Genomic DNA, 72089 nt, shown 5'->3' with positions numbered 1-72089 from the left:
GACGGTTTTTCCGGATACAATCAAATCAATATTCTACCTGCCGATCAACCAAAAACGGCTTTCATTTGTCCATGGGGGACATTTGCTTATTGCAAATTACCTTTTGGGCTTAAGAATGCCGGAGCAACTTTTCAGAGGGCGATGTCTTATGCGTTTCATGACATCAAGCACATTGTGCAACCCTATCTCGATGACTTGCCTGCTCATTCATTACATCGAGCTGATCACCTCGTCCATTTACGAGCAATCTTTATGAGGTGTAGGCATTATCGTATTCGGTTGAACCCACACAAATGTGTCTTCTGTATAGAAACGGGTCGATTGCTGGGATTTGTAGTTTCGAAAGCCGGCATTCGCGTTGATCCCTCGAAGGTCGAAGCTATTATCAATTTGCCTCCTCCTTCGAGTCTTCGCCAACTCCAAAGTTTGCAGGGGAAAGCAAACTTTTTACGACGATTCATTCCTAACTACGCCGAGGTTACAAAGGGTTTTACACGGTTGTTGAAACAAAATACTCAATTTTCTTGGGATGAGATAGCTCAGAAATCTTTTGATGCACTCAAACACGCGTTGACCCATGCACCGTTGTTGCATCCTCCCAACTACAACCAGGATTACTTCTTGTATCTCGCCGCCTCCCATTCCACCATTGGAATGGTCTTAGTTCAGGAAGATGAATTCAGAATGGAACATGTGATATATTACCTTAGTCGAACGTTAAATCCAACTGAGCTAAAATACTCACATGTGGAGAAATTGGCATTGGCAGTCGTTCAAGCTGTCCAACATTTTCGTCACTACATTTTACTACGTAAAACTACGGTAATTTCGGATTGCAACCCTATGATCTACATTTTGACCAAACAATTTCTAGGGGGCAAGTACTCTAAATGGATCGTTATCCTGCAAGAGTTCGACTTGGAGTTTGAGAAATCTAAGTCTAAGAAATCTTTAGTTTTTGCAGAGTTAATGTGTGACTTCCCGCGTGCTGACACAGAAACTGTGGCAGAGGAGCCCATTGCGGACGAATCTTTGTTTCTAATCAGCACTTTAGATCCGTGGTATGGGGATATCATCGTCTATCTCCAGACCCAATCCTTTCGGCCAGAAATTTCAAGGTCGGAACGTCGGAAAATTCGCTTCCAGTCCCAACAATTCAAAATTATTGGAGATACTCTTTATCGCCGTGGGGCGGACTCTATTTTTCGACGTTGCTTAACTCACGAAGAGGCTGAAAGGGTTCTAAATGACTGTCACTCTGGAGCGTGTGGCGGTCATATGTCTGGGTATGCCACAGCCCAAAAGATATTGCGCGCTGGCTATTTCTGGCCGTCTTTGTTTAAAGATTGTATTACGGCGGTCCAGAAATGCCACAACTGCCAGATTTTTGATCGTAAGATGCGCGCTCCACCTGCTCCTCTCCACCCTATAATTGTCGTTGGTCCTTTTGCCAAATGGGGTATCGATTTTATTACATGTAACCCTCACTCGGCTGGGGGGCATGCGTATATCATCCTTGCGGTAGATTATTTTACTAAGTGTGCCGAGGCGATGCCTACATTCGAGGCAGACGGCAAGACAGCTGCAATTTTCATGTTCAATCATATAATTGCTAGGTTTGGTGTCCCACAAGTGATAATCACTGATCATGGGCGTCATTTTCGAAACGTGATGATGACCGAACTTACAGGCCAGCTTGGTTTACGTCACGATAGTTCAACCCCTTATTATCCCCAAGCAAATGGTGTGGTTGAATCCATCAAAAAAGTTTTAGTTATCATGATCCGACGAATCATTGGGATTCATCGGTCAAATTGGCACAACATGCTATTTTCAATGCTTTGGGCGTACCGAACTTCAGTAAAAACATCAACAGGGTTCACTCCTTTCCAACTAGTCTATGGTTTGGAAGTTGTGTTACCCATTGAGTGCGAAATCCCGTCACTGCAAATGGCCATCGAGTTACTTCCAGCTACTTCCAAAGAGGAAAAGTGTTTGTTATACTTAGCTCAATTAGATGAGAATTGACGTGATGCTGCATTGGAGATCAAGACTCACGCAAAATGTATGAAAGCTCAGTATGATCAGAATGTGACCCCTCGAAATTTTTTGGAAGGAGACCTAGTGTTATTGTATGATCAAGCTAATGATAAATTAGGCGCTGGGAAATTCGTTCCTATGTGGCATGGTCCCTATATTGTTAAGCGAAAGCTAGCAAAAGGGGCCTATGAGTTGGTGGACTTTGATGGGGACTCTTTGGGTAAACCTAGAAATGGCCTTTACTTGAAGAGGTACTATGCTTAAAAGAATGGGGTATGGAGATTTTTTAGTTAGGGTAGTTTTTCTTTCTAGCTGGTGTGTTTTAGTTTAAAAACAAAAGTGTGCTTAGCTTAGAGAGTGTTTTTTCATCATTATTCCTGCTTATCTTGGTTTTACTCTTGATATTGCAGATGACGATGCCTCTCCAAACATACATTGGATTTGTTGATGGTGCTTGTCGTAATACACAGAACATCTCTTCCGCAACTTGGGTTATCTATTCGCCCTCTGACGAGTTAGTTTCTATGCATGGGGTAAGCCTCGGTCAAACAACAAACAACATTGCAGAGTATAGTGCAGTGATTGAGTTATTATCTGAATCTATTTCATTTGGGATTCGGAGTTTGATAGTGAGGTTGGATTCTGAACTCGTTGTATTACAGCTTAATAGAGTGTATGCCATTAGAAATCCAGTGTTATTAAGATTATTTTTGAGAGTGCGTCTCTTGGAATGTGAGTTTGATTACATTGAATATCAGCATATTCCAAGGTCTTTAAATACATTAGCAGATGCAATTGCTTCTCGAATGTTAAATAGACATTTGCAATAATCATACATGTAAATTTAAAACCATTCCATAACATGATTTACAAGATAAGCTGGTAATAGTGATATATATATATAGGAGTGTGTCAAAAAATACATCGTCTTCGATCATAGGTTGAGAAACACCTTATGATTGGCAAAAATGATAAGTACAAAAAACAAAAATGTCACATGTGCCCACAGAAGGCGATCATCCTATCACTGGTGATGATCTCTATAAGAAACCACTGCCCGAGCCACCTTGCAAAGGAACCTCCTAAAAGGTCCCGGGACTCCAATCACATAGCGCTGAATTCAACGAGGAATGTCGTCGATAGTGGTGTGAGGAATATCTCCTATCAAGTGCTCAAGATGACTCTCCAACTCGGCCAAAACCTCTGCTGATTCGTCCTGTGGGGCTGGTGCGGGTGCAACTGGTTGCCTCCTCTTGAAAGGCCGAAGAGTGGCTGGTCGCTGTGGACCCACATCTGCATTTGAAATTTTTACTATCAGTTTTGAGACGATGAAAAATAAAAAATAAAAAATTAAATAGGAAAAGTTGAAAAGGATTTTACCTGACTCGTCCCACTGCTCTCCTGGTGGAAGAGCCATGTCTGGGTCACCACGGAAATCTATCCTAGCGTAAGGGAAATCCTGAATGGAAAAGACCTGGTTTTCCAACCATTGGAAATACTCAGGTTTGAACTGAGAAACCTCTGTCCTCTCGTCCGGGTGACAGGCCATGACTGCGACCCATCGCATGAGTTTGGGCTCTCGAGGAAGCCCAACTCCAATAGTAAGGTGCTGTGGGATCATCATAGGAACCCTCTCCAGCCCAAAACTCACGACCAAAGCCCCATAACCAAAGGTCTTTAGTCATCTGCTCTTGGCCCTGGTCAGTTGGCCTTTCACATTGGCCAGCACAGCATTGCACCAGTTGAAGATGGTGCCTTGAAAGCAATCAACTGCCATACGCATCTAGGATCTAGTGGCAACATGTAATGCGGCAGCTTCGCAAAGTCTGGTGACAGTAAACACAATCACCATGAGCTCAGGATGGGATATGGTCTTTATGTCTATCCCTTTGTCTTTATCCTGGCTGTTGTAGTACTCTAGCCGGAGGCTATCGACAGACTGGCCACCTGACCTAGTCCCGAATAGAGTCAAGTCCTCACCTCTCTTAGGCAAACCAGACAAGAAATAAATGTCCTCTGGCTCGATTTCGAGCCGGTGCCTGCCAATGAAAAGGCACTGGTCCTGTATGCTCCATCTGTCAACCAGCCACTGCAAGAAATCTACCTGAGCCCTCATGCCAGGAATGGTCCAGAATTTGTACAGTCTGCATGCCCTCAAAGCATCAAGTGAAGGCTGATGATTCCATGCAGCAGTATCCACGTCCTCATGCTCTCGTTTGCGCCAATCTAGCATGATATATTCTCTGCATCAAGTATAAAGATTAATTAGATTGCTAGAAAACATTTTGGTTGGTCCATTTTTGAGAAATTTTGGGTTCAAAACCCTTGCTGCAGGGTACGCACCCTCCGCGTTAGACACAGTGCGTGGGTCCGCACTTTGTCAACGCGGAAGGTGCGGACCCCGAGCTTTTTCCCAATGGAGAAAAGGTTGGGGTCCGGGGGTCCGCAATGGTAAACCTACGGACCCCCGCGCGCGGGTTTTGCGCCTAAAAACCCTCCCAAAAAATGAAATGAGGGACTAAATCAAAAAACTAAACAGTTGAAAATTAAGAGTAGGATGATGTGGATTACCTGGAGAAGACGGCACTCGATTCCGACGGTTGGATTTTCCACAATCTTCACGGGAAGTTTTCTAAGCAAAAGCACTATTTTATCACCCAAACTCGAACGGTAAAAATGAATTGACAAAGGCCCTTTTTATAAGTTTTTTGAGTAAATAAATCGCAAATTTGTTTATGTTTCACTTTGAAAAGGTATTTTGCAACGCTTTTATCCATTTCAAACAGGTATGAGTAATGTTTGTGTCTTTGTGCAGAATAAAGGATTATTCAGGCGAAATCTATCATTTTCAACGAAAAAACAAGTAGAGTCATCTTTAAGCCCTTTTCTGACTCCTAAAACATGAAAAGATTGCGAGCGTTTCTTTTACACTCGTTAAAACATAATTAAAAGACGGTCTACTTACACCTCTTTTCCGACCGTAAAAATACGAAAAGATTGCCGGATTTTTGTCGTTTCGAATTCGATATTGGTTATAAAACGACGTGTCGTTGATCGCTTTTTTACCTTTTCGGATCAGTGACACTAATAGCGAAAAGTACTCCTTGGTCGTAAAAGATCAATCGGTTCTCTCAAGTATTATTTTATACTTTTTCGGGCTTGGGAGACACAAATTTACGAAAAAGGTCAACCCTGGAGTCTTCTTAAGTTTTCCAGACTCTCCAAAATTGAAAAACGCTGAGTTTCTCCTATACTAGACTCGTTAAAATTTCACAGTAAAGGACCTGTTCAATTACAAACAGGAACGAACCACTCCTTCTTAGGGTTCGAATTTAAACTAAGTTGGACTCATCCGAAGGATGAGCTTATAATCACGCAAATGTTATCCTCCTCAAGCTTGTAAAAAATAAAGAGGTACTTGCCAGAAATGGTGGGGAAAAATAGAGGAAAATGAGCCTGTTTGTCATACTTTGTAACCACTCTTGAACACGACACTTTTATTCACCTGGGTTGGGAAATCCTTTGCCTAACAGTTGATCAAACCACATTGAAAGTCTTCAGCCGGTTTCTGGGTATTAACTTTGGGTCAATTGTCACCAAGCCATCTGTCGTGTCGTTATGTGTTCAAGAGGTCACTGCCAATAAGCCATTCATCTGCAAAATATATGTCATCCATTTTGACCATCCTTGAGTCAGTCCTTGCAACTAAATTTCTTCAGCTTGATCTATGATTTCATGTTGTGGGCTTGCCTACGACAGATCGCTTTCTATCGACATCAGCTCATTGTCTAGAAAGATGATCTAGAAATCGTCAGTACCTTGAGATCTGCATGCCTCAATGGTAGGTTTCTCGCCTTTGACGACAGTTTACATCATTGTCTTTCGATCGAAGGATTCCGTGATATGTTCGACATCAACACATTTACTCGCATCTCATGGATTGTACTGGGTACTTTGAGAGCCATTGACATCACTGGTGGTTTCTCTCACACTTGTTAACAGTTTACATCATTGACTGGTAATCAAGTGGTTTCTACCATGTTCGACATCAACACATTTATTCGCATGGATAGAATCATACTATTTCAGGAAGTAGAAATGAAGACCCTGGATCTAGTTTCCACCATCCAGGTTGCGAGGAATTTTGTATTCATTATGTTGTGGACTATTCATAAACAGATGGTTGCATCCATACTGTGTTCACACGAGTCTATACTTATTATGTTTTACAAGATCATTCCTATATCAGAGCAGTAGATAGGTTTCTAGTTAGTTTTGATCTGAGTATGGGAATGCCTACCTAAGCGATGATATGATATCATATATATATATCTTGCATTGAATGTTTTTACAGGTTCCGACCGGACTCTCCACAAGATAATCCTCGAAATGATAAAGTACTTCACTCTTCCTATATGATAAAAGAAATCCTCATCTACTACAGACTTCGCACTTTAGGGGGCAATCTGTTACACAAAAATATCGTCACCATGATTATTTGCAGTCAGTATGGGTCTATCATCACTTGTACTATCCTCCTGAGCAAGTCTAAGACCTCAGCTCTTCAAATCAAGCTTTGGAAGTGGGAGAAAGACATTAAAAATCAATGTAACTCTGGTTCCGCACTTTCTCTCATGGTCACCTGCGGTCTCGCACCTTCTGTGTACAAAAGTTGCGTACCAACCCGCTCTGTTCCTAACGGTGCAGGTGCAGACCCCTGTGAAAGTCAAAAGGCGCAATTTTTATCTTAAAAAACTTACTTTGGGTTAATTCTAGAGTCTTCTAGAAGCAATTTTGACGTGGATTGTTCGCTCTCAGGTGGTTCATGCATCCCAAAAGAGAAGGAGCTAATCCCTTGACTAAAGGAGCTATCCCTTTGAAGGAGGACCTAGTAACTTCCCTCCATTGCACTATAAATACAGGCATTAGGGTGAGGACTAGGGAGGTTAGAAGCTGAACATTTCGAGGGTAAATGCTGGTGAGATCAAGACTCTTTGGTTGAACTTGAGAGGAGAGATCACATACCTCTTGGTTCCATTGGAGAGTGAGTGAAACTTGTCAAAGTAGAGGAGACATCTTGTTGGACCCTGGGAGGAACTTGTACAGCGTCAAGGCAAAGGTTGTAAAGTTCTTCTTCTTTTGAATTAATACAATCAAACTCATTTTTCTCAACAAGTATCTTATGTTATTTGTTTCATGGACTCCTTGACTTTCATGTTAAATATGTTTTATGCAATTGGTTTTTCAGGTGCTATTTAATTTGTTTGCCTTGTTTGTGTTTTCAGATTCGCGAAGAGGAGCTCATTTGGATCAAAAGAGCGAGGGCATCCACAAGCTTGCGTTGGACCAAAGGTAGGCCCTAAAAACACTTGCTTGCTATTGTCTATTGAAGCATATTTAGAGAAAGATAGTGTCTGGTTGGTTTGCTTGTCGTTAGGTCTTCTTCAGATTCTAGGAAGGTCTATCTTGTCCGCAAGATCGACACATTCCGCGTGACATATATACCATGGAGATTCTCCCATTTATTATACATATAAATTTAGGGGGGGTTCTTAAAATTTTCCCTGGGTGATAGCTCCCTTCTAATAGCAGCTGGAGGACGAGTAAAGGATGCAGCATTTCAGTAGGCCGGCACCTATGTACTAGTAAATGGATTGGCTAGTACAAGAGCTAAGGGGGTTGTAACTCCCTTCCAAGAGAGTCTAGAGAACAAGAGAAGGTTGTAGCCTTGTGGAGGTAGAAGCCTGTGTACTGGTATAAGACTGCACCAGTACAGAAATATTGTAAAATGAAGTTTCTTATTAAAATAAGATAGAGATGACTTTCAGCAGCTGGATTTCACCCACACCGGGTTTCCACCTTATATCATGGTGTTCATGTGTGCTTCTTGTGTGTGATGATCTGCTCTGATTTACTGCACCTGCTTACTGTTCATATGGTTAAAGAACTTCTGATTCACTAACTAAAGATCAACATTTAATGGATTAATTGAATCATAAGTATTCTGGATATACACTAGTTGCATTAGACACAGTTGCGTATGCACGCGAGTTCCATTAACTGAAGTAGCGTATAAGTATCTAAGTATGGAAATGAAAAAGTTTTATTGATTTGATAATATTGATTCACCCCCCCCCCCCCCCCCCCCCCCCCCCCCCCCCCCCCCCCCCCCCCCCCCCCCCCCCCCCCCCCCCCCCCCCCCCCCCCCCCCCCCCCCCCCTCTCAGCATTATTTCCAACAGTCAAAGAAATGCTTTGAGCCCCTTTAACTTTTAGGTTGTTGGTGCCTTTATTACTTATGGGAAATTGGAAAAATTTAGGGAAAAAATGAGTGAAGAAGTTAATTAGTTTTTCTTTTTTCCATGATGTAAATGTCTTCATTGCCATCCATATCTTTAAGTGCTTTTGATAATGATTTTATATGACTTGATATCTAGATAATCATTCATCATGCATAATTCTGCAACCAATCATCTACTTACCCACCTACACATCCTAGCATTTTTACTTCTTTTATTAGGGTGCACTTAAACTGGCAAATCCTTATCAAAACATTCTCTTTTCTTTTACAATGGTATTCTAACTAAGTCTACCCTTATTACATCCAAGGGCTCAGATTAAACTGTTGATTTCCTTTATTCACTCTACCTATCTACCTATCTACCAAGATTAAATAGTTTGGTCAGATTTTATTCTATATCTCTAAGCATGAAATTGAAAAAATGGAATAACCAAGTTTAAACTATTTGGTTACCATGGATTGTGGCATAAGTAACAAGTTGAACACAATCATTTATACAAAAAGTGAAATAGTAGTGGCATTTGGGCTTGCACACTTTCATGGTCTCTTATTTTTCTTGGGGTTTATTTTCTTTCATTTTTTGACCTTTTTATTCTTTTTGTCCTTTTATTCTTTTTATATGACATACCCTATTTACATTTTTTTTTTTTTACTTTTTACAAATATGGAAAACATTTGCAATGAGAAAAGGTATCTAAATATTTTAGAGCTAAAGCAAGTCAATCATGATATATGACACCTATTGGTATAGGAACATAACACAGTGTGAAAATTTATGAAACATGGTCCCTGGATGAAGAGTGAAGGTAGTAGCCTTCTGTAGGTTGGCGCTTACATACTAGTAAACATATCAGAAGTACAATAGCCAGGGGGTTGGAGCTCCCTTCTAGTAGCAGCTAGAGAATGAGTGAAGGCTGGAGCCTTCTATAGGTTGACACATACGTACTGGTAAAAATATCTACCAGTACAAGAGCCAAGGGGCCGGAGCTCCCTTATAGTAGTAGCAGGAGAACGATTGAAGGTTGGAGCCTTTTATAGGCCAGCACCTGCATAATGGTAAACGTATTGGCTAGTAGAGGAGCTTGGGGTTTGTAGCTCTCTTCCAGTAGAACATGGAGAATGAGAGAAGGTTGCATCCTTTTGTAGGTAAGTTCTTGCATACTGATATGAGTTTGCACCAGCACAAGATTGTAAACATGTTTCTATATTAAAAGAAGATAGAAATGACAACAATATGTGGTTTTTCTCCCGCATTAGGTTTCCTCCTTACATCTTAGTGTTCATGTGTTTTTCCTATGTGTGATGTTTTATTATATTATTATTGTGCATGGTTACTGTTTAATAGTTAATAAAGTACCGATGCACTGACTAAAGATGAACATAAGGTGATTTAACTGAATCAAAAGTTCAATGGATATACACTAGTTTTCTTAAGAACTAGTGCATGCACATGCAAGTTCCCTTCACTGAAGTAGCGTATATAAATATGATTATGAAATGAAAAATTTATTGATTTGATAATATTGATTCACCCACCCGCTCCTCTTAGTGTTATTCGAAAGACATACAAACATGCAAGGTAAGAAGCAAACATCTATGCAAGCAAATAAACCAAAAGAAAACACTACTCGTACTCCTAAGCTAATGGTGCGTGAGCATGATCACATGAAGTGATACTTCCAATGCTTCCACCGGCACATTGGTTGACCCATGGTGGTAAAGGAATGGTTCGCAAGGAACACGGTTGTGTGAACTAGCAAACAAGAAATATATAACAATGAAGACAAACACACTCCAAGTTTAAATGTTTCCATAGAACATACGTGAGTGCAAGTGCATGACATGAAATCTATGGAGATATCATGGTGTTGTGCGACACTACATGTAGCTGTTAAGAATACACATACTCTTGAATGTGACATGCAATCAAACAAAAGAAAGAAAGACAACTTGTGTCATGCACATTTTGTTGCTATGTAAGATTCCTCTAATGCATGAGCGAAGAGATCGTGTAGTTAGACTCGAGGAAGCATGATCTCACTACTACAAAATGGCTAATTAGTTACTAAAACAATAACTAAAATTTCTATATAAATGACTATTTTTCAGTCGGTGACCTGTAGTAGCTAAGTTACAATATCTTATAACAAGACCAACTTTAGTCATTTTTAGCTCAGTCATTAATTGATTGTCTCAATTTTATCATTTAGTAGTATATTTAGTCATAAATTTGGTCATTAGTTTAGTTATTGATTTACTCATTAATTTCTACAATTAATGATGAAACATACAACAAAGTATATTACTATATGATCATCTGAGAAAACCATTTAATGGCCAAAGAAATATGACCAAAATGTTGGTCGCGCTATAAGATACTATAAATTAGCTACTAATAGTCATATATATGCAAATTTTAATTGTCGTTTGAAACCAATTAATTACCAAAGAAATATGACTAAATTTTTGTCGTGTTATAAGACACAGTAGATTAGCTATTAATAGTCGTATATATCCAAAGTTTAGTTGTCATTTGTAATGAAAATTTTAATCATTTGTAGTAGTCATTTATATTTTTTTGGTAGTTTCATATTCATTATATAAACGACTAATTTAGTAGTTTATATTCATTTCATCTATTTTCATTAATAATCATTATAAACAAATAATTTAGTCATATATTCATTTTATTTGTGTTCATCATTAATCAATATAAACTACTAATTTAGTAGTTTTAGATTGATTTGATGTGTTCATTATTAATGAACATAGATTAATTTGTATGACTTTGTGACTAAATTAAAAAAACATCAGACAATGTGAATTGGTTCATCTAATATGAAATTTCAACATTACATATGTTAGTTAAAATACTAAACAATATCGAGTGCAACTATAAATAATTTCAAGCAAAAAAATTATATTATATGTAATGTCAAGTATTACAATATGAGTTTCCAACTTAACATTGGTTGGACTACAATTTACACATGAAATGCTGTTTCATCACTACAAAACATTATCATTGTGTTGTTAAGTCATTGCAGGTGAATTCACCAACTATGAAAACTTGAACATCAGTCTCTATGTGTGTGTCTTATGTGGGATATTGGCTTCAAGGGTACCACTACACCAGTTCTCTTCTCTATATTTTTGCATTTCTCGCTCCATTGTTAGTGTTCTCCTCGTTCTTGAAATCCTACTACTTACCATCAATGCTAAGTTCCTTTTCTAAAAACAAAAAAACCTAGAATGGAGAGTGTAAGACATGAAAGACGATGAACACTAGAATATAAATGAAAGTAGACTATAAGGGTTTTATATTGCATATACCTCAACATCAACAGCGTTAAAGCCATTCTTCCCCATAAAAGCAAGAAACTTGAACAAGTTTTCTTCAGTTGAGTGATAGTGGCCACTATGTGACCAGATGACCTGTATAAATATATTAAAGTCACCATAGAAATAACACCTTAGTAACTTAGTATTCAACCTTCAAGGAAGGCTTAGGCACAATCATGCCAATTAATTTACATGCTAAAAAGCTCAAGCTGTAAATAACTTGTTAAAACAAATAATCTGAGGTGTGATGTCTAATCCTTGTCATTTTATTCACAACAATAATTTATTGTCTAATGCATTAACTTGGTCAATTATATAAACAGCATGTTCTCAAATAACAACATGAAAGTAAACTTTTCTAATAATCATGAAAATATTTCAATACAAAATAGTTAAAAGGATTTCAATCAATATCGTGTAATATTAATTTCATCTTGAAGCTTTGGTTGTTGTTTAAATATACATAATACCAAGTACTTTCAGTTTCATAGTTAAAATACAAAGCAAAATCGAAATAAATGTTCGAAATACAATCAAACAATAAATAGAGGATATCATGGAATGGACATTGCAATTATAAAAAAAATGTTTACATGTCCATTGATATCTTATCACACATTCCTAAAACATTTTCTTGCCCAAAATAACCATGAGGTGAAATAATATCAACATTAAAAACCATAGGAATACTTACTAGAAACATTTGCAAAGTTGATGGCTGAAGTGCCTGAAGGATCTTCAATAAAAAATGAGTCATATCCAAGGCACGATCTCTATATTGTCTCCCCATCCTTTTTCCAATCACATTTCATGTAACCTACCCACTCCAGAGTCAAGTAACAATCAAATGAATGAATTCATATTTGTTTTTATCTTTCATATGTAAAAAATTTGAATATAATTTGTTCTCGTGACATATTATTTCATATTTAAATCCTTCATGTCATGAAAATGTGTCAATCAAGTATAAAATTAGAAAAAATTGACCTCAATGGGGTCCTCTAACATTTTCTATAATATCAATATTTGTCTTGTCGTGATATCTTGGATAGAAAAAAGAACATATCTGCAAATGAAAAAGCCATATATTATTGTTATAGCACCATTTACCACCTTTGGTATTTGTGATGCTTGGTTTGTGGCCTAGGGCAACCCCTCCTTCTAGACTTGATCCAAATATTTTAAAAGCATTGTTTTATTCCATGTACACTACTTTTCCCTAAGATAAAAGTGTGTACACACGGATTAGTCAATACCCAACCCGTGTATATGTGTTTTTTTTTCTGCGTAAAGGATACTTCTATTAAAAAAGAGAAAAAAAAACATATATGTACAGAGAGTTCAAGACCTCAGCGGGGGGCTGAAGCCATCCCTCAACCAGATATTCTAATAAACATAAACCCCTGTGACAACAATCTCGGGATTGAGAAAACTTAAGACATATTTTTCAAATCCCTTACAGACAAAAGTGTGAACCAGAGCTGTGATCATCATTGTAAAACTATCAAAGACTATGGCTTTACTGATAATCATTCTGCCTTGATAGCCATATATAAAATTTGACAAAAACAATAGCTTTTTGAGCCATGACCTGATATAATTCATTATACTATAGTAGCGAGTATCATTACCAAACCAGGAGTTGAAACAAAATAGAATTACCATTATCCAAAGAAGCATAATAGAAAGATAAAAAGACCAGAAGAGAGACTGCCAGCAGTGTGCATTATACCAAAGACATCAAGCATGTTTCTGAGAGTCCAGAGCTTCCCTTTCCACCTGGCTAGGAGAGCCCATCCACGTGACGACAACGTTGTCTTCATCTCCCATGTCGCCACCACCTGGAGGAGTTTCCAAGTTCAGAATGCCACCAGGAGGGTGCTCCGGCTCGACCGCAGGCAAATTGCGCTGTGTAGAGTCCACTGGAGGCTGAGGAGCTTCAGGCGAATTCCCCTCTTTCTGCACATTGTCACCATTGAACACGACACCCACCACATCTCGCTGAAGAACGCTATCATCCTGAGACTGAGACGTAGTGGTATGGACAGAGCTGCTGGGCTTATCCTCCTCCTTAGCTAGGATCACTGTAATGCTAGCTGACAGAATGAGTTTATTGAGCCTGTTGTGAAATTTAAAATGGGTGGTTTGGAAGGATTGTGCGGGAAGGGCCTGCCATGATTAGAAGGTGGAGAGGATGGGGAGGCTGAGGCTAGTGGAACTATATTCTGGGGGCCAAACTGAGAAGCGTGGCAATGATTGCCACTGGTGCCTCCACAGCGAGAAACACCACGACGTCGCACCATTTTCAAACTAACAGAGAGACCTGGGGAGGGTAATAATCAGGACCAGATAGAATAGGGCTGAGAGTGGGCAAACCAGGCCGAAACCAGATTCTGAATGAACCCCCAAGCGGCCAGAGCGAAACAGGGGTGCGGGAAAAAAAGCAGACGGACATGGAAGGAGCCGAGGAGAGCGATAGCAGAAACCAGAAGCCGAGCCATGGATAAAACAACCTGCGCAGGATCTCAAACTGGGCGCACATTCATTGTCGAATGCTTAACCATCATTCTGTACCCCTTAGCATTCATATCAGTCACGGCGGGTTTGTGGGAGCTGCGCCAGATTGCCAGGTGCAGGGACAACTGTCGGCGGAGAGTTACTCCGCCTTAAATGAACCTCGAGGATTCCCACATCCGGGTGTGTATCTTCTTCCCGGTCCATATCATTCTTCACAATGTTATGGAAGTTTAAGAGCTGATCCTCTGAGGCAATGCTGGAGAGCGAACCTGCAAAGAAATCTAACCCACATTCCACTCCTATATTAGCTAGAAAATCAGCCAGCTTGTTTCCTTCTCGCCTCGTGTGTTTGAATGAAATTGCTCTGTGTTGAGAAAGCCATTTGTCAATTAGCTCAAGTCTTTGAGCCATTCTCCAACTGCTGCTGACCTTGTGTGTGGGAGTACCCTGCATGATTTTTCTAACCATGTTTATGATGATTTTCAAGTCCCTTTCAATGATGAGTGGGAAGAATCCTCTGTCCTGACCTAAGATGAGACCTCGCCATAATCCTTCCAGTTCCGCTGAGTTGTTAGAGTCCCAACCTTTTGATCCGAGAAAGAGCAGTAAAGGTGTACCATGATGATCTCTAAAGACTCCCCCAAATCCTGCTTTTCCTGGATTGCCCTTTGAGGCTCCGTCGAAATTGAGTTGGATCATGTTACTGGGCGGTGGAATCCATCTTGTCGGGATTTGGTCACTCAGAGAAGGATTGCCTTTAAATGTAGGCTTTTGATTCAGATGAATATTCCAGTTGGCCCAGATGGATTGTTCCTGCGGCAGCATTGGAAAGTCTTCTTGGGACCAGGGCTTAATGGATAGAGATTCTTTAATGTTCTGGTGTAGCCTAGTCCAGATCTGCTCTATAGACATGGATTGGTCCTTGAAAACCCTGCGATTCCGCTCCTTCCAGATGTTCCACATCAGTAGACCAGGAATAAGCTGCCAAAGAGTGTTGAGGAGTTTGCTTTGGTAGGGTGCTTGGCTCCAGTTACAAACAGTAGCTTTAATATCCCCATGAACTCTGCCTTCTTTTTGGTAGCGAAAGCTAACATTTTCCCATAGCTTTCGTGCTATTTGACAAGTCTGCATTAGATGTAAAGTTGATTCCTCTAGTTTCTTACAGCTGAGACATATAGATGGGCCATAAAAATTCCTTTTTTTGAGGTTATCCCAAGTGAGAATTTTATTGTGGCATAGGAGCCAAAGAAAAGTGGATACCTTTGGCTAGTTAGAGGAATCCCAGATTTTACTCTGTTAGCGTTCGAATTTGCCTCAGGCTGAGAAAGGCAAAACTCGAGGCAACATCAAACCAAGCTCAGCCTCGTAGCTAGCCCTACGAGGACAGGAGAGGGCTCTCTCCAGTCAATCTCGGCAAAAGGTAATCAAAGAGGCTCGAGATGATTGAATTTATGACTAATTTTAGGCTAGGTATGAAGTACAAGGATTATGGAATTTATTTTTTGAAGTTTTGTTGAATTCAAGGGAAAGGCAATTTTGGGTGCGGGGATGAGGCACAACCTTTGCAGAGGTCTACTTGGGGCAAGATAGGAGATTGTTTTGATGCCTTTGAAGTGAGTGAATGAATAGTCCTGACAGGTGAGGAGCTAAGGCGAGCAAGGAAGTCTCAAGGATTCTCCTTAAACAGAAGAAAACATGGAAAATTAAACAAACTTAAAGGCAGAGCATAGCAAATTTATGGATTCTACCTTAACACTTCATTTGTTTAATTACAGAAGATTAAATAAGGAAAGTGGTACACATACACAACTTACAAGTACTGAGAGAAACACACCATAAACACATAATGCCACATGAATCCCAAATAGTGCTGCAAAACCCTGGTCTATCCTTTGCGAAAATTGCAGATAAAATATGTACAATAGTGTATCAAGCTATTCCCAAGAGTCCAACCCTGAAAATGACTAAGAAAATTCATAATATAGGCAAGCTAACACATTCCCTTGTCTCTAGGGGTCAAGCTCATCATCCTAGGAGTTGTTTCAACCAATTCTAAACAAAGCACTACAATCTAGGCAGTCAAAACAACTTGCCTCTATAAGCTAGGAAACCAATTCATTCATTAAATGTTTGCTATTTTATGAATGAATCATCTAAAACAGGTAAATAAGTGTCAAGTTAACATAAAGTTACATTAATTACATCAAGGACGGTGAAAAATCCCATCACAAGTCAAAACTGGTCAAACTGGCTACGTTTCCTGAGCTGAAGATGAAAATTTTGCAAAAAACCCTGATGCATAGCGCGCCTAAGCCCTATGCATAGTGCGCCTTTCCACCTGCTTTTGGGGCACTTCCTGGCATCCAAATTAAGCTTAGGTTGGCTTGTTGGAAAGCCCTGGAAGTCTACTTTCCAACCCAAGTGGAATTTTCCAATTTGATGTCTATTTGCCCCTCCAAAAGTGCATTCTCCCAAGGCTGCTACCTGTGTGTCTGAAAAGGGGCAGTGAGGTCATTTTTTGCATGTTTTTTGACCTTTTGGGGACCCAAACCTTGATGAAATACCTTGGCAGTGGCTCAGCAGGTGTATTTCATCATGAAAAATTCAAAAATGCAAACCTTTCGTGATTTGGACCTCCCAATTTTAAGGGTAGCGCGTGGCGCGCTACGCGTTGAGCCCAAAAACCTATTTTTTACACAAAAATTTCAAAATTGACAAAATTTTCCCCAAACTTGTTGAAATTTGGGCTGGGGGTCCCTAATCAAGTACTATGCTCAATCAAAGAGGCTTCAGCCAAAATCCGAAGACGATCAAGCTGCTTTTGTCGTTTTTGCTTCTTGACCATTTTCCTCAATTTTGCCTTAAGACTCCTAATTCGTGCCTTGCAAACCAGGTTCTGGACCTTGTAATGCATAACCATGTGTTTAAATAATGCATGATCTCTATCGGCCCGTTTCAGCCGTTCCTCCAAGTAGATGTTGACCCTCTCGAGATTAGCCTCTCGATCCTCATTTACTTGTTGCTCTAAAGAGGTGAACTCAATTTGCCTATGTTGGGTAGCTTGGCGATTCTCACGGATGTTCTGTAGCTCTATGATCATGTGCTGGTCCTCAAGTTGTTTATTCCGCTGCTCTAGATACCTGATATATTGGGTCTTCTCTGATTCTGAAGTTGTCTCATCATGAATAGTAACAAAACCGGATGGCTCACCTGAAGGTCCCTCCTCATGCTTGGGCTTCTTGCCCTTATCTTGTACCTGCGGTGCTGCTGTCGAAAGTGAGGCCCCTTCCACACAAGGTGGAGATAACACTCGCTGTGCCGATGAAGCCAATGAGACCCTTCCACCCTGGGTGGAGATAGTGCTCATCGTGTAGATGCAAATAATGCCCTGTGACCTCGCTGATATGTCACATATGGAGGAGCACTTATATGCTCAGTCTCGGGAATGTCTGGCTGGTGTGAAGGTCCTTCCTCATCATGAACTATCTCGGGAGGTGGCTGTGATGGTGCAAAGTAATCACGGGAGATGAAATCTTCCCAAGTAATGCCCTGCTGTGCCAACTGATGCATCACTACAATTTTGATCAATGCATAATGATAGATTCTCTTATGCTGATGTGTTGGGCTTTTCCTTTGTACTAAAGGCACCATCCTCTCTATGTTGTGACACATGAAAAATGGAATGTTCATCATACGTACACTGGTAAAATGCATCAACAAACGGACATGGTACACATAGAGACGTGAGAATCTGCCTTCGCAACTGAAATATCGAATGATGAGTTTCATCAATGGTGCATACTCATCCCTTAGGAATCTCAAAGGAAAAACTGCAGTCAAGTGTCTCACACATCCGGGCTTAATATATGGCTCATAGTGAAATCTGTCTAACTGCTGGCGTTTACTCCATTCCTCCCCTACATTTGGTATCCCAGTGGCCTGAGCAATAATCTCGGGTGACAAGGTGAAATTCACTCCGGTAAGGTTTACATGACCATCCTGTAAATGTAGAACAAATAAACGAACTAGTTCCCGATGATGCTGGATTTGTGAGATCCGCTCACAGTATTCAAAACATGATTGATACCGAAAACAGTCCATTGCAAGTGGACAAGCTTGCAATTGAGCCAAAGAAGTAGGCTCCTCCCTGACATGCCGACCACCTTTGCCACCTTTGTGATACCTCCTTGGCACACTTACCTCTGGTGTAGAATCACTATCATAATCCTGCTCATAAGCTGACTCGGTCTCTGACATGTTCTTTAAAAACAAGGTAGCTCAAATATATATATGCTGATATACAACTGTGTGCAAAATTGACTGTAGACTTTTTCTTTTCCTCAAAATGCTGTGATTTGATGCGTGAGAAGAGGTGTTTGAATGTGTTTCAGGCAAAGTTCTGGGCATAAACTCCAATGCGTAGCACACCTCACCCAACGCGCCGCGCGCTCCTGTTGCGCCTCACCTGTGTAAAATAACACTGCAAATTGTTGCCTGATGCGTAGCGCGCCAAACCTGATGCGTAGCGCGCCCTGGAAACGGCCCGATTTGCCCACAAACCCACAAAATCGCCTTAGAACAATTCTCTTTGCTCTTGGAATGTGGAATGGGTTGCAAATGAGGAGAAATATCTTCATATAGACTCCTTGTTGATTTTTGCTTAACCCAAACCCATTTTCTTATGTTTGGTTGTTGACACTTTTTGAAAATTAATAGGCTTTGACCTTTTTGGTTTCCCCTTTAAAATTGGTTGAAATAATGATTTTCTCTGATAATTTTTTTGTAGGGATAGCTCTGATATGCTCTGGCAAAGGAGACCAAGGCTGCACTTGAACGATTGAAGAACTGAAAATTTTGACAACTTTTTACAAAAATGAGATGGTGACCTATCTTCAAAACAGAGTTTTGAAAAGAAGTCCTAATTCAACTGTACAATGATGAAAATTATTGAAGTGATGATCTATCAAAGACATCCCTCTGGCCTGCTGGTCTTCCAAGACTTTTCAAGACAAAATTGACTCAACCCTAGACCTAAGACCTCAAAATTTAAAACATGATTGTAAATGACCTTTGAAGACTTATTTTAATAAACAGGCTTGAACTAGCAGTGCCAAGCACAAGGGGAATGAGTGACACAACCCACTCCATCAGAGTTATGGCATGCCTAACGAAATGCAACTGATCAAAACTGATGGGACACCTAATCATGAAATGCAAAAGAGCTTTGATCTCTGCTGGAGGGATAACTAGACTGACTCTAACAGAGTTAGATGATTACCAAAGAGGATATTTGAATGCCTTGTCCGCTCAACAGAAGCAGTATTCATTGAGAAACCGAGATGTGCCTATCAATCCGATTCAGAAAAGAAAAGAAGCTACAGCACCAAAGATGGATTCACCGATACCACAGAAGAAAGGAAAGGAGACAATTGATCCCACAACTAGCAAGATATCAGCAACAGAAAGGACAAATCAGGCAAATATAATCAAAGATAGGAGAGAAGTTCCGGTCAAAGAAGTCGACAAAGTTTCAGCATTTAGTTTGGAAAATGAAATTTCCAAATTAAAAGTATCTATTCCTTTGACTGAAATCATGAAAAACAGCAGCTACCGAGGTCAAGTCTCTAAAATTCTGAATTTTGATCCCATGTTAGACACGGTGAATGTTGAAGATGATCAGCCAGAATTGATATCCGGGCGAGCATTGGAAGGTGAGTCCCCTGAAAGTGATGTTCCTCCCTTTTATATCAGTTTCAGATTGCATGAATATGTTTTGCACAATGCTATGTTCGATTCGGGTGCTTCGCACAATTTGATGCCAAAGGCGATCATGGAGAAACTGGGGTTAGACATTACAAGAAAATATCATGATTTGTATTCATTTGATTCCAGCTGTGTAAGATGTATCGGGCTCATCAAAGATTTGGTTGTTAGCTTAGACCAAATCCCAGCGAAGAATGTCTTGATGGATGTGGTTGTGGCGGACATTCCTCCACGTTTTGGTATGCTACTTTCAAGATCTTGGGGGGCTAAGTTGAAGGGTACTCTACAGTTAGACTTTTCTTATGCTACAATTCCAGTCTTCGGTCAAATGAGAAAGCTATATCAAGAACAAAAGATGAAATACATGATAACCAACAAAGAGAAGCCAATCAATCATCCTGTAAATTATGTACATACAGATTTGGAGTCATTTGTTTTATTTGTTGATAGTTTTAATGATCTAGATAGTTAGTTAGTTCAGGCGGAAGATATACCAGAGATCACTGAAAATTTCAGAGAAGTTCTGCAAAAGGAAAGAAGAGAAAAGCCAACTACTATGGAGCAATCAGCTGAAGATAAGGGGCAGCAAACAGAAAAAACAGAGCTAACACAATTTCAACACTTGGAAGAAGATGAGGATGGTCTTTGGACCATGGATTTTGATGGCGCAGTAGGTAGTGAGGGTGCTGGTATTGGTGTGTGGATTCGAAGTCCCTTTTCTGCTCAAGACAAAGTCCCAAGCAAGGTGAGAGTGTGTTCTTATAAAATAGCATTTGACTGTTCAAATAATGAGGCAGAATATGAGGCTCTCATTGTTGGCCTTAAGATTCTTAGAAAGCTGAAAGCGAAGAAGAGTGCAGTCTATGGTGATTCCGAGTTGGTGATAAAGCAAGTTAAGGGTGAGTTTCAGGCCAAGCATCCTTGTATGAGGGCATATCGAAATGCAGTCTTAGATATTTTGAAGTTATTTTCTGATCATACCGTGACATGTGTGCCTCGCATACAAAATGGTGTTGCTGATGGGCTTGCTAAGGCAGCAAGCAATTTAAAAATTCTGATGAATTCTAGCAACAAGTTTGAGATTCATGTGAAGCATCGTCCCACCGTCCCAGACAATCAGCGATGTTGGCAAGTCTTTCAAGATGATGAGGAGATCAATCAGTTTTTGCAAAATAAGGGTAAGTTCAAAGATACCTCAATAGATACTGAACATGATGATGGTAGTGATAATATACAAGTAAATCAAATGGACATGCTGGAACTTAAAGACAACATTATTCCTAAGGGATTGATTCCTTTAGAGGAGCTGTTCGACCAAGATGACGTGGCCCACAAATCGACATTAAGACCGACTGAAAAAGGTGTTGAAGAGGTAAACATTGGGATAACTGAGAATCCCAAGCGAGTAAACCTATCAAAGTCATTGTTACCAAAGGTGAAAGCAGACTATGTGAAATTGTTGTCTTTATGTTTTAATGTTTTTGCATGGGATTATTCAGATCTAAAGACATATGACACAAATATCATTCAGCATACTATTCCTATTAAGCTAAGTCAGAAGCCTTTTCGTCAAAAGTTGAGAAGAATCAATCCGAAACTACTGCCATCAATTGAAAAAGAGGTAAACAGATTGTATAAGTCAGGAATCATTGTGCCTATCCGATTTTCAGATTGGATATCAAACTTGGTACCAGTAAGGAAGAAAACAAGTGAGATCCATTTATGTATTGACTTCAAAAATTTGAATAAGGTGTCCTTAAAAGACAATTATCCGTTGCCCAAAATGGACCATATATTGCAGCGAGTAGTTGGAGCATCAAGAATGTCACTACTCGACGGCTATTCAGGATACAATCAGATTTTAGTACATGAAGATGATCATGACAAGACAACATTCACCACTCCATGGGGAACATTTCATTATGCAAAGATGTCGTTTGGTTTGAAAAATGCAGGAGCCACCTTTCAGCGCGCAATGGACATGGCTTTCACCAACGAGAAAGATTTATTTTTAGTTGTTTATCTTGATGACTTAACCGTGTTTTCAAATTCTGATGAGGAACATTTGTATCATTTGAAAATTGTTTTCCAAAACTGCAGAAAATATGGCATTTCGCTGAATTCGAAAAAGAGTCTTTTCGTCATGGATGAGGGAAAAATTCTTGGCCACATCATATCTAAAGACGGTATCCGTATTGACCCTGCACGTGTTGAAGCCATTCAGCAAATTGAACAGCCCCGGAACAAGAAAGAAATACAGTCCTTCAACAGTAAACTGAATTTTCTGCGTCGCTTCATTCCAAATCTAGCAGAGCATCTTAGAGAAATCACGAGCATGCTAAAAAAGGACAGTCAGGTAAAGTGGACCGAAGAGGCATTGAAATCATTTAATTTAGTGAAGTTAGCTCTTTCTTCAGCTCCTATTTTGATCATCCCAGACTACACTCAGGATTTTATTTTGTTCTCATTTGCTTCTGAGCACACTTTGGCAGCTGTATTAATGCAGAAGAGGGAAGGTGTTGAAAAGCCCATTGCTTTTTTCAATCGAATTATAAGAGATGGAGCATTGAAATATAACATCATTGAGAAGCAAGAACTTGCGCTTGTAAAAACCTTGAAAGATTTCCGTGTGTATATATTGCATTCCCATATTCTTGTTGGCATTATGATGCATATGTTGTACTTGATGGCAACCCTCTCATAGAAGATCATCTCACTTATATACATTCAGATGAATCTACAGAAGAGATATCAGATGTGACATAATACATAGATGCAGGACAACTCGAAGGAATCAAATGGCAAGTGCTTAGTAAGCTTTGCCATCAAGTCCAAAGGGGGAGATTGTTGGCATTATGGCTAAAGTGTTGTCCTTGATGGCAACCCATTCGGGTGATAGATCACAGTACTTCAAGTCAGCAACAGAGATTGATGATCAGCTATCAAATATTGAAGAAAATAAGGGGTACGCAGTTACACCTTACATAAGGTGCGTACACGCAAGCCGGTGTTACATAAAGTGCGTACATACATGTGGTTATCCTGTTCATGAGGTGCGTACCCCCAGTTCCTTATTTTAAGGAAAAGAAAAAGCACACGTGGGGTTTTCTTATGTTTTACCCTTGGTATTTAGTCGATGGTATTGTGTTATTATGGTTTTGGCCCGTGGTATTGATCCATGATTTGAGGAAGAGCTTGCCTATATAAAGCAAAGGAGATCATTTGGCTTGAGTATGCTTTTGGGTTGAACATCTTATGAGAGCTAGATCTGAAATATTATGATCTCTTTGAAGTAATGTCTAGATCTAAATAAGGTGAATCTACTGATGGATTGAGATCTCTTCGACGCATGATCAGATCTGTAGATCTGACTGTTTGGGTTATTCTTGAAGTCTTGAAATCATCTATGCCCGAAGGTATGCAGGTACAGTGAAAGAAAAGTGCGTACATATGCTGGGACGAAGAGTTTTAGGTGCGCCGGTACGCAGGCACAGAAGGGTTACAGGTGCGGAGGTTCGCAGGCAGTTCAATGGACATAGAGCGTAGGTAAGCAGGTGAGCAGTTGAGTACAGTGCGTACGTAAGCAGGTGAGCAGTTGACTACAGTGCGTACGTAAGTAGGCGAGCAGTTGAGCAGAGTGCGTACTGTAAGCAGGCAGTACATGGGTGAAGCTGCTTACTTCTCTTAAAATCTCTGTTTATCATTTTTATGATCTGGGTTGTTGAAGTGATGTTTGGTTCTGGTATTATGTTCAGATAACAGTAGTGATTGAGTGAATGATTATGATTAACTTTAGTTTTGTTGGATGAATGGATCGGTTTAAAATTACTTATCTTCATGTGATCTGATGTACTAGATCTGGTTGATAACTCTCATAATATCATTGTATATGTATGGATCTGGTGATTGGGTGATTCAGAAGGTTGTTTGATTATGAGCTTCAAAGTTGTTGTTGGGTCCAGTATGAAAATTGGATGAAATGTGGCCTTTCAGAATATGTGCTGTGCTTTAGTGTATCCAGTCTGAAAATTGATGAAACGTGGTACCTGGAGGAGAGAAGATTGTAGGCCAGCGCCTACGTACTAGTATCTAAGCTAGTACAAAAGCTAAGGGAGATCTTTGGAGCATTGTAGCAGGTAGCAGCCTGCATACTAGTAAATGGATCGGCTAGTACAAGAGCAAAGGGGGTTGTAGCTCCCGTACTGGTATAAGACTGCACCAGTACAAATATTGTAAAAAGATTTTCTTATTAAGAAGAAGATTGAGATGACTTGCAGCAGGTGGTTTTCTCCCGCATTGGGTTTCCACCTTATATCATGGTGTTCATGTGTGTGCCTTATGTGTGATGATCTATTCTATGTTACTGCATTTGTTAACTGATAATATGGTTGATAAAGTTCTAATGCACTCATTGAAGATTAATTAACTTAATCATAAGGAGTTGTGGAAATAGCATATATGAATCTGATTATGGAAATGAAAAAGTTTTATTAATGTGATAATACTGATTCACCCCCCCCCCCCCCCCCCCCCCGTCTCAGTATTATTTCCAACAATTCTAGCTTATGTTCCTAATGCAGCAGTTAAAGATATTTTAGTATAGGCAGATCCAGAAGGCAGGTGGGGTAAGTGGATTGCTGCTTTATTAGAGTATGAAGTGGAGATTAAACCAACTCAGCTGATCAAAGGTCAAGGACTCGCCAAGTTAATGGCTGAAACGAATTTGCAAGTTCTAGACATAAATTTGATTGCTGCTATGTCTGATGAAGATGAGGGGAATTCATCCGTTCAGGTATCTGAAATATTTCTTTCTTCTCCTTGGTATGCTAACATTTTATATGTACTTCAGCATTTGTCTTCGCCTCCCGGAATGCCTAGAAACAAAAGTATAACACTGAAATTGAAAGCTACAAAATTCTGCATACTAAATCCTGCATTGTATTGGAAAGATCCTGGTGGAATGTTATTGAATTGTTTGGTAGAGGAAGAAGCCAAAAGAGTTGTGGAAGACTTTCATAGAGGTGACTGTGGAGGCCATCTGTTTTGGAAAACCACAGCGAACAAGATTCTAAGGGTAGGTTATTATTGGCCTTCATTATTTTCAGATGTATATAAGGCTGTTAAGAATTGTCATGAATGCCAAATTTTCGAAGGGAAGCAGAAACTACAGCCTTTGCCTCTCAAACCAATTGAAGTCAGCGCACCTTTTCAGTAGTGGGGATTGGATTTCATCGAGGAAATTCATCCGGCATCATCAGGACAGCATCGATGGATATTGACAGCCACAGACTACTTCACAAAATGGATTGAAGCAATTCCTACTCGACAAGCCACGGATGCGGTAATTATCTCTTTTCTTGAAACCAATATTTTGTCACGTTTTGGATGCCCAAGTAAGTTAATCATAGATAATGCAGCAGCATTTAAGTCAAAAAGGATGGTTGAGTTTTGTTATAAGTACAATATCAGCTTGGGACATTCAACCGCATACCATCCTCAAGGAAATGGATTGGCAGAGTCATCTAATAAATCTTTGGTCAATATCATTAAGAAATTTTTGGAAATCAGTAAAAAGGGCTAGCACAAGAAGTTGATAAATGCACTATGGGCTGATAGGGTGAGTCAGAAAAAGTCCATTGGCATGTCTCCTTTCGAGTTGGTGTACGGAACAGACATGGTTTTTCCAACTTCTTGTTGTCCCGGTAGTCAAATTGCTTCAAGAAGCGGGTATTGAGGAAGATCCTATGCAGATAAGGATTAATCGGATGATTCATTTACAGCAGACACGGGAGGAGGTATTTCAAAACACTTGCAAGTTGCAGGAGTGCATCAAAAAGATTTATGACAGGAAAGCAAAGGCGGACACATTTTAGTTAGATGAAGTAGTTTTGAGATGGGATGCTCGATAGGATGAGATCAAAACTCTTTCTGCATTTCATTTTTAGGTGTCTCGCTCCATTCACTCAGCTGCATTCTACTAGGGGCATGCCATAATCTGACTGAAGGGCCTTATCATTCATTCCCCTCATGTCTTGTACCTGTTGGCTTAGGTCGTTTCATCAATGTGTATTAAAGTCCATGACAGTCAATATTTGATCTTTAATGGAAAAAAGTCATTTCGGTCATTATGTCTAGGGATTATTCATTTGGTCTTCAAACAATGCCCGATAAGGCCAGCAAGACCAGAGGGAGGCTCTTATAAAGTTGTGATTCAAAGATTTTCATCGTTATGTTGATATATTACGACTCTTCTTCAAAACTCTGTTTTGAAGAAAAGTCAACAGTTTGTCATTTGTAATAATTTTCAAAAGTTTCTCAGTGAATTTGTCCAAGCGTAGCCATGGTCTCCTTAGCCAAATTCCATGTTGGCTACCCTTGCAAAAAATTGCCAAAAATTTCATCATTTTGGTCAAAGAAATCAAAAGGAAGTGTGAAACACAGAGTTGTATTAATTGTGAAAACGTGCCAAAGTGAAAACATTACAAAATGGGTTTTGGAGAAAGAAAAAAACAAATCCAACTCTTGCAAGATATTTCTCCAAGTATATAAATCATTTGTATCAAGTTACATTCATGAAATCTTATAGCAAAGTCGAATTTGGAGGTTGAAGAACAAACTGTAGTTTGAAAGGCCATGATTGTGTTAAAGGTTGGAGCGCGACACAGAGGTGGAGTGGCACGGTGCACTTAGGGAGCGCGGTGCACTGGGTGTGACCACACAGTGTTAAATAACATGGGCGTGATGCACTCAAATAGCATGGCGCATTAGGTATGTTGCGCTGTGCATACACATAAAAGCCCGATTTTGCTCAGAATTGCAACAAATTGCCTTTCAATCCTTTGAAATTTCCAGGTGGGGTCGATCTCTTAGTGTTTCATCCATTTTTATGTTAGTATGATGATGGTTTATGGTTGCTTATGGTTGCACAAAAACTCTTAAACCCTACTACTTGAAGTCATCAAAACAAATGCTTTTAGGGTTGCAAATTCATAGTGTTGGTGCCAAGATTCCTCCTCCAGTTCATTTTTCCATCTTTCCCTCATTCCCTTCTTCCCTATTCCACTTTTCCCATTTTTCCTATCCTAAAATGCTACTAAAATCCCATTCCCTATCCCCTCCGCTCATTTGTCAAAGGTAAAACCCCAAACCCTACCACATATAAATTTCCTAAACCCGCTACATGTTCCTAAATAAAATTCCTCCTCATAGTCCCTAATCCCTTCATGTTATTCCCCTTCCTAATAGTGAATTGTTTCATTTTTCGCCTTGGTGGTAGATTTCAACAGATCACAAAAGCGGTCCAAACACAGTTTTATCATCAGCATATTTTTCTCTAAGACAGTGGAAAAACAACAATCATGGCATCTGAACTTGCATCGGACTATGAAATGGAAACCCAAAGCGACTCATCCTCGGAAGAACAGGCTCCCCGGAGGCCTCACAAAAGTGGCAGGCATGTTAGAGAAGAACCGACCACCCTTACAGAATTGTAGGCCTGCCCTCTTGCTATGTCATGTTTCCAGTGTCGGTCATGCTTTGAGTTTTGTCAAAAGGTGGCTAGTGTTCAATTTCATCATGAGCTGGCTCGTCTATTTGTGCTGCACTTACATGGAGAGCAGGCTACTTTAGTTGGTGTCACCTTCACACTTACACCAGAATCTGTCTCATTAGAAACCGACATACCAAACGTTGGAGAAACATTGAACAAGAAGCAAAAGATTGATCAGAACCATTATGAGCCATATATTAAAACCATTTCCTTGAGGTAGCTCAAAAGAGTCTTTCCATTCTAGTATCTAAAAGATGAATATGCTCCACTAATGAGATTGATTATGAAATATTTCAGATGTGAGGGATGATTCTCTCATCTTTATGCTTATCGCATCAGGTTGCTCATGCATTTCACCAGGGTACAGATGATGAGCATCCCATATTTCATTTGCCGGAACATAGAGAGGATGACAACCTTTATACAGCATAAAACCCCTCAGCAGCAACTTAACAGTGTTTATCATTTTGCTCTCATCAAGATTTTGGTGGTGCATCAGCTTGATCTACAGGGTATCACTTGAGATGATTTCATCTCCCGTGACTTCTTCCAATCTTCACAGGGACCTACAAAGACTAAATTTGAGACAGGGGAACCTTCTCATTAGGACGAGCACCATGAGACCGCCAGTGTGCCAGTATTCATCACATATTAGAGGGGTGCTAGACATTTGTTTGTAGCAGCAAAGCGAGTGCTACCTCCACCCGGGGTGGAAGGGGCCTCGCTTCCGACATCAGCACTATAGGTACAGTATAGAGGTAAGGAGCCATTGGATGATGAGGGCCCATCAAGTGAATGAGAGACCGAATTCGTTCTCCTTCATGATGATGATACAGATGTAGATCCGCAAAGTGCACAGTTTAAAGAGATCATCCAGGAGCAGCAAACAGAGATTCAAGCCTTGTCCCTTGATTTTGAAAGAGCCAAATGGAACATGAAATATCTAGAGCAGAGGAACAAATAATTTGAGGATCAACAAGCGGCCATGGAGCTACAAAACATTCGTCAGCATCACCAAGCTGCACAAAGGAGAAGAGTTGAGCTCACGTCATTGGAGCAAGAGATTAATGAGGATCAGGAGGCCAATATCGAGAGAGTTAACATGCACTTAGAGAGGCTGCTAGACAAGGCTGACAAGGACCATGCATTGTTGAGACACATGGCTTTCCAGTACATGGGGCAAAACAAAGTGTGCAAGGCCCGAATAAGGAATTTGAAGGTGAAATTGAGGAAGGAAATCAAGAAGCAAAAGAGGCAAAGGGAGCTTGATCGACTTTAGATATCGGCTGAAGCCTCTTTAGCCTAGAATAACACTTGATATGGAAGCTCCAGCCAAAATTTCAAGAAATTTGGGGCATTTTTGGTATTTTTGTAAATTTTTGTGCAAAAAACAGGGTTTTCCTCCCTGTGCGCAGCACCACCTGGCGCGCGCTTTCGCTAGGAATCTAACAATGAAAAAAAGTTTAAATTTTTTGCTTTGCCATGGAAAATCATGACTGTTGGTGCATGGCCAAGAATTTTGGCCAATTTTGAGTCCTGAGGAGGTCAAAAACGCCCAAAAGTGAGTCCTAAGGAAGCAGTCTTGGGAGATTGCAGTTTTGGAGGGGCAAATGGGCACCAAATTAGGAAATTTTACTTGGGTTGGAACGTAGACTGGCAGGGATTTCTAGCAAGCACACTTGGGCTCAATTTGAACTTCAGAAAGTGTCTCAAAACTAGCTCCAAAGTGGCGCGACGCATATAGTTTTTGGCGCGACACACAGAGACCCAAAGGCCAAAATCACTCCCGCTCCGCGAAATTTCGATTCACAATTTTCTCCAACTGAGTGCACTCGTTTACAATACATTTTTCCCGGAATCAAAGGAAAAGTTTAAAAAAAAAAATTTGCTTCTATCCAAGTGGCTAAATGAAGGCGAATAGCCACCCAAAAAATCTACGCTCATGTTTGATTTTTTCTAATTGGTCGTCATAGAAAATTAAATGTAACTACTGATGGTTGGCTCCTCATTTCCTGGGTTGATCATCTTTCTCATGGAAAATCTTATTTATTGTATTCAAAGTCATTTTGTAAAGCGTTGGACTTTCTGGGAAACTGTGGGAGAGAAACCTAGTGACTCACTGTACATTTTGGCAGAGAATTAATGAAAGGTTGTAGCTCTGGTTCATGAGATTCCTGTGGCTTGAGTTAAGAAAATGTATTTTCTTTATGTTTCATATGTATTCTGTTATGTTTCATATTTTCATTCATATTCATTTCCAGTGAAAGCTTTCTAAGTAAAGAAAGGTAGAATTTAGTGTACTACTCTGCCTTGGGATAGTTTTCACGTTCTATGTTTTCTTCTGTTGAAAAGGATTCATGTATTTATGCCCTTCTCACACTCTTAAACAATCTCTCCACTTCATATCATTTCAAATCTAATTGCTAGACTTTCCGCCTGTCTTGCCTCATGAAATAATTTGCGTCTTTGAGTTAAATTCTCTGTTCATGCTGTTGCTTGGCCCCACACATCCTAGAAAACTTAGTCATTCATCAAAATACCTCCATCATATTTATTTACCTAGCCTAAAATTAGTATTCATTTTGAGTCATCTCAGACCATATTGTTTAGTTTCCTGAGTGTGACCCAGAGAGAGCCCTCTCCTGTTCTGGTAGGGCTAGCTACCAGACTGAGCGTGGTTTGTGGTTACCCTGAACTTTGCCTTCCTTCATCCTAAGGCAGATTTAGGCTCTAACAGAAGCTATGATGATTGAAACAAGTAACTTAGAATCCTCCATGATTTCTACTCGCAGATGGGCATGATTTTTAATACCAATAAGTCTAAATTCATGTTAAATAAATCCAAACAGATCAAGTATTAAAGTTTCATTTATGACAATAATAACTTATAAAATGTTTCCTCATAGAAATATTTACGTATTGACATCCACCATTAGCTCAATTGCAACTATAGCATTGAGAAAAGGATTGTCAGAGGAAATAAAGCTTACTACAAGCATGAAAACAATTTCAATTCAATTTATTTTTGGGCCTCATTAAAAATAAGTTCTTGTTTGAAACTCTCACCACCACTTTTATTTTATATGGATGCCAATTTTGTGATTGCACTATATCTAAAGAATCATGGCAAAAGATTCAGATGATCCAAAAGTAATTTATAATTCACAGCCCCAATATTAGGGGAAATACTTCATTGAATGTATTCTCTCCTCTGTTAAAAGAATGGATATGTTTAGGTGTGATGTAAATTAATAACTTGTACAACACAAAACCCGAGAGGATCTCCAAGATTTCTTTGAACTCTACTTAAAACTCACACCGTCTACGTAAGCCATCGTACATGAAGGATGCCCAATCCTGCCTTGACCATTGGGAATAAAGGAAGAAACATTATTATTTCCAAATTCTAGGATAAGTTGTGCAATGATAAGGACTTAGAGGGAAAAGTGTACAAAATATATTGTAAGGAGGTGATTAAACCCACTCTTGCTAACATACATTATCATTTTTTCTTGACCAATGCTAAGAAGAAAATGAACATTTCAAATATTACAAATATTTCTCATAAGATTTTCATTGAAAGTAGTCATTAATCTATTCCCAAGACACATTGGCATAAAATAATTTTCCCTCTTAGCAATACTAAGAGAGTTGATGATGAAAAACATTTTCTAATAGATTTCACCAATAAATAAAATATAATATTTCAGTGTATACCTTAAAGAATAATATATATACTTAAAATGTTGGGTATATAGTAATAAGATGTTGATATGTGACATTTGAAAGATATTAATAACAAAACTTGACATACAAAAAATATTTAAATATTAAATATATGGAAAAAAAATCAATGTTATATTTTAATATAGACAATTGGCCACAAATAGAATAATACAATGTCCATGCTTACTAACATATTTAAATGTCATTATATGTGTAATCTATAAAACGATTAAAAAAAATTCTACTTAAAATATTTTATTACTTTATTCATCAAAAGTATTTCATTATTTTTTATGCTCATCATGGATTTGGGAGAGTATATATATATATAACCCTAGATTTATTAACCATGGAAATGGATCAAACTCTAGCTATGGAATTGTTTTTTAGAATATTGTATTATAAGAAATAATTCACATGAACAAATTTGATCTGTCTTGAAATATGATGGATTGAAAGCTAAAGTAACACCCATTTATAAAAATTAACGGAGTTGAGCATTATACCTTATAAAATTGTGTTTTTTTAATCTCACTTCACATTCTTCCCACTCAATATGTTAAATCGAGAAAATGATAAAAATAAAGAAATATTAATAGTTATTTGGAGAACAGAAAAAGACACACTTTAAAACATTTAACTAGAAAACGTAACAATAAATAAAATATTCAGGGTTGTTTGGAGAAAAATCAAATACAATTTAAAACGTTTAATAAAAAATGGTCAAGTAGCACCTCGTTGTGTCCAAGGTTGTGCTATAGTCCTTAAGCAAACCCCTCAAACAATTATTAAATTAAATTTTTTTATAGTCTAATGAACTTTGTTGAGAATTTTTTTTTTTTTTTTTTAAATTCAATTTGTTAGAATTAAGAATTTGAGCTATGAACTCTACGGAATCAAGTATTCAAGGAATTTTTCTAAAATGTTAGATGTTATACATTTAAAACACATTTCAAAAAGAGAAAAATAATATAAGTAAAACTCTTTGCATCATATTATACAACATGAAATAGTGTATAGTTAAACAATAATTAAGAGGACATTGAGAAAAATCTAGGAGAGTGAAAACTTTTAAAGATTGAGAAAATTAGATAATTTTACTCAGAGAGAGCCTCCATGTTAAGACAAGAAACAATTGAGAGAAATTACATTTGAGAAACTAGACCAAATATACCGTGGGAGAAAATACGTGCTAAAAGTTATCATTGCCACATAACTTCTACATCATACAGAATGATAATTCCATGGAGCTAGTAATATTAGTGTTACAAAATAGAGAGAGAGTGAGAGAGCGTGTAGACAATAATTTTATTGATTTAACAAATATTATATATATATATATATATATATATATATATATATATATATATGTACTTCTGGATTAAAGAATAATGGATCTTGATTACTAAAAATAGTTGATACAACTAATAAGATAGGAATTCACACTGCTACACCTCATCAGAACTTGGAAGTTGTTTAGTCAATTTAATGTTCTTAAATTGTTAGCATAAATTACCAACTAGGGTAGGTATACTAATGAAGCACAAGTGCACCATATGTGCTAGAAGTTATTTTATGTCGCTAAGATGTTTATGTTATTGTTAAAGTCTAAATTTAGAATTAGTATAGAGATGGTGTTACTGTCTATATTAGAGTATTTCTCCTAAAATCTGTTAGCTGGTTAGTTTTGTGGATGGTTGAAGAGTGATTCTAAACTCTACTCGGTTAGACAGTTTTTAATTTTATTTTGAATTGTGTGCTACAACCAAACTAGATTAACTATGGAATCATGTGCAAAAGAGATCTACTTTATCGAATTGGGAATGAATGATGCTTGAATTCAGTTACCAAGAAAGATATTGTCACTCGTTAACTATTCCAATTCCACTCATGAAAAAGTAAAATGAGAACTAAATTTATAAGCTATAAAACAAGCAAATAGTGAAATTTGATAGCTGAACTATACTAGGTAGAAAGAAAATGAAATAACTGAATTATGCTAGGTAGAAATCAAATTATATTTATGATGTAGATATCAGTTCAATCGTGAATTCCATTGGATTGCATCTTAAAACATAAAACAAAGCATCCATAATTTAAATCTAAGAAATCAAAGGAAATTTATTTGTAATGGATCAAATACCTAAATTAGACACAGGGGCCCTATATGAGACAGTCAACAACTTTAATCAATGCAACATGGAAGTATGAACCAAAATCTTTTAATCGAAAATAATTTTAGTAGGATGTTCTTGAAAATTACGTACAGTGGCATGCACCAAAACACAGAGCGCCTATTGTTCTTATAACATTTCTTCAAATAACAACATGAGAATTTTAAGCCTAAGTATATTCATTATGATCCCTATCAAACCAACATGAGAATTTTAAGCCTAAGTATCTTCATTAAGATCCCTATAAAACCAAATTATATCGCTTAATCATCGATTTGCTATTTGGAAAAGAAAATTGATAATATTTCATGAAATTCGGACTCCGTTCAGGCATATGATCTTGCAGTTGAATTTGAGGTTGACCGAATTGAAGTGTGATTATCTTGAAGGATTGGCTCAAGATAATAGGAAGGAACACATTAAGGGGATCATTCCTCATCTATCCATATCTTATTTTGGTGAGCTGGTGCACTTGAACCATGTCAACAATGGAGGTAGCTGCAGATCTGTGGATTAGTTGCAAAATTAGGTGAATTCCATAGCTAAATGGAAACTTTAATAAAACAATAAGGTATATGGACAAATATGAAACAGAGGACATTTAAGTGCTTATGTTAACACAATCTTATGTTTATTGCATTTATTTAGGTGATAGGGAGAGGAGAAAGGAAGAAGTATGGGCAAAAATGGTGTCAAGATAAAGCAATCCTTGAACTCTACATTCTATTGGCAACTCACTCAGAGGTATGATACAAGTGTTGTCCTTGATGGAAACTCACTTAGATGACAGATCATAGTGCAGTAGGTTAAGGGAGAGGTATACGCAGGTTAACCTGATTAAAGTTCATATACACGTGGGTTAGCAGAACAAAAGATGCGTACACGTACACACACAGGTTCACAGGAGGAAAGGCACGTACATGTTTGAAAACTAAGTTTTGGTTTGTGGTATTTGGTCCATGGTATTTTGGTATTGGTCCATGGTATTTGGTCCGAAGTCTTGACCTCAGGTATTGGGTCCAAGGTATTGGTTCTAAGTGGTTTTTGACCATGTATTGAGAGAAGCCTAAACCTATATAAGGAGAAGATCATTAGGGCAAGAGGGGCAAGAGAGAAAGTGATGAATATTTGATGAAGTGTGAGATCTAGTATGCTGGTTATGGGTTGGTGATGCTTTGCTTCATCTGAACTAAGGAGGCATCTATGCGGTAGAGGAAGGTTGATGTACCAGGATCATGAAGACTAAAATGAATTATCATTATATGGTATGATTATGAATAGATCTGAATACTAACGCATGTCTTATCCTTTATATCTTATGTTCTGGGTATATCTGAAGTTGAGAATTGCAGCGAAAGTATAAGTAATTATTTTCAAATCTGTACGCGGATTCACTCTAGTGAAAGGGCGTATACATGATGTTTTGACTTAGTCAAGTAGCGTATAAATTATGAGACTTGATATTTGATGTTTCTACTGGTTCTAGTGATTGTCGCAGAGTTTTGGGCTCTAGTCAGTGTTCTGGTGACTGTGTGTTGATGACAGGGTTTCACTGATTCAGTATTGGGTGATTTATAGGTTGATGATGTAGGTATAGTTGATGATTATTTTGTATTTATGGATCCAATCTGAAAATTTATGAAACGTGGTCCCTCGAATAAAAGAGAAGGTTGTAGCCTTCTGCAGGTAGAAGCCTAAGTACTAGTATAAGACTGCACCAGTACAAAACAATTGTAAAAAGAAGTTTCTTGTTAAAAGAAGGTAGAGACGAATTGCAGCAGGTCGTTTTCACCGACATTGGGTTTCCACCTTATATCATGGTGTTCATGTGTGCTTCTTATATGTGATGATCTGTTCTGTTTTACTGCACCTATTTATTGTGTACATGGTTAATAATGTTCTGATGTGCTCATTAAAGATAAACTAACTCAATCATAAGTTTACTGGATATACGCTAGTTGCATTAAACATAGTTGTGTATACGTGCAGGTTGGCTTAAGTGAAGTAGTGTATATGAATGTGAGTATTAAAATGAAAAAGTGTTTGACTTGCTAATACTGATTCACCCCCCCTATCAGTATTATTTCGAACAATTGGGATCAGAGTAGGTCCTTCAGAAGAAGCTTGATCGCTTGAAGGAAGATCCATCAGGATGAGTAATAAAGAAATTGAGGCATACATTAGGCCACCAACCTTTGATGGGAGAAACTTTGTTTACTGGAAGATAAGAACCACAACATATCTACAACCACTTGGAACGGATGTTTGGGGAATCGTGGAAGGAGGATATACATATCCATCAACAATTCCTATAGATACAGCAGAGAGAAAGCAATATGAACTCAATGCCAAAGCTGTCACTGTCTTATTGGGAAGTTTGTCACAATCAAAATTTGTCAAGGTCATGCAGTTCAAATCAGCCAAAGAAATATGTGACAAAATCATTCTAAGCTACGAAGGGGATGATGAGGTAAAACGTGCAAAGCTTCAAACTCTCAGAATACAGTATGAAACTCTTAAGATGCATAGTAATGAAAGCATAGCTAATTACTTCTTGCATATAGATGTGATTATCAATTGTATGAGGAATCTGGGTGAAGAAATTAAGGAAGTTGTCTTAGTTGAAAAGGTTTTGAGATCCTTGTTTGCTAAATTTGAATCTAAAGTGTCTGCCATAGAAGAAAAGGAGGATCTGCAGAAAATCACTATGACGCAGCTTCACAGAATCTTAACTGCTTTTGATATGAGAAAAGAAGGACCATCAGACGTGAGAGAAGCTGCATTCAAAGTATCAAATGGAAAGGAAAAATTCAATGAATCAGTATACATTTTAGAGGAAGAAGATGAGGTAAATTTTGTCAAGAATCTTGAACGGGGATCTGGAAGGTTCAAAGGTAGGCTACCTTCCAAATGCTTTTCATGTGGTAGAGTTGCTCACTACGCTACTAGATGCCCTCATAACAAAGGAAAGATGTCTAAAGAAGGTAATAAAAGTTATTATACTCATGATAAAAGTAATGACTCATCCAATAGTGATGAAGACATTAGACTTCTCATGGCATATGAAAGTAAGGACGTAGAAATAGAAGAAGTTACCAAATTAAAAGAACAGCTGGAGATAGTAACCAGAGTAAGGGAGCAGCTACAGGATGTCGTAAAAGATTAGAGCATAACAATTCAGATACTTGAATCTAAGATCCTCTCTCTAAAATAAGATCTTAAAGAATCAAATAAACAGACTAAATAAGCTTTTGAAGAACAAGAACATGAAGTGCTCGAATTAAGGCAACAAGTGGAAGAAGGAAGAAAAGCTAAAGAAAACATAAGGAAGCCATATCTGGAAAAGGAAGAACAACATCAGGTTGAGGTAAATTGGAAGAAAATGATAATCGGTTATGATTTCAAGAGAGTACTAAGATTTTGGATGATATTCTTAGTAGTCAAAGATTCCCTGCTACCAAAACTGGTCTTGGCTTCCATGAATCTATTGAAGGTGAATCTAGCTCACAAGGTGAGGCAAGGAACTCTAATGAGAATTCTAAAATTCTCAACAAGGAGATGAGAGGACAACCTCATCAACAACCAAGGAAAGAAATTCCTCAAAGAAAATCTTTTACTCCTAACTATGGAATTGATAGACGATTATTTCCTTCGATGAATAATGTTGAATGTTATGTATGTCATAATCTTGGACATGTTGCAGCTAGATGCAGAAGCAGAATGGTTCGAGACTGTTGCACAGAAAGATCATCACTTCCATGTACTTCAAGGGATATTCTTTTGCTTGCAATATGTTTGGCCACAAAGCAATTGATTGCAATAGAAGCAACATGAAACATGTAAGATGTTATGCATGTAACAAGTTTGGACATAAAGTAAGGGAATGTAGGAGCAAAATTTGAGCTCCAAAGTAAGAGGATCATACATCATCACAATTCCAGATAGAATTAGAGACAAAAATATGTGGCATAACTCAGTTAGCTGACATAACAGACACAGGGGAAACTGAAAGTGTAGACCTTCAGTATTCCAATTTTGATACGCATATTTTATGAAGATAAGTTGTGTATATACATGAGCTAAAGGCTGCAGAATCACATATATGGAGCTCAGAAGACAAGCAACATAATAGACTTAGGAAATGGTTCGGTCATGGTTGGCACAGGCTCAAGGGGAGCATATGTTTCGAATAATGCATTGATGGCATTATGGTTAGAAGTCTTTGGTGATGATGCTTATTGACACATTTTGCTACTGATTATTTGATTGACCAAGAGAATGAATTGCAGGTCTAGATGGTGCAAATCATATGTGGTGTATGATAGTTGCTGATAACTATCATGGTCGTGTCTTTGTGAGTCACATGATGTATTTTGTTACCCCACTATGCATGGGATGGATGATGTAATGTTTCTTGTTTTTAATTCATGTATAAACATTTGGAATATCCCCACTTGGTTGGGTGGGTGAGTCAAAAATGGTGTGTTCCCACTTGGTTGGGAGTTTGATGTATGTATAGAGTCATGTTATGCTTTTGCAGGCCTTGCATGTGCTCAGGGGGAGCATGGATGGATTGGTACATCTTGGCATATACAAAGGGGGAGCTGAATCAGATATTTCAACAGGTACACAAGGGTAGTATGGACAGCAGAAGGTATAGCAAGGGAGAGAACTTCTTGGTCTGCCCTTTGCCCTTGATGTCAAAGGGGGAGAGTGACTTGGTGTGCTAGTTTCCATCAAGTCCAAAGGGGGAGATTGTTGGAAACTCACTCATAGGTATGATACAGGTGTTGTCCTTGATGGAAACTCACTCAGATGCCAAATCATAGTGCAGCAGGTCAAGAGAGAGGTATACGCAGGTTAACCTGGATTAATGTGTGTATACACGTGGGTTAGTAGAACAAAAGATGCGTACACGTACACACGTAGGTTCATAGAAGGAAAGGTGTGTACACGTTGGAAAACTAAGTTTTCATCCATGGTATTTGGTCCATGGTATTTTGGTATTGGTCCATAGTATTTGGTCCAAAGTGTTGACCCCAGGTATTGGGTCCAAGGTATTGGTTCTAAGTGGATTTGGGCCATGGTATTGAGAGAAGCATAAACCTATATAAGGAGAAGATCATTAGGCCAAGAGGGGAAAGAGAGCAAGTGATGAATATCTGATGAAGTGTGAGATCTAGTATGCTGGTTATGGGTTGGTGATGCTTTGCTTGATCTAAACTAAGGAGGCATCTATGCGGTTGATAAAGGTTGATGGACCAGGATCATGAAGACTAAAATGCATTATCATTATATGGTATGATTATGAATAGATCTGAATACTGACGTGTGTCTTATCCTTTATATCTTATTTTCTGCGTACAACAGAAGTTGAAAATTGTAGCGAAAGTAGAAGTAATTATTTTCAGATCTGTACGCAAGTTCTCTCTAGTGAAAGGTCATATACACGCTGGTTTGACTCAGTCAAGTAGCGTATACATTATGAGACATGATATTTTAGGTCCTTTTTAGTTCTAGTGATTATTGTAGAGTTCTGGGCTCTGGACAGTGTTTTGGTGACTGTGTGTTGATGACAGGGTTTCAGTGATTCAGTATTGGGTGATTTAGAGATTGATGATGCAGGTATAGTTGATGATTGTTTTTTATTTATGGATCCAATCTAAAAATTTATAAAACATGGTCCCTGGAAGAAAAGAGAAGGTTGTAACCTTCTGTAGGCTAGCACCTATGTACTAGTACATCAGCTAGTACAAGAGCTAAGGTGGTTGTAGCTCCCTTCCAGGAGAGTCTGCAGAACGAGAGAATATTGTAGCTTTCTGCAGGTAGAAGCCTACGTATTGTTATAAGACTGCACCAGTACAGAACCATTGTAAAAAGAAGTTTCTTATTAAAAGAAGATAGAGACAAATTACAGCAGGTGGTTTTCACCCACATTGGGTTTCCACCTTATATCATGGTGTTCATGTATGCTTATTATGTGTGATGATATGTTCTATTTTACTGCACTTGTTTACTGTATACATGGTTAATAATGTTATGATGTACTCACTAAAGATCAACTAACTCAATCATAATTTTACTGGATATACGCTAGTTTCATTAAACACAGTTGCATATACACGTGGGTTTCCTTAACTGAAGTAGCGTATATGAATCTGAGTATGAAAATGAAAAAGTGTTTTACTTGCTAATACTGATTCCCCCCCCCCCCCCCCTCTCAATATTATTTCCAACACATTCCCCCACGCTTGATGTTTTGTATGTCCTCATATAACTCCTCATTTTCATTCTCGTGTGATTTCTCGTTATCACATTCAAGATTTGCTTTCTTTTCCCTTTTGGAAGCCACTGCCACTCTTAGTTTCTTCATGATGATTTTATACTTTAGGTTGATGATTTCTCTTTGCAATTCCAAATTTTCTTTCTTCAACTTCTTGTTTTTTTTTCACCATAGACTCATGTAAAGGATAAGGTTGCCACTCTTGGAAATTTGAATCCCATTCTATGCTTTTAGTGTTTGATTTTGATTTTTGAGGTATCTGTTGAATGTCTCCAGCTCAAAGATTTCTTTCTTTGAAACATTAGATGTTGAAGGTTCTTGTGTCTCATTAAACCAATTACTTCCTTCTCATTGACTTTGGATTGACCCTTTAGTTGCTGCTTCCTTCTTTTCTAATGACCCTATATATTCATAAATTTCTTATTGAATAGGATCAACACTTGGACTATGTACCAGACTTCTTGGAGGAGAACTGAAGGGGGCAGGTGAAACCCTTGGTGACAATTTTGGTGATGCTCCTAGAGAGTCTGCAAGGTCTTCAATCTGCTCTTTCACCTCAAGATCGATATATTCTACAACTTCTTAGACCACTTGTTGTATTGTGTTCAATCTGGTACTTCTTCTTAGACCTATGGTTGGTAATCCCTGAGTTTTGTTCTTTTTAGCTTTTGGATTCTCTTTCTAAGGAAGGTTCTTGTTTTGGGATAAATCCTTTGTTCCTTTTCCAACTTTATTTCTTCTAAGATTCCCTTTTTTCATTTTCTACAAAATATCTACTATGGGTAGTTCATCCTATGATATGTCTTATTGAGACTGGGATTCTTGTTCTTTTACTCCTTCCATTTTTCTCTTCCTTCTACTGAGGGTTATACTACCACTAGGTTGTTCAGGGGTTTCCTCATCAAAATGATTTCTTACTAGAAACGTTTCTCAGTTGTCACCTATAATCTGAAGGTGAAACTCAATCGAGATTTTTATCAATCCATGATGGTACATGGTATTGTCTACGAATTGAATTTTATTTTGAACATTCATGGACATTTTCTTAAGACTATGCAAGAGGAAGTATGAAAGATTCATTTGGTTTTCCTCAAGAAAACTCATCATTATCCTAATTTGATAGAAAAACATACATCCAAACTGACCTTCACAAGTAACATATTTCTGAAGTACAAAAAAATTCCTCCATTTACTCTTAAGAGTTGTACTAGGAATACCTTTTATAAAGATGGTGGTATCCATGTTTGGGATTTTCAAGAATACTTTCCAATTTTCCCCGTCGATTCCTCTGTTTTTGAGCCATTTTTCTCCACTTCTATGTAATTCAGTAGCTTCTATAATTAGGGACTTCATTATGATGAACTTGATATCTCGTATTTCAACCTCCGTTCCATAAAAATAACATGTGGAAGTCTTCATTAGCTCCTTGTGGAAACCATCAAATTTCTCTATGAATTCTAACCACTGTTCTTTCTACAAGAGCTCCCTAGTCTAAGCATATCCTTCATAGGAATTTTTTCCTGCTAGTTATTTTCAAATAGTAACAACCATGATAAAATATTCTTTGTCTCAAGGGCTGTTTACTTGACAAGAAAAATTATGTTTGTACGGTTTCATTCAGTGGCAGAGATATGGAGAGGCTATGTGAATTCATAGGAATAAGAGATCAAGTGAACTGTAATGAAGCCTCTGGAAATTAGTTAACCGTTAGAGCACATTCAAAATAATGATTTGGTGATTAATTCGATTGGTTCAGAATGGGGACAAGGCATGAGTGAAAATGGTGGATTATGATGATTTTGACAAGTCACCATTACCCACGATTTTCAACGATTTCATTTTATTTTAGCAGTGATATGTACTCATAGTTCATATATGCAATATATTAATCCTTATTGTAAGATTAAAGTATTACATGCCTTTGACTGATTTGCTAACCTTATTTTTCCTTTGATATCTTTTGTAGGTACTTTGCACTGTCAATTATTCTTGAATTTGACTCACTAAGTGTTCCTGTCAAATTGGCTACAAAAATATTATTGGAGCTGTAGAAACTTGTCCGAGATGCAGAAAGTTACTAATTCTGTAGCTGAGAAAAAAGATTTAGGACAAGGGAATTTATTTTTGTAAAAGAGAAAATTTAAGGTTCTAACATGACTTGGTTTTCACTTCAAATTTTCTATATATGCATGTCAACAACATGTTGGTTTTCATGCTTGTACATTTTTTTCTTATTATATATATATATAAGTAAAATTTCTAAGGTGGAAAAGAAGAAGAATTCTTTTCAACCATCTTCAATTCTGAATTATATTGGAAATTTTTGACAAATTCTTCTTTTGTCAATGGCTTTTGATAAAGTCTAAGTTGATGTCCATTCACTAAAAGAGGAATTTTCTCCTCATCAATAGTCCTGATTCTAACTACACCATTGTCAAAGAAATTTTCAACTTCATAAGGTCCAAGCGAGTGACTGTGGATTTTTCCTTGGAAATTTTTGAACTTTGAATCGAAGAGTAATGCCCAATCTCCTGGACGAAATTTCCTTTCTTTAATGTACTTATCATGCAATTTGAATCTCTGTTGATGAAGTACGTTGGTCTTCTGGAGGGCTTCTTGTTTTGCTTCATCAAGCTAATTAAGTTGTCTCATCCTTTTCTTTTGTGCTTCTAATAAGTGAAGATCCAACTGGACTGTTGTTTTATGGGTCTAGATCTGGAACTCTATTGCATGTAAGACCTGCTTCCCATAAACAAGTTCATAGGGAGTATGTCCTGTAGTACTTATCCATGTAGTTCTATAAGCCCACAAAGCTTCTGGAAGCTTTTATACCTAGTCCTTACTATGTAGGTGTATAGCCTTGGTAAGAATTGCTTCAATCACCTTATTTGTACACTCAACTTGTCCAAATTTGGCTAGCAGATGGTATGGAGTGGACTTTATATATGCCACATCTTTTTTATTTTACTTCCTTTTTCTTCCATACCTTGGAGTGTGATTATGTTTGATCCTTTCCTGCATTCTTTTCCTATATGCCCAAACTTGTTACAAGTATAACATCTTATATGTTTCATATTCCCTCTATAGCAGTCAATGGATTTGTGACCAAACATATTGCGAGAAAAAAATATCCCTTAGAGTACGTGGAAGCTAATGATCTTTCTCTTTGACTATTATTTGTTTGAAGCATTCTACTTCTACATCTGGCTACAACATGTCCAAGATTATGACATCTAAAACATTCAACATTATTCATCAGAGGAAAGAACTAATTATCACTTCCACAGTTAGGTGTAAATGATTTTCCTTGAATACTTTCTTTCCTTGGTTATTGATGGAGTGACCTCTTATCTCCTAGTTGATCATTTCATAATTTGCATTAGAGTTCCTTGCCTCATCGTGTGAGATAGATTCACCTTCGAAAGTTTCATAAAAACCAAGTTCAGTTTTTATGGTAGGAGACCTTTCACTACTAAGAATATTATCCAAAATCTTAGTACTATCTTGAAATCGTAACAGTTTATCATTTTCTTCTCATTTACCTTTTAAAATATTTACTTCAAGTTGATATTTCCCTTCCTTTTCCAAATACTGCCTCTGCATGATTTCTTTTGCGTTTCTTCCTTCTTCCACTTTTTGCCTTAATTTGAGAATCTCATTTTCTTGTTCTTCATCTACTTGAGGTAGTTCTTCATTCTTCTTATTTGAATTTTCAAGATCTTCTTTTAGAGAGACAATTTCATCTTCAAGACATTCATAGTAAATAGATCTATCTCTAAGCATCCTTATTGTTGTACTTTTTTCATTTACATGATTTCTTAATGATGTCACTTCATTCTACAACTTTTGACATTGATCTTCCTTTTCCTTGTACTGGTTCGTTACTTTGTGTCTTTCCCCCAACTGAGCTTTTAATCTGGTAACTTCTTCTTTGAAAGCACACTCCATTTTGTTAAATAGATCTTATTGATCTCTAATTTTATCTGTGAGTCTTTTAAATTTTTCCTCTATATTTCTTTCACTATCAATTTCAATATCTTCAACATTGAATGAACAGAGAAAAGTATCACGAGAAGACCAAAAATGTGTACCTAATACTTCTTTTGTTTGTTCTTCTTCAAAATGAGGTGATTCTAGATTTGAATACTTTCTCCAACCTAATGGCCAATTTTCTCTCCTGTTGTGACTGTTCCTTTAAGATGTCTTCTTCTTCTTATGCACTTTCCTCTTTAGCTTATTTCCCATTTTCTCTATGGATATCCTTCAAGTGATCAAGCTTTTGCCAAAGAACTTGCTCTAATATGAATTGTTGGGAATAATCCTAAGAGGGGGGTAGATGAATCAGTATTTAAATATCAATAATTTTTTCCATTTCATAATCAGATTTGTATTTGCTACTTTAGTGAAGGGAACTTGTGTGTGTACGCAATTGTTCTTAAGGAAACCAACATATATTCAGTGAACTCATGATTCATTTAATTCATCATATGTTGATCTTTAATAAGTGCATCAATGCTTTATTGAACATTAAATAATATATATGTGTAGTAATAACAAAATAAACCATCACCCCTAAGAAACACACATGAATGCCAAGATTTAAGGTGGAAACCCAATGCGGGAGAAAGCCTGCCTGTTGTTGTCGTCTCTGTCTTATTTTAATATAAGAAAAACTTGTTTACAATCTTTGTACTAATGCAAACTCATACCAGTATGCAAGCACCCACCTGCACAAGGATATGACCTTCTCCCGTCCTCCATCTACTACTAGAAGGGAGCTACAACCCCCTAGCTCTTCTACTAGCTGATATGTTTACCAGTATGTAGGTGTCGGCCTCCAAAAGGCTCCAACCTATTGGGTTGTGCTATATTCCTTCCACGACTAACCTATGTAGTGAACCTGGGGGTTAGAGAGGGGGCAAAGCCCCCCCTTCGTTGCGCCGATTGCACAACGGGGGTATCATAGGGCAGTGGTAGCCCCCTCTATTCAGGGTGTTGAAGGGGGGTGGGTAGCCCCTCTCTATGGGGTGCGGGGAAGCTCCTTGGGAAATTTTTTTTTGGACCCTATATTCGGTTGGGCGAACCTACCTATGGTTTATGGTCTATGGTTTTGGACACAATGGTTTTCGGTCCACGATATTGGATGCTTCGACCTGTATAAATATGTATTGTAACATTGAAAGGAACATAATGAGAAATCAAGCTGGTAGTCATGGTTTTGGGATCCAGTGGGAAATTCTCTATGTATATGTGCTTTATGTGTTATGCTCTTGCATTGTTTATTTTCTAGGTTTTAAAATTTATATGTAGGTAGTTTCTGTATGGGCTTAATACCTACATTTGGTATCAGATCTATTTTGGCTTCAAGGGGATGCCTTTGTTGTTGAGGGGTTTTGCTCGGGCTTGTGGTAGACCTTGTTCATTGGGAGATCTATGAGATCAATTCTAGTGGTAAAAGGAGATGGTGAGTAGTGGAAATATAGAGATAGATAAATTGAATGGTCTAAGTTTTGAGTTGTGGAAACTCAATATGGAGGATCTGTTGGTGGATAAATATCAGTGGATCGCGGTAGATCTGGGTACTAAACCAATGGGAGTGACCGATGAAGAATGGAAGAAGTTGGATGAGTAGGAAAAGAGCAAAATATGATTGTGTGTCTCAGATTCAATATTGCTAAATATATCAGGGGAAGCTACAGCGAATGCTTTTTGGGACAAGTTAGGGATTGTGTACCAATCTAAGTCTCCGGTGAAAAAATTGTTCCTGTGAAAAACGTTGTATAACATGAGGATGAAAGATGGAGACTCAATGACAGAGCATCTGAATGCATTTAATACTATGGTAAGTTAGTTATTGTCTATTGAAATCAAAATTTCAGATGAAGATAAGTTCATTAGTTTGTTTTGTTCTCTACCAGATTCGTCAGATAGTCTAGTTATTGCAATAGTTAGGAATGCAACTGCCTTGCAGTTTGATGAAATAGTCTAATCCTTGCTGATGGAGGAGATGGGACTGAAAAATATGGAGAGCCAGAATGGTGATGCCTTGTCTATGTGAGGATGGTCCTAGAATAGAAATAAAAATATGTCTTTGAGCGGAAGATCTAAATGTCTAGGAGAACCTGTAAAGGTGGTGTGCTAGAAATGCAGAAAGGAAGGGCACTACAAAAGGGACTGTAAATCTAAACTCCTGACAAATGAAATTGATCTAATGATACTCCTTCTATAGAGGCAAAAACCACCTCAAATGAAGGTGGGGATGTGTACTTGGCTTCTTCAAGTACACATGTAGATCATGAGGCATGGTTGATTGACTCAGGTGCATCCTTTCACCTCACTCCCCATAGAGAGTGGTTTTGCAAGTATGAGAAATATGATGGCGGTGATGTCTTCTTAGGGGATGATAGGAATGCTAGAATCATTGGTCATGGAAAAGTAAAGTTAAAGTTGCAAGGTGGAAGGGTTATAACACTTCTGAGTGTTCTACATATTCTTGCATTGGCCAAAAAATTGATTTCTATATGCAAGCTGGATGATGAAAGTGTAAAAATAGTGTTTGAGAAGGATACCTACAAGATAGTTTGAGGAGCACTGGTATTGATGTAGGGAGTTCGGACCAGAACTCTGTACAAGCTACAATGTAGCACTATTGTTGAAGGGTGCAATAGTTCTTTGGTTCCTGAAAGTGGAATAGAAGATCTAGTGGTCTCTAGAGAGAAGACCATGTTGTGGCATCAAAGGCTTGAACATATTGGAGAGAAGGTCCTTCAAATACTTCATGGTAAAGGTATGGTAGAAGGTATGGGTAATAGATCTCTTGATTTTGATTTCTTTGAAAATTGTGTATATGGGAAGAAGAATCTGGTGAGTTTCCCCTCCGGTGGTAAGAGCGTGAAACAAATATTAGAGCTTGTGCACACTGATGTGTTTGGACCTGTGAAGGTTCCATCACTGGGTAATTTTATGTACTATGTATAAGTTATAGATGACTTCTCAAGGAATACATGGATATATTTCCTTAAGAAGAAATCTGAAGTCTTTGATAGGTTTAAAGAATTTATAGCTCTGGTGGAGAACTAGACAGAGAAGAAGATAAAGGTGCCAAGGACAGATAATGGTGGAGAATTTTGTAAGAAGAGTGGTATAGCATGGTAGAAGACTACTCCATATACACCTCAGCAAAATGGAGTTGCAGAAAGAATGAACAAGACGTTGATGGAAAGGGCAAGAAGCATGCTCAATGGTGCCAGGTTAGGATAAGAATTCTAGGCAGAGGCATGGACACAGCATGTTACCTGGTCAACATATCACCTTCATTAGCATTGGAGGATAAGACTCCACAAGAGGCATGGACTAGTAAGAAACCCTCTCTTTCACATGTGACGGTATTTGGATGTGATGCATATGTACATGTTCCAAAGGAGAAATGAACCAAGTTGGATAGTAAATCTAAAAAGTGCATCTTTATTGGGTATAAGGATGGTTTAAAGGGTTATAAGCTTTAGAACCCAGCAACAAGGAAGGTTGTGTACATCCGAGATGTGGAGTTCAAAGAGGTGAAAGATGTTATTAAACATGAAGTCCAACCAAAGGAACCTGATAAGATAAAGTTTGAGCTAAAGATGGAAGAATCATAATCTACACCAGAGGTAGAATTAGAAGATGAAGAGTCACAAACTCTGGGTGAAAGAAGATCAGTTCGAGAAAGAAGGCAACCAAAAAGGTATAATCCATCTGCTTTTTGTTCAAATTTTTCTTTTTGTATTACTAATGATGATACCAGAACTGTGAAGGAAGCAGTAGATTCAGAGGATGGAAAACTCTGGAAAGAGGCCATGGTTAATGAAATGGCATCTTTGAAAAAAAATGAGGCTTGGGATCTGGTGGAGTTGTCGGCTAGAAGGAAACCCATTGGCAGAAAATGGATGTTCAAGAAGAAGAGAAATGAAGAAGGAAAGGTGGATAAATACAAAGCTTGGTTGGTAGAAAAAGGTTATTCCCAGGTGTCAGTAATTGATTTTGGTGATATTTTTCTCCTGTTGCCAAGCTAACTTCTATTATATTACTTTTATTTGTCGTTGCTGCTTTTGATTTTGAGGTAAAACAGATGAATGTGAAGACAACATTTTTTCATGGGGATCTGGAAGAGGAAATCTACATGAAGCAACCTGAAGGCTTTACGGTGAAGGGTAAGAAAGAACTGGTATGCAAGTTAAAGAATTATTTGTATGGGTTAAAACAATCACCAAGGATGTGGTATCAGAAATTTGATACATTTATATAGGGACTTGGCTTCACCAGAAGAAAATCAGATCACTGTGTGTATTTTAAATTAATTGGTGACCGTGTTATTTATCTGGTCTTTTATGTGGATGGTATGTTTCTCGTTGGAAATGACAAAGAAATTATCCACGATTTGAAGACCCAATTGTCCTGGAAATTTGACATGAAAGATCTTGGTGCTGCAAACTATATTTTGGCATGGAAATTAAAAGAGATCGGACAAAGAGGAAGCTCTGGTTAAACTAGAGGAATTATGTTGAGACAATACTGTAGAGGTTTAATATGTAGGATGGTAAACCGGTGAAGGTTCCTATTCCTCTACGTGTAAAGCTATCTGTTGAACAGTGTCCCAAGACACAAGAAGAGGAAGAGGATATGTCCCATGTTCCTTATGCAAGTACAGTCGGTAGCCTGAAGTATGCAATGGTCTGTACTACACCAGACATTGCACATGCAGTGGGGTATTGAGCATGTTTATGTCAAAACCAGAGGAGGAGCATTGGACAACAGTGAAGTAGGTTTTCAATTATTTGCGTGCCACTAGTGATTATGGTTTGTGCTACCAAGGAAGACCAGGATTGGACAGAGTTTTGGATATCCATGGCTTTGCTGATGCAGACTGGGCTGGAGATTTAGATTAGAGAAGATCTACAAGTGGGTATGTGTTTAACCTATTTGGAGGAGGAGTCAGTTCGATGAGTAAGAAACAATATGTAGTGGCACTATCAACTACAGAGGCAAAATACATGGCAGCCACTCATGCAAGCAAGGAAGCAGTTTGGTTTCAGAGATTGTGTTCAAGTATTGGGTTAGTACAGGGACCTATAAGGATAGACTGTTACAGCCAAAGTGCAATTTTCTTAGCAAAGATGTTATGAAAACAGCTCAAGAAAAGATAGAAAAGATAGATCAACGCCTTAGAATTCAGCCTCTTCAAGGGGGCAACCTCCTTTACATTACATAAATGAACAATTATTCGATTATAGAAATGAAAATACCTCCTTTCTATATATAGGAGTCTAAGGCATCATAACATAATCAGAGCCGACATAACAATAATAATGTAAGGGCACAATAATAACAATACTGGGCTTCTATGGGGCACAATAGTAACAATATAGGCACTACATGGGTACATCAACATAATAAGTGGGTTGTACTAATAACAATAAGGGGTTACACTAGTAGTATAGGGGCCTAACATGCCCCTCTCCTTCAAAAAGCGTTGTCATCAACGCTTGAGTACTTCCTGATGCTTCTGTATAAAATTCTTGTCCTCCCATGTGGAATCTTCAGCAGGTAAGTTCTTCCACTTGATGAGATACTCTGAAATTGATTGATTTCGTAGCTGTTGGGTTCTTTTTTCTGTGACTGCTCCAAGTTCCAATATGATTTTTCCTTCCTCTTCAATTTTTGGCAATATTGTTTGAATTGGGATCTTTTGCAACTTTTGAATAAGTGGCCATACTTCTTCGTCCTTCTTCCATTCATCCCTTGCTTCGTTTATCCAATCTGGTTGGATAATAGAAATAGCACAAAACAATGCTTCCACATCCTTATCCTTGAAGAGTCTTCCCATTTGGTAAGATCACCATTTTTTAAGTGCATGTAGTATTGCCAATATTTCTTTCTCATAAATAGCTTGCTTGAGATGTAGCAGTAAAAATACCGAATCACCTACATCAAAACATTTTTCACTGCGATGTTTATCTACCTATTGTTTCATTTGATTTTGCACGGAAGTGGCCTTATCCTTTAAAAGTTGGAGAACTTGTTGTTGATGCTTGATGTGATCTTTCACTTCTTGAACCTTTTTCTTCTTGATATGTCCTTCTATCTCTAGATTTTGAGGAGTGGTAATTTCTTCCAATCCTTTACAAGATATGGTCGGATTCATTTCTTGATGCTCGATGTCATCTTTCACTTCTTGAACATTTTTCTTCTTGATATGTCCTTCTATCTTGATAGTTTGAAGAGTGGTAATTTCGACCAATGAATTACAAGATATGGTTGGATTCATTTCTTCTTTCTTGATGTGATCTTTCACTTCTTGCACCTTTTTTTCTTGATATGTCCTTCTATCTTGAGAGTTTGTGGAGTGGTAATTCTTGCCAATAGTTTACAAGATATGGTATGATTCATTTCTTCTTTCTCTGGGGTTGGGTCCTGGCATATATCCTCTTCTTTTGATGTTTCTTGATCCTTTTCTTCCTCCTCTTCATACTCTATGTAAAATAATTTCTTCTTAGCACACTTATTACCTTTAGTGCATTTTCTATCACAATTGTAACAAAGCCCTTTTTCTCTTTTTTCTTCCAATTGTTGTGGTGTAACCCTTGTAGGTTGTGGAAGGCTAGGAGAAACAACACTTCCCTCTTTATAGTTGTGAGGGGTAGACTTCCTTGTTGCCATAATTTTACTTTCCAATTGTTGTGGTGTTGCTCTAACGAAGGTGTTTCTCTTTGTATCCTCATAATGTGCTATCATTTCCTCCGTGAGAATTGACCAAGTAACAAGTTTTTTACGAGAACAAAGCCCTTTATACCATAAAAATTTATCTGGTTCTAAATATGAAGATGCAATACATACCTTTTGTAACAGTGGTACACCATGTAGATCAAAATATTGCTCCATCTGAAGTATCCAATTTACCAGATCTTTTCCATCAAACTTCCTCATCTTGTTTTTCCTTGATTTTAGGACCTCGATCTTGAAACGACTGTAACTCTATACTTCCGGATATTTAAGTTCTGAAATTACTACCTGTAGTATCCCTTTGTGTCCTCTTTCCAATGCCACTAGTTTGATCCAAATTGGATTCTCCAAGAAAGAGTTATGCACAATCTCCCAAGATGACCTGATTATAGACCTTTCGAGAAGAGCGAAATTGTATGAAGTTCCACGTGTCCAATTTTCGACCTTTGGCTCTAAAAAAGATATATTAGAAACTACAGTCCGTCCTCTTTCTGTACCTTCTTACGAAATTTCAATCCGATTCTCAGAGAGAAAGTTATGACAATTTTCCCCAGGTCACCTGTTTTTAATGTAATTCAGGAGTCTGCAGAAATACCAACTTCCTCAGATCATATCTCCGTAAATATCACGCAAAAAGCTCTGAAATTCGGATCCAAGGTTCAGCGCGATTTCTTCTCAAATGGGTTTTGTTTGAAACTTCTGAAATGTCACAGAAAGAAAGTTATAGTAAAACTTCCACGATGACTTGTTTGGAGCAGCGAAACCCTAGAATCCAAAGCTCTGATACCAAATGTTATGAAACCAGCTCAAGAAAAGATAGAAAAGATAGATCAACGCCTTAGAATTCAGCCTCTTCGAGGGGAAACCTCCTTTACATTACATAAATGAACAATTATTCGATGATAGAAATGAAAAGACCTCCTTTCTATATATGGGAGTCTAAGGCGTCATAACATAATCAGAGCCGACATAACAATAATAATGTAAGGGCACAATAATAACAATAGTGGGATTCTATGGGGCACAATAGTAACAATATAGGCACTACATGGGTACATCAACATAATAAGTGGGTTGTATTAATAACAATAAGGGGTTACAGTAGTAGTATAGAGGCCTAACAAAAGAACCCTGCTTATCATTCAAAGACAAAGCACATTAATGTTCAATATAACATTGTGAGGGATATGATAGAAGAAAAAAAGGTGTTCCTAGTAAAGGTGGACACTTTGAAGAATACTGCAAATGCATTGACAAAATCTATGATCTATGCGAAGTTCTCCATGGTGTAGAGAAGCAATAGGCATTTCAATGCTGGAAAAATGACTAAGCTCTCCTGTGGCCTCCTATGGAAAGAAAACAACAAGTGGGGGAATGTTGGGTTGTGTTATATTCTTTCCATTACTAGCCGACATAGTGAACCAGAGGGTTAGAGGGGGGGCCGAGCCCCCCGTTCATTCTGCCGATTGCAAGCAGGGGGGTCAGAGGGGGCGTGGCAGCCCCCCCTGTCTGGGGGGTTTGAGGGAGGCGGGTAGACCCCTTGCCTGGGGAAATATTTTTTTAGACCCTATATTAGGTTGGGTGAACCTACCTATGGTTTTCTGTCCACGGTTTTGGACGCTATGGTTTTCGGTCCATCGTTTTGGATGTGATGGTTTTCAGTCCATGTTATTGGATGCTTCGACATATATAAATATGTATTGTAACATTGAAAGGAACATAATGAAAAATCAAGCTCATAGTCCTAGTTTTGGGATCTAGTCAGAAAATCTCTGTGTATATGTGTTTTATGTGTTATGCTCTCGCATTGTTTATTTTCTGTGTTTTAGAATTTATATGTAGGTAATTTTTGTACGGGGTTAAAACCTACACAACCTTCACTCGTTCTCTAGCTGCTACTGTAAGGGAGCTCCGACCTCCTGGCTCTTGTAATGGCCGATATGTTTCCTAGTATGTAGGAATTGGGCTACAGAAGACTACGACCTTCACTTGTTCTCCAGCTACTACTAGAAGGGAGCTCCAACCCCGTGCTTCTTGTACTGGCCAATATGTTTACTAGTACATAGGTGCTAGCATACATAAGTCTACGACCTTGTCTCTTCCTCCAAGGACCACATTTCATAAATTTTTAGACTAGATACTCTTGGTATAGAACAACATAATATGAACGCAACATTTTATCCAATTTTCATACTAGACCCATTAGCAACATTCAAGCTCAAAATCGATCACCACTACAATACAACTAATTACTGGAAAATCCATCAACACTAAAGAGAATCATAATCAATCAATCTGAACAATTAGATCACTATCACCAGAACACAGAGCAAAACCCAGGACTTTGCATTAATAACCAGAACCAACTGCAACTTCAAACATCATATTTCATAATGTCTACGATACTTCGAAGTGACAAACTAGCATGTATATGTGCCTTCACCAAGGCTAACTAGTGTATAGATTTGTAGATAAATAATTATAACTTTGAATCTATTTCATGCTTCACATATATTCAGATCATAGCATATAAATGATAAAACATGTGTTAGCAATCAAATTTGGCCCATCCATTATCAAACAACATAATTATAATTAATTTCAGGTCTTATGATCATGATCCATCATTAGATCTCATCCATTATCAACCACTTAGGTGCGTCCATAGTTCATATCAACCAATGGACCAAAAACCCTTAACCTACATATTTTATTTTGATCTAACTCTTCATAAGATATTCATTCCTTGCATCCTTAGCCCTTTGATCTTCTCCTTCTTATATACTTGGATCTTTTGTTAATACCTCAGACCAAAACCATAGTTATGCTACTGGTATTCTTTGATGGTATCAAAATTCTTTGTCGCACTAATTACCATTGGTCAATACAATGGTGGGAACCCCTGGTATTCATTCTCACTATATTTGCATCCCATACACACTTTTCCTTCTGTGAAAGTGTGTGCATAAGTATACGCTCCTTTTGTTCTATGAACCCCCATGTAAATGCTACTTGGAAAAGGTTAAATAGTGTACACTTCTTAAGACATTCTCTTTCTTCAATCTCTAGAGTCTGATCTCTAATCCTTTGTTGTTACCTCTCAATTGACCTATTACACTATGAACTACCATCATACATCATTGATTCATTTATGGGTATCATATATGTGAGTTTCCATCAAGGACAACACCTGTACCATAATTCCAACACATGTTCGAAAGATCAAGCCATCATATCTATTAATTTTAAATCAACCTTTACCAAGTCTTAACCATGTCATAATCCACAATCAAGTCACATTCATCAGTCATAATACATAATGATTCAATTATCACCTACTTAGATTGAAGTATATATCTGATGTTCTCAACACATGTGTGTTCATGCAACGATCTTAAAAAACATCATTCCTTCATGCAATCTTATAGAGACAAACTCATATCATGCAACTAGTCAAGCATTCAACTAACGTATAAATGACATAATAGAAATAAAACACTCAAACACCAAATAGATGACATAGTTAAGCATTCAAGCACCAAGTAGATGACATAAGAAAAATCATACCAAATAGGTGACATTTTCAAACACTCAAACACCAAATAGATGATATAATCAAACATATACTTCAATGTATCTCAGGGGAGGATATCTTGTCTCCTCAATCAATATATATGAGCATGATATAAGTTCACAACATATCAACCCAAACATTATTAAGTTAATGATATCAATAATAGTAACTAGCTAATATGTTGACATCATAACTCATAAACAATTTCCATTCACGCATAACAATGACATCTGCACAGTGAGCCTCGATTATTATGTCACAATATCAAAATCATATCGACTAATACTTGAATACCATAACCATAACCATCTACAAAGACAAATCTAAATTAGCATGATACATACAGAATTAATATCCTAAGTACAATGACCATAACCATCATGCATACGACCACAATGCATATAACAATAAGTTACTATCCTTCATAACTAACAGACATAGGTACATATGATCACATTGATTGACTAAAATCTATCATACATGTAATCACAACACCCATAGACTAATGTGCATGTACACAACCCTAATTATTATAACAATAATTAACCCACTTGCCTAGATGCCAAACATAAAATACATGTATGACGATCTTCTCTTACCGCAAAGTCTAGTGTTTCAACCTTTCTATGATGATCTGCATCTCTTTCTCCATCTCAACAAAATTTCTACCTCATAATATACCAATGGCTTCATTATGACATAAAATAAATGCAATGACATCATGCACGACAACCTTAACCATGACAATGTATGTAGAACAACATGCATCTAGCCCATCCAATCCAAATGTTCAACCATGCTCTGATACCACCTTGTAACATCGCCTCCTCTCACATCTACCCACTTTCACCAGCTTACCCGGGAAAACATGAAAAGACAGGCTACTATTATATGACTCCACTTCCTACGTTAATTAAATGGATTCAAAACTTGTAATGCATTGGGAATTACGGGTATTGGAGGCGATGGCGGCGATGGCAAGCTTCTAGGGTTTGAACACCTGCAACAACGACAGGCTTTGTAACTCTGATACCTCCTGCAATCCCTGGAAAGCTCAGATTCTTCACTCTCACGAACTGAAAGTACACACTTTCATGGAACCCCAGTCAGGGGGGGTGATAAACCTCCCCCACAAAGCGACAATGATAAGACTGAGAACACGGCAGAGAAGGAAACCACAGATCAGAATGGGGATAATGATGGTCCGGAAAACCAGCGAGTAAAACAAGGAGAAAAGTCACCAGAAGCTCATTCTGCTACATGCAAACCAGTAGCCAAGGTTCGCCCAAGGGTTGAACTGCCAGGACATCGAATCGACGCGAGGATTCAGTTTATGAAAGATCATGCCTTAATAGGGAAGTTCATTGGTCTGTGGCCAACTGAAAAGGCGTTAAGAAGCTGGATAAATGCAAAATGGCAACCTAAGGGGCATATCACACTGCAGCTGGGGCTGAAAGGTTTTTTCACAGCTATCTTCAATTGCTTGGAAGACAGAAACAAGGTTCTGGATGGCGGACCTTACTTCTTCAATGCGGCCGGTTTGTTTCTCAAAGGATGGGTGGAGCGATTTAACCCAGATACGGTGGACCTCAGCTGCGCACCGGTGTGGATTCGCTTGTATTCACTCCCTGTGGAATATTGGGAGGAAGACTCCCTGAAAGAGATCGGGAACTCCCTGGGTGAGTTCATCAAAACGGCAGAGGAAACGAAAATATGCAAATATACTTCTTACGCCAGAATCTGCGTATACATGAATCTCAATCAGGCTCTTCCAGATGCGGTAAGCATTTCTCACTTTGATATTGAATGGTTACAAACCATTGACTATGAACATGTGCCCTTCCGATGTCGAAGATGTCATGCCCTCGGGCATTTATTCAGAGACTGCCCTCTAACTCAGAAACCCTCCCCTGCATCGGATCCGGAAGCCCCTAAAGCAGATGGATTCATCAAGGTTTCGAACCGCCGAAGAGCACACAAAAAGCAGGCTCCTAAACCAAAAGTAGCACAAACCAACCAGCCAGGGCCATCCACAAGCAATAGTTTTGGTGCCCTTGCTGACCAGTCGGAAATTCCAGAGAATTTGCCGGAACCAGAACCCATGAATGAAGACCAATCAAAAGGAGGAAAACCCATAATGTCACCAGCAGGTACTCAAGGTAAGGAGGCATCGACCTCAGACAAACAGAAAGAAATTTTATGGGGTGCACAAGACATGCAACTGGAGAACTCAAATCCAAAAACTCGTTCACAAGAGGAACCAATGGAAGAACAAGAGTACTCTCCCTTTATGGAGGAAGAAACAGAAATAATAGACATTGGAGATCTGGACCTTCCCGGTCTCGAAAAAGCCTGTACCACAAATAACTTTGACAACATTCCAGCAGGACAGCTCAAGAATCTGGAAGAAGTATTATCTCGGGCACAAAGGCAGAAATCTTTGGGTATACAGACAGGTGGTCCATGGGATGGTCGATTCATTGCCAAAGATATAAAAAAGCGAGGAAGGAAAACCATTCTTCAGAGAACAATCAAGGTTGGGCAAATCTTAGTAGACTCCGGCAGGTATGCCAAGCTAACTAAGTATTACAGTCCTGAACACACTCTTTCTAAATGAAGCTAATCTCTTGGAATATAAGAGGGCTCAATGGCCCCAGGAAAACCTGAATCCTCAAAAACATGTTAAAGCAAGAAAACCCTCAGGTTCTATTCTTGCAAGAGACAAAGTGTGATTCCAATGCACTTGATAGACTTGCTGCTAAATTCTGGCCTGGGAGTCATAATATAGCAGTTGATGCAGATGGTGCCTCAGGGGGAATAGCCATTATATGGGACTCCAGAGCGATTGTGCTCAATAACTTTCATGCACACAGGAACTTTCTCCAAACAACTTTTCATATTATAGGTACAAACCAACATGGACTTCTGACCAATGTCTATTTTCCACAGGAAACACATCAAAAAGAGGAGATCTTAAACTCCATCTCAGCTCTTAATCAAAATAGACCTCACCCATTATGGATTGCAGGAGGTGATTTCAACATGATCACAAGAATGGATGAAAGAAGAGGAGGCAGATGCAGAAGTTCACAAGAAGGATCTCTATTGAAGGATTTCATCCAGAACAATTGGCTCTTTGACCTCCCCTCTAATAATGGTGTTTTCACCTGGAACAACCAACAAGCTGGCAGCCAGCAAATCGCCTCTCGATTGGATAGGTTTCTTCTCTCTAACAATGCCATTCATATGGGGGGTGATTTTGCGGCCTCCATCCTACCCTTCACAGGTTCTGATCACTGGCCCATTTCTCTTCACTGGTCTCGACCGGGGAACAACATCCGCAGGCCTTTCCGCTTTGAAGTCTTCTGGCTGACTCATCCAGACTTTCATAAACTTATCAACACTGAATGGAAAAACTTCCATCCTCCGCCAGGCTCCAAAATGTTCCAATTCCAACAAAAACTCAAGCACCTAAAAGGTAAGATCAAGGAATGGAATCGTACTTCATTTGGCAACATCTTTCAGGGGAAAGCCAACATAGAACTGGAAATGAAGCAGATACAGCAGAAGATCATCACTCTCGGCAGATCAGAGGACCTGGCAGAACAGGAGAAATCCCTGGAAATGCAACTCACCGAAAAAGAAAAGCAGGAAGAAATGTTGTGGAGGCAAAAATCAAGAATCAAGTGGCTCAAAGATGGTGAAAAGAATACCAAATTCTTTCACAGCACCACAATTCAGCGCAGGATGCACAACAATATTATGCATATTCAAAACGAGCAAGGTGTCAGAATGGAAAAGCATGAAGAGATTGAGGCTGAACTCTTAAATCACTTCAAGCACGTGCACAAAGAACCAAATATAGACCGCTCTCAGGCCATTAAAAAAATTACAAGCACCATCCCCAAACTTATTTCAGAAGAGCATAATCAAATGCTCCTCAAGCCTGTTGATCTTCAAGAAGTGGAAACAACAGTTCGACAATTAAAAGCAGGCAAAGCACCAGGACCAGATGGATTCACCTCCAACTTTTTCCATAGCTTCTGGGATCTAATCAAGAATGAAGTATGGCAGGTGGTAGAAGAGTCTCGCTCTCTCCGATGGATGTTTCCAGGGATAAATGCTACATTCATAGCTTTGATACCCAAAGTAGAAAAGCCTTGCAGGCCGGACAAGTACAGGCTGATAGCCCTCTGTAACATTATTTACAAGATTATCTCCAAAATTATAGCCTCTAGACTCAAGCTTCTGCTTCCGCTTATTATCTCGCCTGAACAGTCCGGCTATGTTGAAGGCAGGCAAATCACGGACAGGATCATACTTACTCATGAAATAATTCATTCCTTGAAGATCTCCAAAAGGCCAGGTATGCTACTCAAACTTGATCTCTCCAAAGCTTTTGATAGCCTAAGTTGGAAGTACATTGAAAAGACTCTTCTAGCATTTGGTTTTGATGCTGCCTGGGTCCGATGGATTATGAGCCTCATCTCATCCACCTTCTTCTCTGTCCTAATCAATGGTATTCCTTCTGAGACTTTTCACCCTACCCGTGGTATCAGGCAAGGTGATCCCCTCTCCCCTTTCCTGTTTATCATTATGGCAGAAGGATTAGGGCGCAGTATAAAACATGCTCAGCAAGCTGCCCGTCTTAAAGGTCTCTCCTTTCACAACTCCCCTGTTTTTACCCATCAACAATTTGTTGACGATAATATGCTTTATGGGTATCCCTCAGTCCAAGAGGCCAGACATCTTAAATTCCTTCTATCAGTTTTCTCAGAAGCCTCTGGAGCCTCTATAAATCACTCCAAATCTCAAATCTTCTTCTTTCATACTCCCTCAGTTATCCAGTCAGCCATCTTATGCATTCTTCGTTTCTCCTCTGCCAAACTCCCCTCATCATATCTAGGAGCACCTCTCATAGCCTCTGGCTTAAAGCACTCTTCTTGGAGAACTCTTCTAGATAATCTGGAAGCGCGACTCTCCTCTTGGACTCACAGATCTCTTAATATGGCTAGCCATCTTGTTCTGATTAAAGCAGTTCTTCAAGCCATGCCCTTATACCTTTTTTCCATCCTTGCGGCTCCCAAGTGGGTCCTCAATGAACTCAAAACTCTACAAAGAGCGTTTCTCTGGGGTAGCAGCGGACTTCAATGCAAATGGGCTCTAGTCAAATGGGAAACTGCTTGCCTTCCAAAGAAAGGAGGTGGCATTGGATTAAGAGACCCCTCTCACAGTAATGCTGTCATGGGGGCTCGAATCTGGTGGAAATGGCTGTCGGGCCCTTCCACTCCTTGGGCCAACTTATGGTCGGCCAAATATGTGGGAAATTGTCCAAGGGAGGAACTCATCAGAATTTCAGAGACTAGTCATGGTTCAATCATATGGAACTCAGCAAAACAGCACAAGAACCTCATACAGCAGCATAGTTTCTGGGAAGTGAAGAATGGTGATCACGCCAGATTCTGGGATGATTCTTGGCAACAGATGACTAAACTCAGGGACCTTCTCCCACCGAATGCTCCCCTGGAATAGGATTTGCATTCCCAACACACGGTGAGGAACTTTTGGTGTGATACCTCTCAGCAAGAATACAGAGAATGGCTCAAAGCAACTCAGTTCATGGCACAAGGGCCGAGGCAAGACCAGCAAACTTTGGATACAGAATTAACAAAATGGAAAATACAGCACTCTGAGGAGAAAGACATTCTCAGATGGGGATATGAAGAAAGAGGAATTTATTCCACTAGAGAAGCATATAATATACTTGTCAAAGATCAAATTCGGCTCGATCCGCTATGGAGCAAAATATGGGATCCTCTTATCTGGCCGAAAGTTTCTACCTTTCTTTGGCTCCTCTGTCATAAAAGAATTCTTACTTGGGAAAATCTGAGAAAAAGAAATTTCAATGGACCCTCCATATGCCTCAACTGCAAAAAAGAAGAGGAAACCATTGAACACCTCATGTACCACTGTCCGCTGGCCCACAAACTCTGGCAAAAAATAAACTTTCGTTGTCAAAAATATGGAGGTGCTAATGGAGATATAATGGCCACTATCCGCAACTGGGACCCCCACCCCTTTCAAAGTAAAATCTTGAATGTTCTCTGGAAGCTCATCCCAGGCTTTGTAACATGGGCCATATGGAAGGAGAGAAATGGTTGAATCTTCAAAAACCAATCCAGACCATTGGAGGAGATATGGAAAGTCATCAATCAAAACATGGAAGAAACCTTAGCTCTAAAAACTTGGTACCAAGAGGACTTCCCAACTCTCCCTCAGGAACAAGCAATATGGAATAACTGGAATTTCAAAAGAAAGCAAGAACAGATGATCAAAGGAACAAAACCTTCAAGAGATCCCTCAACAGTGAAATGGTTACCTCCACCCAGGAACATATATAAACTCAATTTTGATGGTGCCTCAAAGGGTAACCCAGGCTTTTCTGGGTTTGGAGGAATCTTCAGAGATTATAAAGGAAATATTATATTAACCTTCTTGGGATCCCAGGGGTGGGACACCAATAACTCAGCTGAGTTAGAAGGGCTCTGGCAGGGGCTTCTTCTATCGCATGATAGGAATCTCTTCCCGCTCCTAATAGAGGGAGACTCACAAATTCTCATCCAAATGGTCTCCAAAATTCTACAGGGATCCCCCTCATCCAAGATCAGTAACAGTTGGAGATTGGCTCAACGGCTTCACCACATTGAGCGCTGGTTTTCTTCCCACAGAGCAATCTCTTTAAATCACATTCGAAGAGACGGGAACAAAGCTGCAGACCTCTTAGCTAATATGGGAGTGGACTGTGGGCAACGTCTACAGGTCGGTTTACCAACAAATTTAATCCCTGAATCTCAGCTTCTCGACTTCAACAACCTTGTGCAGAAGGAAATGCCTGCGATTGAAAATATTCTCCCGGATCCGGGTGGCAATACGCTGTATACAGCTTCCCATGCATGAATTTATTACCCAGTACTGCCAGCTGCAGAGCAGCGTGGCCTCCCGGGATAATACCTCATGCGAGCAGCTACTGCGCATTAATACAACCTCGGGTGAAGGTTTGGCATTTAATGTCTGCATTGATTAGCGCAATATGTCTCTGGTTATAATCATGTCGATTTAGGGTTTATTCTCCACGCCTGGTGCATTGCATTATGGTGACAGAACTTGGTCTGCGGGAGCTGCGTTTGATGGTGTAGATCGGGCGCATTACAACAAGTTTGAACCATTCCGTCCCAAGGGTAATCTCTTCCCAGTTTTGAATTCGCATTCACTGTCTTTGTTGGATATTTCTGTTGCTGGGTATACACTCTGTCATTCTATTGTCTCGGTCGATAGCTCTGGTGGGCAACCCTCTTGCTTCTCCCAATTCGGTCCTGCTGATCTCTCTACCCATAACCCCTTTGATTTCTTCTTCCACTCTCTCATCATGGTGCGTTCCGGAAAGCGACATCACTCTGGGGAGCGTCGTGATACCAGTCTGCACCCTCCTATTGCTCTGGCTATGGAAAGTGCACCCTCCCCTATCCATGAAGCTGGTCCCTCGATTGACTCTGGCAAGAAGCCTAAACAAAACAGTGCATTTCAAACGATGCACTTCAAGTTCCAAAGAAATTTGCACAGACCCCTGATTACTACCCACATCACCCTCATTATATCGGAAGAGGAAAATCTGGTCCCCCCCTTAGCCTGTATTGCCCCTGACCCGTCTCCAGGCAATGAGAACTCCTTGGGCGATGACAGCATGGAAAATGGGGAAAAAGGAAAAGAGGATCAGGAAGTTTTTCTCAAAATTCCTCCTCTACACGAAGACCCAGAGCCTGAAGCTGAGAACAGGACTCACGAGGCAGCAGCGCACGTAATTGTCATCCCTGACAGTACTCCAAGCGGAAGTGAAAGTTTGAAGAAAGGCGATACTGCTCAGCCTGAGAAGAAGGACAATGAACCAACAGAGGAGAAGTAATGCATTGGGGGACTATCTATTTTTGCTTCTGCTCCGGTCTCAAGCTTATGGTCAGGTTTCTATGAAATCTTCCTACAGTTTTTTTTCCTTTGGCTCCCAGGCGGAATCTGATGACTTTTCATATACTGGGTTGGAAAATTTTTGTATCATTGTCTCGGCTCGGGCCTTCTTCATGGCTACAAACGTCTATCTATATGTTTAATGTCTGTTCTCTCGCACAATGTAACTAGTATCCCCAGCTCTTGTCTCTAATGGGGCAGCTTGTTTCTGACGAGGGATGTTCTGCCTCATCCATATGTAAAAATATTTTGTTTTCTAGTTAATAGAATTAGTATTTGCAGAGAAAAAAAATTAAATGGATTCAACACAACTAGACCTTAATAACTTCGCTTAGGTTCCACGAACCTAGAGGAGTAACCCAACCCCTCCAATTGTCCAATCCCTAATACAACTCAACTTTTCCATGAACTAGAGCCATTTGTTTTATTTTTCTGTTCATTCTTTCCACACCATTTTGTTGAGGAGTTTTAGCTATAGAAAAATTCCTTCGATGCCATGTTGTTCAAAAATGTATGAAAACTCATCATATATAAACTTTTCTACTTGATCATATTTTAGACATTTTATTTTCAAATCTAACTCATTTTCTAATAAGTCATTGAAAATTTTAAAGCTATCAAATGCTTCATATTTATGTTTGAATAACCATTCAATACATTTTTGTAAAATCATAAATGAATAATATGAAGTATTTTTCAGTGCGAGGAGATTTATTTCTCCTAGGACCAGAAAAAGCAGTATGAATAAGTTCAAGAGGCTTACTTAGCATTAAATTGACTCTAGTTTTCTTACCAAATTGACATGATTTGTATATGCTATTTTCTAGTAGGTGTTAGCCTTCTGTTGCAACAGGTTTGATATTTCATGATTGACATTGGAAGTACCAAAAATGTTCATCTTTCCATGCTGCAAAGGTTCCATTTTTTAAAGTTCTCTCAGTTAAGGGAAGGCCAAACAACGTAAGCTTGGCTTCCCTAGGTTTAAATTTTTGCTTTAGAATAGAGAGAATGTATCTGGCCAAACACTTCAAGCTTGGCAGATGTGCATATAGGCAGAGAATCTTGGGGACTCGACGGTTTAAACTGAGCCCCTGGCAGATATAAGGGTAGTTTTTAGATGGGAAGGCAGTTCAAAAGAAAAGAAATCAGGGTTTGCAAGCCTAAGTGCACCCTTCCTGAAGTAACAAAAAATGCTAGGCATTGTAGAAGGGTAGGTAGCTTGGGGTTGCAGAAATAAGGTCATCTTCAGCTCTGCCCTTACAAAGCAGACTCATCACATCAGTGGCAAGGGTAGCAAAGTAGTGGTTCAATGGCAGAAATTGGGAAGCATGTCTAACTTCCCTCATTCCTTTCAAAAATTTTCTTACTAATATCCCCCAGAAGGCTTTAGGATCTGCCTAAATAGTCCTTCTTACATTTCTCCCTTAAGCAATTCATGACAAGTTGTGACCTTCTTCTTTGAAAAAAAGCCACATTTCTTGTGTAAAATCATTTCTCATTCTCATCTGCTTTTAAATCTAAGTTTACTCCTTAAACTTAGTTCTCCGTTCCTCTTTTACATCTCCCATTCATACTGACTTCTAACCTTATTACATAGCTCCCTAAATGGTTCCCCTTCCCCTCCTATTATAACAATTTGATGAAAATTCCCAAAAAATATATTGAATATCCCCCTCCCCTTTAGCACTATAGCTAAGTATTATGGTCATGGGAGACATTAGCCCATCTGGGGCTATAGTCAACCCTCCTGCATTCTTTCCCCAGGATTAGTCTAACCTCTGGTTAGGACTAAGAGCCCATGCCTAAAAAATCCCCTGCTTAGCAAAATCCTCACCTCCTTTCCCCGCAGTCGTTATCCCTGAGGGTTGAATGTTTAAAAACTTGGTTAACCGTTCAAATTAACCCTCCCGCCGTCTAACCCAAAAACCCACTTTGGTATTGTTTTCCCCCCCTGCCGTGGAAATAAATTAATTATAATAACACGCGGGCCCCTTTCATAACCCTCTGCTGTGTTAAATTCCCTGCCAGTCGTTGATTCCCATTGCGCACGATCCAACGGTGGGCGGGTGATATAAGCCGCCAACACGCCGAAGCTTTAGCGTCCGGGAGTTCGGCGGTTTTGCTGTCGTACTCCCGCCACGCGTCGAGCTCTGGGGTGTGGCGGAGCCCCTCCTCCCAAAACCACTTACGTTCATAAGCGGTGCGCCCAGAAACCGCTTACCGCCCTCTCCTGCGTGACGTCAGCGCCACGTCTTATCTGCTGACGTCACCTTCTGCGCTCCGTTGTCTTGAGAGCTTGTCGCCACCTCACCCCTTTGTGCCTGCACCCTGCTTCCGTGGCATTCCCACGTCGCCGCCACTGTGTCCCTGCTTCCGTGCTGCCACGTCATCCGTCCGTCCCCGGGACCTGCCGGTGATGTCACGCTGAAGTCATCCTGAAAAAGCGCCAAGGCGCCCAAATGTCAAATTTTTGCATAAAAAGAGCGCGCTAGCGACCGTTACCTTTCATTTTATCACCTCATTCGAACGCTCAACTCCCCTGTTTCATTCACTTCGTTACTCTCAAAGCTTCAAAGCGATTAAGCAAGCTACTGAAGCCTACAATTCGGGTTCATAGCTTCCCAGAGCACCAGTTCATCCTCTTTGGCGCTATTTGAAACCAGGTATTTGCCATATCCTCCTCTTGTTCTCGCTTGCTCTTCATATTTATCCACTGCATATGTCTGCAAGCTTGTAAAATACCTAATTGGTGTTCTTCTTGTACCTGAGACCACATTAAACCCACTGCAAACCATTTACACCGGAAAGGTCTCAGAAACCTGGTGCCCGTCTGCAATTTTACTAGCGAAATCCTGTTTAAACTCGGCCCCTAACAAGAAATCCCGCAGCGGTCCCATATTGGCTTATTTTACCCTATTTCCGCTGTTTAAAGCCTTCACTGAAACCATAATTGCCCATTGCTCCTCTACATGGTCCCTCACAGCTTCTAAACTCAGAGAAATTCACTAAGAACGGGAAATCAACACAAAACTCCGCAAGGCTGGTCCCTTATAGCATAAGCTTTTGAGTTGTTCATCTATTGTTGCATTTGAGTGTAATTTGCCTGCTCCTGCTGGTTTCTGCAAGCAAATCTGTTCGCCAGTTGTTGTGTTACCCCTTTTCAGCTCAAGCCTTCAAAGAATTGCATAATGGCTGCCCCACCTGCTCTGAATGTCACCCCCACCAATCCAACAAGTAAAGAACTGGAGTCCATGCCCTTGGCCGATACAGATTATTTCATTCAAGATTTTGTTGCCAAAAGGAATCATCTACGCACCTACTGCCAGCTGAGAAACAACTTCTTGGATAAAACTGACAAGTATTGCATATGGGAGTCCAATCTGCCATATTATTTCCTCCCTTCTGTGAATATTTTTCCTGAGATTATTCATCTCTGTGCTGCAAATTATGAACCAAGTCAAAGGGCCATTAAGTCTTCATCTGGAAGCATACTTTTCTACACTACTCCTGACTCCATCAACCAGATGCTGAACTTCAGAACCAATCACACGCTATTGCCCTTTTCCATAAACAGTTTGCTGCAAGAGACCTCTTGGTTACTTGGTACCAAGATGGAAATGATCACAGAGACATTCATGAGGCCAGATTGCCAGCCAAAGGAATCACCTCCATATCCTTATGACCATTTCAATGAGGTGGGTAAGCTACTGATAGACATGATATCATATGTGTTGGGCTTCACATCAACTGAACTTGTAGACGAAGCAGTGCTGGTTATATTGTCTTCTTTCAGCCAAGGACAACCTCCTGCTGTCAAGTATAATTATGCCAGGTTTATATCAGATAAAATCCATGACCAGCTCACTAGACTAGATAGGCAGGGGATTTTCAAATATTCCTCCTATATCTATCATTTGTTCATGTATTATCAGTCTGAAGTCTTTCAGTGCCCTATCAAGAAACTGGATTCAAAGGGAGGAAGGAGGTCTGTTATCTTCTGGTCATCGGTTTTCCATCAAGTTCGGGATTCCCCTTATTCATACCCTGAGTTCGTTGATCAGTTTGTATACCCTATGTCCTGCCTCTTAATGAAGGTTCCTCCTCCCCGAGTAACCTATGAAATGAAAAAAATCCTACAGCTGTCTAAAAATTTCAAATTAGGTGATTGGTACCTATATGAAAACCATACTGTCATCAGAATTTATGGCTGTGAGCTGTGCCCTTATAGGCTCCCGAGATATGTGCCGATGAGGCTGTTTGCATTAGAATACTACAGGCAACTTATAAATTCAGATTTGACTCACTTCCACAGCACGAAGAAAAGGGCGCAACTAAAATACAGAGACCACCTAGGCCCCTTCATCATGAATAAGAAGGATGGTTGGCAAGAGGCTGACCTGGTACTCAGTGATCACTTCAAGTTGAAGAAGAGTTTCTGGTGGGCCCCTTATCACCCGCTTGGTTTTATTAATGCCAGAAGAGTCAAATATAGGCTAACACCCTATGACCACTCCAAAAAGCCAAAAATTGAAAAATATGCCAATCAGGATGCTTGGGCATATGGAAATTTAATTGAAGAATTAACTCCAGAGGAAATTTTGGAACAAACTGCTAAAGACCTTGAAAAGACTCTTGACTTGGATTCTGATGACCAGGTAAATTTTAGACTGCCATACCAACTGGAAGAGGGCCCGTCTACAGCAGCAGCTTCACTAGCTGTCGAGCGGGTTTCTACATCAGCAACAGGTGCAGCCAAAGGGAACGAGCCGATGGAGACAGAGCGAACCGTTACAGAGCAGCCAGACACTTTAACAGAACAAACTCAAGGGCAAGCCCTTCCACAACAAACAGGGGCAACTCAAATACCTGTTCTCCAAACTCCACTCAATGAAGAGAGAGGCAGGAAGAGAGACCGGCAAGACTCCACACCTGCTAGTGGGTCTACGCGACAGCCTGAGTCAAAAAGGCAAAGGGGGAATTCTCTGGTCGAGGAAGAAGGCAGTGAAGAGATCGTGGAAAGCCCGAGAAAGGAAACAAGCTTGCATACACCAACAAGCTCTTTTCGGCAAGAGCAGCAGAGACAGCAAGAGCAAGATACACAACGCGGCATGGAGGTATCTTCCTCCGCTCAAAAGGGCAAAAAATTAGTCAGCACCAAGACCAGTTTCAAAGAAATCAAAGCTCAAAATGAGCTACTAAGAGTACAATTATATGAGCAATTCCTAAAAGCCACTCCCGCCAAATAGGAAAGACTGATGGCAGCATATGATATAAAGCAAGAAAAGATGTTTCTGACCCACTTCAAACCAAAGATTTAGTAGCCGCAGTCAGCTGCTGATTTCGTTAAGACGAGACTAGAGGTGTTGTCCAAAGATATTCACCCTATGGACCAAATAGAGCTACACAAGCAGACAACAGAAATGCTTTATGCCACCCTTGCAGAAAAGGCCACATTGGCCCATGAGTTAGGCGAATCTTTGGGGAACACTAATACTCAGCTGGATTTTGAAAGATTGTCCTCCATAGCTAAGGATAATAGAATCAAAACATTAGAGGAGATCATTATTGACTTGGGTCATGATCCAAAAGATCCTAAGGCTGTCAAGACCCTAATGAAAAAAAAAGATGATGACATTGCAGCACTGAAGAAAAGATTGAGGTTTCTACCTACTCAGCATCCTCAAACAGGAGAACTGCAAAAGGAGAAAGAAGCTGAGGATCAATGGGATTTGATAATGAAATTAAATCAGAAAGTAATTGATTTAGAAGGAGATTTGGAGAGAGCACTACAAAACAAGGAGGGAGAGTCGACCTCCCAGGCACCTCAAACAGTTCCAATTACTGTTACTATTCCTCCAGCACAAGCAACGGCCACCCCTTCTATAATTCTAACAATGACAGCAACTACAGATGCTGCGCCAGCGATAACAATAGTCCCTGAGTCTAGCATGAGTATGGACGAATTAAAAAGGGCTATTAAGGAGGTAGAGCTCCAGGAAACAGATATTAAACAAGCCAGAGAAAAATTGGCTGAGCTTGAAACAAACTATGACAAGTCCAAAATGACAGTGGGTGAGCAATCAAGAGAAAACAAAGCCCTGAAAGATAGAATCAAATCATTGGAAAAAGAGTTGTCATTGGATAAAGCTTTTGCTGAAATAAAGAGAATTCTGTGGACCTGAGTAAATCAGTCTATCACTAGCCAATGGAGGTCGACTCAGGCAATATATGAACAGTTGGAACTGCTTGGCCGTGCTAAGTTTGAAAGCCAAAGGGCCAAGGAAGCATTAGGATATATGCCTGACCAGGCTAATAGAATGATCAACTTTCTCAATCATCAGACTAGGGATGAACTGGCAGCACTTAACATTATGAACAGAACAGATGCCATACTCACCGTAAAAAGTGTGTTTACATTGAGAAGCTCTGTGCAAACACTGGAGGCAAGGTGCAGGGATATACAAAGGGATGTGGATAGTTTTGACGTAAGGCTTGCAGCATTACAGGCTAGAGGGTTGCCCAGCATGCTGACCAGTGCTGGGAAATTATTGACATGTGACCAGTATGCTACCAGACTTAATAATTTTGTCATCAATCAGCTTACTGGTACATCAAGTTCCGCAACAGAAACAGAGTCACCTACAGGACAGACACTCTACGACAAGCTGGAGAGCTTATTTTACCTAGAGCATGAGGTCAATCATCTGTTTGAGATGCCGCCCAGTTATTATAAATACACAGAGGTAGATGAAACACTTGTCAAAATAAAAAGACATCAGTTGCCTTCTGAAAGTTGGTGGCGGGCAATGCTGGCCGTCCTGCCCAGGTAGTATCGGTTTTTTCCCGGTTTTGTTTATTTTTCAAATTCACAGTCAGCTATATGTCATCAAGGATCACAGGACAATGACGTGAGAGACAGGGCAGAGCAGTCAAACAGGGTGATGAACAGGTTGAGGGAGTCGCAAAGCAATCCGCTGGGTCGATAAGCCCAAGAGCGCGAATTTTTGAAAGCGCAATCCAGCCGACTTAAGTAAAATCAGAAGTCAATATTTCCTAGCACAAAAGAACAGCTGTAATGTTTATATTTATTTCAACATTTACTTTTCATCAACCACTCCTTAAATAGTTGGTAGAGGAGTTATTAGCTATTAACTTCTCACATAGATATTTTTGTATCCAATTTTTGTATAAATACCACCCTCAGCATGATTAAAAGGGTTGGTCGGCTAATGTATCTCAAGAGGGACTTGCACCATATGTCTGAAGCTTTTTCTATAATCAAAGACTGCTTAAGAGTTTGAAAAGGACTGGTTGTGCTGTGTCTAATGGTTGAATATGTGAATGTGGAATTCTTGCGCTGCTGTATGGATCAATAAGTGTTGCTCACCTCTGTTATTTTCATCTCCCATATGCTTAGATCACAGAAAGAAAGATTGGTTTAGAATTTGCATGCATGCACTCTATGCTCAGTTTCTGTGGTTTCTTAATGTTTTCCTCTTGATTTAGACATAAATATGAATTCCTTTATGGCTCATGTTTGCTCTATTTCACATATGAATGACTGTTAACTAGGAATTCTTCTTTGCTCCTGCATAGAGTTCATTCATTTTCCCTCTGCTAAACATGTTTGAGAGATTCTTCATTGCCTCTCATGCCTTAGCATTCACTACATCCTTTTAGCCTGAAATTTTTTTCCGTATGCAGCTATCTTGCTCCATGTTTATCTTATGACCAGTGAAACGCACCAGCAGTCCCACTCCTTGACTCCACACCCAATGGTTTGAAAACTTATCAGACTATATCTTGCCTCTCTGCTTGAAAGCACCATCCTTCCCACCAAAAACAATATTAAACCCCTGTGCATCATACCTAGCCTAAAATCCTTTCAAACAAAGCTAAATCTAAAAGAGAGAGCCCTCTCTGACTGCAGGTAGGCTAGAACCTATAGTCCAAAGTTGGTTTGTGGTTACCTCGGCCGTAACCTTTTCTAGAGATTTAAGGACAACCTGAGTGACAACATAATGGCGACTCCACTGGGGACTTCCTCAGATAATTTTATAAAGTTTCACAAAGAAAGTTGGAAAGCTCCACTATGAAAACCAGACCTTCGCAAGTAGTGCTACAAGTTTCGTTCTGATCTATGAGGGTGGACACAGATCAGGCACTTCAGAGTTGAATCATCCACCTGGCGACTCCACTTTTTCTGTAAACAAGACTCCACTAGGGAAGCGAACCTGAAAAGGGATTGCCTAAAATTTTTTGTTAGAGATCTAAAGGCTTCAAAGTGCTGAAACACCACTTCACTAAAGCAATTCCATGTCGAAGGGCTATTAATGAGACAGGATGACTGGACATGTGGAAGATCTTATGTTAGAACAAGCTTTAGATGAATTCAGGAAACTATTATCCCAGTATGAGCTTGATGAGGACTTTGTTAGATATGTGTTGATAAAGGTCAAAGCAATAGGGCAGCCTCAAATCAGGATATCTTTTCTAGACCTATTGGTTAAAGAACATGAGAATGAGATTGAGTTTTTGCATTCTCAAATTCAATTATATAATTTTCCTAGTCCTAAAGTGGCTTATCAAAATCTTCCTTTTCCTAGTCACAAGGAAATTATATTACCTTCTGACTTAGAGATTAAAGATGATTATCCTTTCAAAAGAAAGAAAGATGTACTGGTTGTAGAAGTGGTTACTGAGGATGCAGTGGTTCCATCACACAAAGAAAGCCTGGAAGAAACTCTCCCACATGATGCTTTTATAGATCCTATAGCAAAGTACATAGAGGATTTTCTCTGCTCAGAGTCTCCAACAAATGTTCTCTATGAAGACCAAGATATTCAGCATATACCTTCATATCTTACAATCTGGATTATGAGACCAGATAACCTGACAATGTTTCTGATTTCACCAGATATCAGTCAAACAGTTTGTTCCTTGCTACAAATGCTTAAATGGTTGCACTGGTTATTTCATTTTACCTAACCAGCAAGCAAGTGCTGATTAGGGTAGGTAGGTAGGATTTTAATTTCTGTTGGATAGCAGATTAATGCAGTTGAAGCCCAAAGTGAAGGCCCTAAGCTCTCCAATTCTGCTGTCACGTATATATAAATAAAGCACCCAGCGGAAGGAAAGTTTTAAGAGTAGAGAAGCAGTTGAAAAATCAAGGCAGTCTGACCTGCTGTTCTTGACTTTTCACAAGGAAAAGCCATCCCCAAGTGGAGCCATTGTTAGCCTCCTGTTGCAACAGGTTTCATATTTCATGATTGACAGTGGAAGTACCAAAAATGTTCATCTTTCCATGCTGCAAAGGTTCCATTTTTGAAAGTTCTCTAAGTTAAGGGAAAGCCAAACAGCCTAAGCTTGGCTTCCCTAGGTTTAAATTTTTGCTTTAGAATATAGAGAATGTATCTGGCCAAACACTTCAAGCTTGGCATATGTGCAGATAAGCAGAGAATCTTGGGGACTCGACAGCTTAAACTGAGCCCCTAGCAGATATAAGGGTAGTTTTTAGATGGGAAGGTGGTTCAAAAGAAACGAAATCAGGGTTTGCAAGCCTAAGTGCACCCTTCCTGAAGTAACAAAAAATGCTAGGCATTGTAGAAGGGTAGGTAGCTTGGGGTTGCAGAAATAAGGTCATCTTCAGCTCTGCCCTTACAAAGCAGACTCATCACATCAGTGGCAAGGGTAGCAAAGTAGTGGTTCAATGGCAGAAATTGGGAAGCATGTCTAACTTCCCTCATTCCTTTCAAAACGTTTCTTACTAATATCTCCCAGAAGCCTTTAGGATCTGCCTAAACAGTCCTTCTTACATTTCTCCCTTAAGCAAGTCATGACAAGTTGTGACCTTCTTCTTTGAAAAGAAGCCACATTTCTTGTGTAAAATCATTTCACATTCTCATCTGCTTTAAAATCTAAGTTTACTCCTTAAACTTAGATCTCCATTCCTCCTTTTACATCTCCCATTCGTACTGACTTCTAACATTATTTACATAGCTCCCTAAATGTTCCCCTTCCCCTACTACTATAACAATTTCATGA

The sequence above is a fragment of the Pinus tabuliformis genome, chromosome 4_1, assembly GCF_031772625.1.
Source record: "Pinus tabuliformis cultivar Carrire ecotype Pingquan chromosome 4_1, CPIR1, whole genome shotgun sequence".
NCBI classification, from domain to species: Eukaryota; Viridiplantae; Streptophyta; class Pinopsida; order Pinales; family Pinaceae; genus Pinus; species Pinus tabuliformis.
This window is presented reverse-complemented; position numbering follows the sequence as displayed.